Source organism: Lycorma delicatula, chromosome 4, assembly GCF_047948215.1.
Source record: "Lycorma delicatula isolate Av1 chromosome 4, ASM4794821v1, whole genome shotgun sequence".
Taxonomy (NCBI): Eukaryota; Metazoa; Arthropoda; class Insecta; order Hemiptera; family Fulgoridae; genus Lycorma; species Lycorma delicatula.
In genome coordinates this window covers 115029002-115089577 of record NC_134458.1, presented here as the reverse complement: position 1 = coordinate 115089577, position 60576 = coordinate 115029002, and the positions used below count along the sequence as shown (strand labels likewise).

The 60576-nt window shown below is 30.0% G+C and overlaps 1 protein-coding gene across 2 annotated transcripts; it reads left to right on the top strand.

The window, feature by feature from the left end:
* The first annotated feature begins 2707 nt into the window (after positions 1-2707).
* Positions 2708-46988, top strand: LOC142323777 (S-adenosyl-L-methionine-dependent tRNA 4-demethylwyosine synthase TYW1-like). Of its 2 annotated transcripts, XM_075363975.1 has the most exons (12): positions 2709-3200; positions 4883-4978; positions 6284-6481; positions 15762-15944; positions 20064-20303; positions 23134-23362; positions 26508-26685; positions 27692-27827; positions 32094-32204; positions 39618-39788; positions 42485-42589; positions 46814-46988. In XM_075363975.1, the coding sequence occupies exons 1-12, from the start codon at positions 2853-2855 to the stop codon at positions 46934-46936; spliced, it is 2118 nt and encodes a 705-aa protein (XP_075220090.1). In that variant the 5' UTR covers positions 2709-2852; the 3' UTR covers positions 46937-46988. The 2 variants fall into 2 exon arrangements, with proteins under 2 accessions (XP_075220091.1, XP_075220090.1); XM_075363976.1 differs by lacking the exon at positions 42485-42589 and having other exon boundaries at positions 2708-3200.
* Positions 46989-60576: the final 13588 nt, after the last annotated feature.

Sequence of the window (60576 nt, the reverse complement as noted above, 5' to 3'; positions counted from 1 at the left end):
TTTAACTGGAGATTCAGAATAGAAAAAATACGTTCGAACTCAATACAAACCGGCCTCAGGTATACACGTCTACACCGCACCTAACTCAAACCTCCACTAAATTTTTAGGATACCATTTAAAATCGAAGGAAGTAATAGATTTTTTATCATATTATTCTCTGAAACTTAATTTTTTTGTGAGCATAAAAAAAGTTAATAACAGGGTTTTTTTCTTGATATACAGTCGCCGCCAAGTACAACGAGCTTGAAGTGGTGACTATTACCAAACATAAAACCATGTTCCTCGCTCTTAGTAATCCCGCTTACCAAATAATTCTTTTATTTTTAACAAATGAATGCAACAATTTTTAAATGAAATACAGTCGGCTAATTCTGTACTGTACATTGTAAAATGTAATAATGGGTGACAAAATATTATGTTACAAATTACACGGTAAATATTGCGATAGAGTTAGTACTGTAACTTTAATTACTTATTGGAAAATGAATTATCCGTTTAAATCCTCAGCTAGAACGCTCCCCTCGCTATCTTCAGTGAAATTGTCACTATTACCACTGTCACTGCATAAAGAAACAATGAAAGATTTTGTCAGAGAATCTATTAACGATTCTTGGCTCCAATATTCACCTTCGATTTGTTTTAACCATTTCAGATTAAGGTTTCCAATGTTCGTCGCCCACCGAATTCATTTTATCATCACACAGTTTCTACATTACTGATATCTTAAACGTTATGTTGTGGTTCGCAACATGTCGTTCTACTTCTTACCAAAACATCTCGATTAAATGAATGGTAAGGTGGAAGCCGCAATACTTGAGTCCACTTCTTTCCAAAGATTCGTCAAATCGGTATCGTTTTCTGTTACTTTGTTCAATTTAATTAGTTCATACAATTGTGATTTAAGCATTCAAGACTAAAGTGGAATATGATGTTTCTGTAGCTAAACAGTAATGTCTTGTCTCTTGCTTTCAGGAACTTGCTGGAAGTTTTCAGAAAGGGTATTATGAAAGAAAGAATTGTTAACAACTGCTGCAGACTCAGGAGGAAGGTTAGGAACTAATATTTCCTCAGCTCATTTCAAATAATTTTTAGTATTCATACTATCATGGTAATCACCATTTTTTGATTTAGCTGTCCAAGTTAAAGCCCATTTCATCTTGTGAATTATAATTAAGCGTTCACCAATTGATAAATAAAGTCCTGCACCGCTGTCGTCAGCCCATAATTTTTCCATTTAATGAGGTGATAAAACATAGAATTCATCTAAGTATACGATCGCTCGGTTACATTTTCTAAAATCACTGATTGCCTGCAAATATGAAATCCTTTTCTGCCTAATATCGTGTTTTTCAACTAAAATATTCCTTTCGTTTCTGTTTTGCGCCACCTAGAACCTAATTCTTTCAAAATTCTTATTAAACTAGTTTCACTGCCGTTAAAATTAATTTTAATCTTTGATTTTACAGAGTTTGTTTACTGTTGACAGCTCCCCATCTTTGAGTGAAATTCATTCACAGGTCACCTAACCACACCTTTATCAGAATCATCTAATCCGGTAACTGGTTTAGAACGTTTTTATATTTCGGGGTGATGAACAAACATTCTGATCCCTCGGATCAAAGTTCTATTTTTTCTTTTGTTAGACTTTGAACCTGCGTCCTGAAAATGGCACATCTAGCTACAGATCTCTCTTCACATTTCTTTACAGCAATTAAATGCTTGTCATTCGTTTAATTTTCCTAAAATTCACGTTTAATTAAAACTTGATTTACAATCAAGTTTAATATAGCTAAAGATTCTTTTTTTAGTGAATCATACGCATTGCTTACAATTATGTGCGCCTGTCTTCGAAGGTTTTTGCCTTTCACAACAGACTTAAATTAAGCCATAACTATTCCAAAAGCCAGAACTATTTTAAAAAGTTTAAAATATTATTAATATTATTTTAAAATATCGTATCGTACATTAATTGACTATGTAACAAAATACACGACACACGCTAAAAGAACCGTATCGAGAGGTAGAACCACAAAACTGAACTTTATATAGTACATGGAAAATCAAAAGAGAAACAAAAATAAAAATGAAGTGTTTTGTATTTGAAATATGATGTCAGTTTCTTAATACCGTAAACACATAAAAGTATACTGATTCGTAAACAACAGTTGCAGCATGTTTATGCTTCTAAGACTAATCATCTTCTGTCAATGTTTCACAGAACAATAGTACAGCAGTAACTTGCGGACTGATCGTCCAAGCTCGCCGTTCCGTGGCGACTACTCTACCTTCGAAAGTTCTGCAGAACGTCCAAAAATTCATTCAATATTTTTCTATATTTTTTATAGGAAAACTAATAAATAAATAACTATTATCAGAGCTCTTTATGAACAATAGTTTTGAATAACAGCTACCAAAATTAGAAAAAAGTCTAATTTCCATATTTTGCAATTCTTTGGACTAGAATACATGCATGAAGCATTTAATTGCACTAACGGTCGAGCACGACATGTACAGATCTCAACGGTCACTAGGACTAGAGACTGATCTGAGTGGGATAATAAAAAAATTAAAGAAAAGTATCGCCTGTTAAAATAATGAAAGATAGAACTAACGCCAAAAAAAATTAATTCTTTTCTACAATTTATTCACTTGGCGCTTCAGTATCGAATCTGGTAATGAAGAAATCTAACAAGCATGCGTTGGTTCTGCGTACAGTGGTCCCACAGTGGTCCTCGTGTATGTGGGGTTACTGTCGGAAATTTAGGTTATATTCCGTTTTATCAGTCATTGTTTAAGGTTAAGTTTGTTTGACCAGAGTTTTTTTTTTAACGGTATTTATCAACTTCATGTAATGCTTTCAATTTTTAGTGTTTCGTTAACACCGTTTTGCATTATACCTACTTTAATCGCAGTTGTAACTATTGTGTTTTTTTTACATTATTTCAAAGATAGAAGTATCAGGGGAAAACAGCGAGCTGTAGAAGCTGAAAAACACGTTGGCTCAGGCCGTAGTTTGACTTCTTCCTCTGGTAAACAGAACCAATCTGAGGATTTAATTTTTAAAAATGGAAGTTGCCAAAAGGAAATATGTTGTAATCAGAATTTTATTAAACGTGATTTCGAGATTCAAGTAAATGTTAAACCTAGCTTTTTTAAATATATTCGTGTCTTTTTTGCTACACAAACTGGTACCTCACAGGTAAGCTATTGTTTACATGTTGACTCCTTTATTTCAAAATGTTTTTGTGTAGATGGTTTTAAATTAGGTTTCAGTTAGTGTAGATAATTTTTTTATTGCAGTATATTCTAAACTTCTTTTGATACGTAACTAAAAAATAATCATTTCACTTTCTCATTGATTAGTTTTGCTTAGTGGTTTTGTAGGATTAAGTTTTTTTTAATACTCCTTACACAAAGACATATTAACTGTAATTAAGCTTGTCACAAGTTTTTGTAAGTTGTTTGTATTATTAAAATAATTGTAGTGTTAATTATAAAAAGTTATAAAATTAGTTGTGCTTAATATTTTGAAAAAAGAATACATTTCAGAAACTTGTATTCTGATGGAAGTGTGTTTCCTTTATCTTCTTCAGCTTTTATGATATAGTTACAATAAAATAATGTTCAGATTTGATGCATATTAAGATAAGATAGTTATTTTCACATTATTTATTTATTTATTTTATTTTTGTAGGAGAAGGATAGATATATATTTTTACATTCAAGTAACATTTAAATATGATATAAGTTGCTTTAATTATGGGACACGGATGTGGGATATTTTGTTAGAGATTCCATCATCCATATATTTTTGTGTACTGGGTCATTACATGTCAAATCATGGTGGTCATGTAAATTACTATTCCAGATTTTTTGCTTAAATAGAAGATAATAATAAATAATATCTATAAAAAAATATCATTATAAGATGTTGAGTTGTGTGCTTACACTTACAAGTCTTCCAATCTATGCCTGACATAACATGAAAACTTGTCACTGAGTTTGCACCATTGTATTGCCTCAGTTGCTTGCTGCATTTCAAAGATAGGTCATTTATTTTTTCATTATACTTAAATAATTGGAAGTGTCAAAAGAATCTTTTTTTGTGAATTATAAGTAATAATTTTTAATTACAATGTGGATTGTGTGATTTAAGCATTTGATGAATAGGCATATCATATTTTGTTTTACATCCAGCTAACATTCTTGCTAATTAAAAACCCCCAAAAAACCATTGTTTTTTATTTCATTAGAAAGCCTACAATCCCTCAATTTATTTACAACAAAAGTTTATTTTGCTACCTGGATATCTATTTTAGTTACAACCATTTTTCTAAACACATGTATTTTTCAGTAATACAAAATATTTTAAAACAAAAATATCTTTTTAATTTTTTCATGAGTCACTATAATTTTATATATATATTTTTAAATTTATATGCATCATTAAACTTCTTAGCAAAGTCTCAAAGCAAAGCCATGTAAATTGCCTGGGACACAAATATTCTATTAATCTGTTTTTAAATTTTCTAAAAACTTGATTCTCACTAAATAAAGGTAATAATAAACCTTCATTATTTTTTTTAAATTGGATAAAAAATTTCTTTCCCTTTTTTCCCTCTACAAATTATATATGGCTTTATTTATATATATATATATATATATGTGTGTGTGTGTGTGGGGGGGGGTGTAATAAATGATATATTATAGAATAAATTAGGGATGTATATTATATATATATATATATATCCCTAATGTTTACGTTTGCGAACTAGAATTTGACATAAAGTTACAGATTGTAACTTTGTTTTCAACTTACATGTTGAACAATGTTTTGAAAAAAATTAATTGCTGTGTATTATTGTTTTTTTCTATTTGCAGTCATTTGCCTTAAAATTAGTTGAAAAAGAAAAATTTCTACCTGTAACAATTACAAATTTAGAAGGAATCGATCCAGAGGAGGCAATTTTGGAAGAGGTTAGTATTTGTAGTATAATTTATAGTTGCCATATATACTCATAAGATTCTGAAGATCTCTGAAATTTTTAGTAAAAAAACAAATTAATTGATCTATTATATAACTATTTGAATTAATGAGCACTCAGGAAAAAAGTTAGGGCAAATAGGTTTTTTTGTTATTTGATGATAAACTTGATATTGATCTACGTGCCATTTCTATTGTTTTTTGATTTCTAATATGTTTATATATTTTAAATGTGTATATATAAAGAAAAAATGCCCATATTGGATTTAAATTAAGTACTTGTTTATATTAAAAATGATTTAAAATCAAAATAATTTTTTGAGTTTGATAAAATAGTTTTTTGATAATTTAGGAGATAAACTAATCAGGAATTGGGTAATACCTTGGTCCAGGATAAATAAGAACCACCTTAGAGGCAGTTTCTTTTTGGGTTGATCATCTTTATCCTCTACCGTCCGATTTTCTTTTTCTTCCATCTCTTCTTGAATAAGTACCATGGGATTGTGCCAACCATCACCTTGCTTCAATATGTAACACCATGATCGTTTTAGTACCTTTCAGGACAGATGCTTCATTAGACATTATGGATCAATGGGGTAGTAGTTAGATTTCCTGTTTAATTTTTGTATAATAGGCACAAGTAATGCATTAGGTAAAGCTTGGCCTTGTTTTCTTAAAATCTAAGTAGTTAGATTAGTAATAAATCAAAATAAGTATTACTATTGATAATTATGTTCTTGGACAGTTTTTTTATTTTATCATTAAAAGACAAATATTTTGTAAATAATAGAATTCTGATGTCAAAAATTATAATGAAATATTTGTGATACTAGTCATAAAAATCATTATAGTAACAGAACAAATGCTTTTGAATGTAAATTTTCATTATTACTTGTAAATAAATTGCCCTAATAAAACTTTGGCTACAAACTTTTATTTTTTTAATAAATTTTATGTTCACATTACAGAAAAATAAATAAATTTTATAAAAAATTTGTGGATAATTATATTTTTTTTAACATATTAATAACTCGATGTATATTTCTGACTGATAGATTTTTTTTTTAATTTGTAGTCTCAAAGGGAAAGCAAGATGTTTTATTCTGTCTTGCACCTTTTGAATTAAACTGATTAAACCTAATCCTTGTTTTAAGAGCCTAAAAAAGTAGTGGTTTATTTTTGAAAATATCTGAGATTGATTAAAGGTTTGTCAGTAAATTAGAATATAATTCAAATTATTTGATTACATGAACTACCTTTATGTTGAAATTTATTTTTTTGTAATTGTTTTGTTTTAGGTTAATAATCCTAATTCACTGTGTGTGTTTATTCTACCTACTTATACCAAAGGTTCACCTCCATTTTCAGGTGAAGTATTCTGTGACTGGTTGCATGAATCTGTTAATGATTTTAGAGTTGAAAAAACATTTCTTAAAGGATTAAATTATGCTGTATTTGGACTTGGAGATTCAGAGTATGGAGTTACTTACAATTATGTAAGTTTATCTACCATGTTTTCATTAATACTTTTAATTCAAATATATTCATTAACAAACATACTAGATGAGAATGTTTGTTGTAGATTTGTGTTAATTACCATTGACAAATATCTGTCTGGGGTTAAATATGGTAAAGTTTTATATAATACCTGATGTATATTTTTTTAAGGAAAATGCTAGACTAAACAATAACAATTTAATCCTGCTGTCTGTTATTTTAAGAAAATCCTGGTTCTGATATTCCTCATTATTTTCTAATTTACAAATATTTTTAAATTTAAAAATCATTTTCATAGTTTTGAAGCCCTTGTTTAGAAAAAACTACGCAATAGTGTACACCAACCAATTTTCATATGATTTTTATATTTATCAAGCGATTCATTATATATTTGTTTTCAATTGTTTATTTGTTTGTTATTTATAAAATGAAGAGGGTTATCACCCTTAATTTTGTGTAGTATAGTGGTGAGATTAGATAATGCTATGTTCTTGTCAATGCTTGTGCATTGAAAGACATTTGTGTTTCACTTTGCTTATTAACTCTTACTTTACTTGCTTGAAAATCTAGAGTTTTAATTTTTTCCCAAGAAGGATGTTCAGCTTTTGCAAACCATGGAATTTAGTAATTTTATAGAAAGTCTGGTAATAACCATAACATGAAGTTATATGTCAGTGATGATTGTTAGCATACTGTTAACTGAGCTTTACCATTCATTGCACACACAATAAATGGTTTATATGGTCTGGTTTAAACAGGCATCAGGTTAACTACCATTCTCATTTATTAGTTCATCATGTTTACTTTTTTCTCATATCTCTGAGTTGGAGTGCAGACCAGCAAACCCCATATTTTTCACCCCTTCATGTTAATCAACAATTTGATTAAGCTATACAATAAAATTAATTGTAATGAAGGATTAATTGGTAAATAGGTTAAATTATTAATTCTAAATGCAGAAAAGTATTAGTAATTGTACAAGAACAAAAAGAGATCACTGGTCTTATACAGATTAATTTTCACCTCAGACTTTAACAGGTTAACACTCAAGGTAATTTCATAATTTTATATTGAAGTGCATTTATGGAATTTCCAATTATTATTTTCACTTTCTTTCATTGAATGTGTTTTGAGGTCTGAAAATATTTTCGGCACCATTTTTTAGTCATGAATGGAATTGGTCACTTAGAGCAGTGATTCTAAACCTTTCTAGCTCCATGACTCCCAAAAAGTAAAAAAATATATAATGAATATTTTGCAACGTCCCAATCCCAACCCAATGAAACAGAGTTAAAACTATTTAGCTGCTTTGGTAGCGACAGGTACAAACATGCATCTATTAAGTGTACAGACGAGAAATTTACATGTTCCAACTTGATTTTATTTGGTCTGCTTGCATAATATTCACTATGAGAGCGTCATGTTTAAATATGTGTATGGTAGATTTGAACACATTATGCTCTTAGCAGTATAAAAGAGGCGTAAGGAATTGCAAAATGTCAGTTTAGTTTGGAATGCCAAGTATGCATCTGGTGTTTTCATTTAAGTCTTTAAAAGTGTAGTTTCATTGAATATAATAACAATTGCAGATTTGGTTTTTTAGTGTGCGGTCATACGGTGTAACTGTTTTTTTTTTTCAATTAGATTCTTATGCAAAATGGATGAATTTGTGAAAAAATGAAGTGAGCCATATATAATGAATTGATTGGTAAAAAGACAAGTTTTTACAATGACACCTATGTTCCATTCCCTTTCGTTTTCCCAGTTAACTTGCAAATCAAAACCAGAATTGATCCTTGCAAGCTCTCTAGCTACTTTGGTATGTTCAGCTTTGTACCTGGAGTAGATATATAAGACATGGTACACATCATCAATGGCCCTACACTCCTGACAGAAACCTGAATTAATTAAACCAAATCTGGCCAACCAACTTCGAAAAGCATCATGTCCAGAAAGAATGCTGTAGCCATTCTAAATTTTGTTGGTTATGAACGATATATATATTATGTCATAAAGAAAAAAGTTTCAATATTTTCTTAAGTAGTTAATATTCATTTGGCTTAGCTGATATTAAAAACAGAAAATAGGCAATAGTATTATATTATTTTAATAGTTAAATAAACGTAATTAGTTTGATAAGAAATTGTATTACATAACTTTGTTTTTTGATGTCTGACATGGTCTGGATAGCCAGACGGTGATGTCATCGTGGGCTGGTGAGAGCATATACATTCTCAGAAAAAAGTGTGTACGTGCATAAATACGAACGGACGTCTGGTGGGGGAAGCCAGACTGACATTCTTTGTTTTCGGGGCTAGTGTGAATTTAGCAATCATGGAGTGGAGACGTGTTTTGAGTTGGCTCGCACAGAAGTGGTGATGTGTTCTTTGTTCAATGAGACAGGACAGTGATACTGGGTAAATAGGTGTATTCGATGCGAGGTCATCATTATCTTTATATGTGCAGGAAAGTATCCTTATGTATATGAAGAGAAAAATTAATGATATGATTCAAAATATATGATTCCATATAATTCTGATATAAATAATATGTTTAACTAATGTTAAAAAAAATTATTTTTTTGTATTGTTAATGTTAATTACTTTATTTTATATATTTTTTTTAAATATGACACGAGTAGTGTGGAAATGTGTTTTCTATGACTCCATATATATGATTCAAAATAATTTTGATATGCTTAATATGTTCAATTTATGTTAAAAAATTATTTTTCGTATTGTTAATGTTAATATTTTGCAAGGCTGTCAATGGGCTTAATACCAGAAATAATGAGGACCGCCTCTTGAGAGACAGTCCTGTAGGCACCAATCACAGATAACAACAGGAGACACTGGACTCTCAACAAAATATTCCTGTAACAAATGTATCCCCGACAGGTGCAGCATACAGCTGCATAACTTTGCATACACCCTTTTGTAGAGCATGCATGGTTCTGAAATTAAGCTCCCAGTCGGGGTGAACTTCTCTCTGAATACTGAAGAAAGCAGAAGGTTATTTGTTCTGCTTCATTATACGTATTGAAAGTGCCCCTTGAATGGAAGATTCTCATAAAGAATAACACCTAGATATTTCTGCAGTGGGACATACCTAATTCGATGACCTGTCATTGATACATGAGGTCTTTGTGTAACAGGTAGTCCGCCCTTGAGCAACATCATCATTGTTTTCTCTTGACTAAACACCATCTTATGTTGTAAATTCCACAACTGGAGTATCTTGCAAGCCTGGGCTACCCTGAATTATTTCTCATTATTTAAATGACAGTTTTTTAAATTATGGTTTTACCTCATTGGATGGAAAACTGCAATGCATTGTTTCTTTTCAAATCCTCTCCAATGAAACATGAAGCCATCAAAATTAATTTGACACTTGAAAACTGAATGTTGAGATCATAAAAGCAAACCCTTCGAATTTTTTGAAGGAAAATTACGTACTTTGGAAATCAACAGACTTCTGTTTATAAATCAAGCCTTACTGATAAAAGTACACTTGAAGCATTAAGAGTAGCTAAGATGTCCAAATTCCATACAATCACAGAAAACCTCATATTTCCTGCTGCAATTGATATGGTCAATGTTTTAATAGGTGTGGAAGAAGCAAAATATTCCGCTTTCTAGCAATATAATATCAAGGCGAATCGATGACATGGCTGCAGATGTTCACAATTAGATAATTCAGCTAGTGAGTTCAAGTGAATTTTGTAGTATTCAATTTGATGAATCAACAGATGTGGCAAACATTTCTTAGTTCTTATGTTTTGTGAGATATGAGTGCGATAGGGACAGATCAATCAAAGAAATATGTTGTTTTACAAATCAGTACTTGGTCATGCAACAGGACAATGCCTTTTTGGTGGGCTTGATGAAGCTACTAACTAAAAACTATAACACATTGGAAAAAATATATTACAGTATGTAGTGATGGTACAAAGGTGATACACAGTGGATTTCTGAAAAATTAAAAGATCATCTTATACCAAGGGCGGAATGGATGCACTGCTTCCTTCACAGAATAGCCTGTTTACTAAACTATGCCATGAAATGGGTAAAAAGAAAAAATCTCTTCTTTTCCATACAGAAGTCAGATGGTTATCGCAGGAGAAAGTATTAATCTGGTTATTGGAATTGCAAGATGAATCAATAATATTTTTCCAGGATAAACAAATGCCAACCTCAATGGTTTTACAGAATAATGAGTATATGAGTAATAATGAGTAATGAGTATTGGGTTACTTACTGATGTATTTTCACACTTAAATAACTTGAATGTGAATTTACTAGGATGTGATAAAAACATTTTATTAAAGAGAGACAAAGTTCATGCTTTCATTGAGAAGCTTTATATCTTGATTATTTGGCTTCAAAGCAAAAATTTTGATATGTTTCTACTCACTTCTGATTATAAAAAAATCTGGATGAAGAATGCACCATTATTCATGACAGTTTGGATAGCATGAAGATGCATTTGCATGAGCCAAAATTTAGTTGGCGGATTGGCGGAGTATTTCCCAGAAGATAAAATTAATTTCTCGAAGAGATGGGTAATTCCTTTAGTGAAAACATTGTTGCATCTGCTAAGTTACCAATTGAGATTCATGACCAGCTCTTTGAAATGTCTGCTGATAAAACATTACAACTACAATTCATATCTGAAGATTTAGATATGTTTTGACTTCCTTGTTGAAGTGAATATGGAAATTTAGTCACAGAAGCATTGAAAATATTATTTCCTTTCACCAAGTCTTACGTCTGTGAAAATAGTTTTTTGTCTATGTTCCACTAAAAACTAAATACAAGAATCATCTTTTATCACTTGAAACAATTTGCTTTTGTTTTTTTCTAACATAGATCCATGTGTGGAAAATCTTAAATGAAAAACAACCATCTTATTAATTTATTTTCTTTACATGTAAAATGTTTTTAATAAATGATTTTTTGTTCTTAAAATGATTTCATTATTGTTTATATGTCAAGTGTAGGCTAATTTCATGACCTCCTTTGGGGGCTGTGACTGCCAGATTGAGAAACGCTGCTCTGTAAAAGAAATAATACTTTTGTCTGTTTCAAAATTTGAGACTAATGAACTCCTTACAATTTTTTTTTGCAATACCATGTATTAGTATTTCTATGTTTTAAGTGATTTTATCAACAAAATAAAACAATAAATTAATTTTTGTACACTATTTATTACATTTACAAATTTAAAAAAATATATGATACAGCCAACAAAAATTGTTAATAGTTACAAATAATGAGATATGCACAATAATAATTAAACAGATTATAAAGTTTAAGTTGAGATACATATGCAAAATAAAAATAAAAATTAAAAGATTCACAATGTACTGGTCTTTCTTTATTCAATCTTAGCATAGTTTAATTTTTTTTAAAACTATTTTGTGAACCTCAAAAAAAAAGTCATACAGTATGATAAATTCACATGCCCTACATTTTGGTTTAGAAATATTTGTAAATTAAAATTATTATGTTGCTTTATTTATTACATAATTATTATTATTTCTGATATATATATATATATATATATATTTATATATATGTATGTTTATCAGATTCATATTATATTAATCTGATCAACCTAAGTACAGAATAATAAAATAAAATAAAATAGGATGACACCTAATATTTTGTAATTCAAGCAAGAGCACTTTCGTGAGTCCCTCGCATCATCAGTTGCTCTATATAATTTCTCAAATCATTCTCGTACCAAATTACACATTAAAATTGAAATTAAAAACCCTATACTATACATAAGATTTAAAATGTAATATAATTGTTAAAAGATATTTTACTAAATTATATTTAAAAATCAAAATTAAAATTAATAATAAAAATAAAATAGAAATCCATGTGGACTAGCTAGCCAAGGTTATGTACAGAGTTGAAGTATTATGAATTATCAATGTCTAATGTCATTGTCATATTTATTATCAATGTCTGATAGCAGTACTCTTTAGACATTGATAATTCATTATACTTCAACTCTGTACAGTTACATAACTTCAGCTAGCTAGTCCACATGGATTTCTATTTTGTTTTTAATATTGATTTTAATTTTGACTTTTTAATTTAATTTTATTAAATAACTTCATATATATATAATATTATTATAATATATATATATATATATATATATATATATATATATGTGCAATTTTTAATTTAAATTTAAAAAAAAATTTGAATTTAAAAACTTTTAGTTTTGATTTCAATTTGGTAAAAGATCTTTTAACAATTTTGAATTCTAAATCTTATGTATAGTATAGGATTTTTAATTTCAATTTTAATGTTTGATGATGGGAGGGACTTGTGAAAGCGCTCTTGCTTGAATTATGGAATAAGGTAGGTGTCATCCGATTTTATTTTATTTTATTATTCTGTACTTTGGTTGATTGGATTAATATAATGTACACATATATATATATATATATATATATATATATATATATATATTTCATAAATAATAATAATTATGTAATAAAAAAATATAAAAATTTTATATATATATTATACCAAGTGATCAATTCATTACTGGCATTAGTAATGGGTATGTAATCAAGTAAACAGAAACCAATGAATTCTATCAGCTACTCCTTGCACTCAATATGTTGATATCATTGTATAACTTACATATAAGTGAGTGCCTGATCAGTCTCACAAAAGAATTGTAAACAGTTTGCATTAATCCCTTTAAAGTTTATTTAACAATCATAGTGAAAGATAAATTTGTCTCTCTTGGGTGTCAACCCTAGAAAAACTATCAAATCGCTCTTTCCACATCATTGCAAATGTCTTACTTCACATCAGACATTAAGCTGTCTCATCAGACTATTTTTAAATTTTTGCTGAAAGTGTTAATTTAGCTATTAAATTATTTGATATAAAAAATTTATTAGATTACATTTTAGTTTTATCAATAAAATAAAAAAATGTAGGAGTTTTTTATTTTGAATTAAGGAAGAAAATAATTATCTGTATTAGAAAGAATTACATGTATGACAGCAGATTTTATTACAGTTAAATGTAGATATGTCTGTGTAATGAATTTATGTAAAACACACTTACACACTTCCCTCCAAGAAATAATTAAAATGACTAAATTTAGGCTGTTCAGTAATACAAAGCATGTTTTTTTAAAGTAAGGTCAGTTTTGAAAATTGAAAAATATTTACAAACTACTACTTATGCATAAAAACAGCATTTTTTTACTTCTTTTCTACATAGCTGCCTTAAATTTCCAACACATTTTTTATATAGTGTTTTACTAGCTTCATTCCTTCTTCAAGAATTTTCGCCGCCACGACTTAAACTATACAGTAACACCACTTTTCAATTAATTGCCATTGACAAACCCTTGTGATGGAAACCATTGTTTAAGATGAAGAAAAATGAAAATAATCACTTGGTGTTAGTCAGGCAGATGATTGAAAAAAGATTTCCAATGAAATTTTTCCAATTGCTTCACTGTTTGATTTGCAGTGAATAGCCAAGCCAGGTATTGTCATACAAAACAAAATCCTGCAAGATAGCATCCCACATTGTTTGTTTTTTATAGCTCTTCTAAGATTTTTTAACATTTTGCAATACATATCAGAGTAGCCATAAACTTCTTTACTGAACATTCTTATTTGAACTTTGGTCTAGGATATAATGAACACTGCCATTACGTTGACTGCTGTTTTGTCTTGATGGTTGAATAAGAAATCCAGGTTATATCTCCAACCCACCAGGTTGGTCTAGTGGTGAACGCATCTTCCCAAATCAGCTGATTTGGAAGTCGAGAGTTCCAGCGTTCAAATCCTAGTAAAGCCAGATATTTTTACACGGATTTGAATACTAGATCGTGGATACCGGTGTTCTTTGGTGGTTGGGTTTCAATTAACCACACTTCTCAGGAATGGTCGAACTGAGAATGTACAAGACTACACTTCATTTACACTCATACATATCATCCTCTGAAGAATTATCTTAACGGTAGTTACCGGAGGGGCTAAACAGGAAAAAAAAAGGTTATATCTCCAGTAACAGTGTGATCAAAAACTTCTTCACCTTGATTTTTGTAATGCTGCAAAAATTTATTTTCTCCTAGCAAGACCTTTTCCCTTGTGTGTGTGTGTCAGTTAACATCTTGGCACCCATCTGACACATAATTTTTTTTATAACCCAATTTTTCAATCAAAACTTCTTAAGTCAAAGATTATGAAACATCAGTGATAATTTTGACATGGTGAAGCTATGGTTTTCTCAAATATTTTAATCAAATCATTCATTATCAACAACAAAGGCCGCCATGTTCTTTCTCATTAATGTTCATTTGCCCTTCTTGAAATGAACAGCACAGTGTCTTACTTTAGCATCATTCATAAATTCAGCCTGTAAATATCACAAATTTGCCCTTGAATTTTAGCTAAAAAATTGTTTTTGTCATCAAAAATCAGATTACTCATATTTCTCACTTGGCAGGATCACAAATTGCACTCATTATAACTTGTTATGTATAAACAACTAATAATAAATTGACTAAATTTTGTTGCAGACTGTTAACTATTGATTGAAATAACTGAACTGAGTTATACAAGTGTCATCTGTTTAAATAGCATTTATGTAGGTTAAAAATTCAAAACAAACGTACGTTAAAAAAATATTTCTTACATATAGCAAATTTAGAACTATAAATGCAAATACTAAAAAAAATATAATTTTTAAAAAATGTACTGGTTTAACAGTAAGCATTGTTACTCAATGCTGAAATCTCATTCTTATTTTGATAAAAATGATTATGTTATTTTCAGTAGGCTTTCACTATTTGCAGGTGAAATATGATAGTTCAATAGGCAGATGAGATATGAATATTCAGTTCCATTGACACAATTTATAAATCGTTTTTAGTTGATTGTTGAGTGATTCCATTATTTATTTAATCTGTTTTAAGATTCAATTTTTTACTTAATCAGTTTACATGAGTTAAATTATAGCTTATGTCTGAATTTTTGTAAGGTTTTTGTTAACCAATGTCAACGTCAGAATTGTATAAAATTTTATCTTTCCTTGGAAGAGCCTGATTTTATTATAAACAGGTACATATTGGAATTATCTTGTTAGTTCTGCCCAAAATGTAACTATATGTGCACCTAGGAAAAACAGTCTACCATTGTAGACACTACAAGAAAGTTCTGTTAAAGATTTTTATTTATGTGACTTATGCAATTGAACATGTTTGTCTTTTTTCTTTTAAATTTAGATTTCTAAAAAAGTTGATAAACAGTTGGCTGAACTGGGAGGAGTTCGGATAATTGAGTTAGGTCTTGGTGATGAAAATAGATTAAATAGTAAAAATGGAAGCATTGAAAAAGACTTTGATGCCTGGTGTTCAAAACTTTTATTCAATGTAAAATGTTGGCCAAATATAACATCTATTAATAAGGTGAGTTTTTCACTTTTTTTGATATTTAATTTTGTTAATCAAAATTAAATTTGATGTTTAATTGTTAACTCAAATCTTTTTTTTCTCATAATTTCAGTGTAAAATTCCTTTCTCATTGTTACGTATGGTTAACTTGTAAGCTTAAATTATTTACAATTGGGTTGATTTGTTTTGTTTTCCTATCTCTGTTGAGTGGTATGTTGTTTATGTCAGACTACTATTTTTCTTATGATGTTAAGAATTTATTATTAAACTTTGTTATTACTAGTATTAGTTTTTTTGTAATATACTTAGTTTTATTTTGCCCATTGCCATTTCTGCAGTACTTAATCCCTAGAATATGTTAGGTTTGATTATGTAATTGAGTGTATATTAAATTTAATATTGAAAGATGAAGTGGGATATGAACACAATTATTGTTACAAAAAAGAGTACGTAAGAATACAAAAAACAAACAGAATAGAAGAGCTTGGTATATTACAATCGTTTAATTTTTATTATTTTGTAAGAAATTTGCAATTTCATTTCTTAAAATATGTTTTATTTCATGTAAGAATTATCATTTGTGTTGGAAATTGCCAATCTCTGTGGCAGATTGGTAGCGTCTCGGCCTTTCATCTGGAGGTCCTGGGTTCGAATCCTGCTCAGTTACGGCATTTTTCACATGCTACAAATTTCTATTCCCATATCCCAACAAAATTTTCTTACTTATGTGGCAATATAATCAAGCAAAAAGAAAAATTTCATAGTGAAAAAGATTAAATGCAACTAAATTATTACATACTACTTACATTTTACCATAACTTTATATTGGTGTTGCCATCCCAATGGTTACATTGACCATTATCAGTGCCACATTAGTGAAGTCAATAATTGTTTGATTTAATTAATGGTAACCTCATTTAACGCAGTTAATTGAAACTGTGTTAAGATTTAAAGCTTGCTGGGATTTTTGCACAGCAGTTTTCTACATTTTGATTTGTGGAAGTACTGTATCATACTCTTTTGCATTTTTTTTTTGTTGAAGTTTAATTTTTGTATTTTGTTAAAATTATTTGTAATTATTCAAGAAAACCTTATTTGTATTTTACCTACATTGAGTGTTTCTTATACTTGCTCTTTCTTTTTTTTTTGTTATGTGAATGAACTGCTGCTTTATTTTATTAATTTTTTTTTACATTATTATTATTTCAATCATTATTCATTGTCTTTGAACACATTCTATCAAAAATTAATGTGTTATACTTAGTGGTATATATGAGGACCAATATAAGAAAACAATTTATCAACATTTCATCTTCATTTCATGTTCTTAATATCTCAGTATGTTATGTTTGAGGTCTTGTTGAACAATCAGATTATATTAAAAACAGCATTTATTATCAGTGAGGAATAGTTAAATATTTGAGTTTTCAGTAATAAAATTTTTATGCTATCAACAATTTATTGGCCATGCCAATCATTGGGTTCTAGGGATAAAGTTTTAAACTGTATATGTTTCAAAATTCCTGGTATATCTCAGAGGGTAGAATGCTGGAAGTAGAAGACTGTTAAATTTAAAAACCAGAAATAAAAATGGCTTAAATTGATACTTTATAGTTAGTTCTTAATCACTGAAAATTAAAACTCACATCATTTAAAGAGCAAATAATGTATCATTTGAATTGGAGTTGGGGAAAAATTTCTCATTTTTTCTCAGTAGATTGTTTTAGTATCAAATAATTTTGGTAATATTAATCAAATCTGGCAACATTTGCATGCTTTTGAAGACATATGACTGAATATTTTTAGAAAGGTTATGGTTGTATTACTCTATTTAATTAAAGGCTATAGCATTTTGAAAATAAGAAGAGATTTGATATATTTTGAAATTTTGTTACAAAAAAAGGGGACAATGTAACTAGCTGCTAAAGAAATTTGTGATGTTTATGGACATGATGTGGTATCAGTACATGTATGTGGCAAAACGTTGGTTTATATGTTTTCAGTCTGGAAATTTTGATGCATCTCACACTGATCAGCAAGTAACTGATAAAATTATAGAAAAGATTGAAACCATTTTTGAAACAGGTTATTATGAGTGATAGAAAATGAATCATGTATGACAATAATGTATGGAAAAGGTCGTGGTCGAAGCAAGGTCTTTACCTTGGGCAATATGAAGCAAGATCTCTACAAACAGCGGAAAAGCCAGGTTTGTTATTAAGAAAACTAATGCTGGGTATATGCATGTGTGAAATGGGATTGGAAAGGAATTGTTCAATATGAGTTGCTGCTGCCTGATCAAACAATTGATTTTAACTTCTACTGTCAACAACTGGAAAGATTACACTAAGCTATCGAGATTATGTGAACAAAATTGATCAATAGGGAAGGTGTCATACATCATGACAACACCAGTCCCTACACTTTTTTGGTGACCTGTCAAAAATTCAGAGAGCTTGGCTAAGAAGTATTGATGTGTCCACCATTTAGCCGTGACCTTACACCATCAGAGTACCATTTGTTTTGATTTCTACAGAACTTTCGTAATCACATAAAGTTGGTTTCAAAAGATGCCTGTGAAAATCATTTATCACAGTTTTTCTTGTAGAAGACACAGAAGTTCCACAGTGACAAGATTATGATTTTACCTCAAAAGATGGTCAATTAAAACAGTACAAGTTTAATAAACTTCATTTGAAGTATCAAAAAAAAAACCTTGTTTTACTTTTTCATTAAAATTTGAAAACATTTTCCCCAATCCATTATTTAAAGAAAAATATGAGCAAACACAGTTTTTATGCTCTTTTTTGGATACATGCAATTTCTGAGTTCTGTAAGTTCTACAGAACAAATCTATGCATTAAAATATGTCTTTATCTTAGACTGAAGTAATCATTAAAACGAACTAAAATTTCATAACGAAAGTTCATATTTCAACAAATAAGCATTTATGTGCATACATATTATAGAATTTATTGAGCTTACTCAATACATTTCCCAAAAAATGGGATAAAAAACCATTTTTATGGTTTTCTCTAAAATAGATGATGGTTTTCTCACCATAGAAAACAATGTCCTTATAAAGTTAAAAAAAAAATTATTTTGCTAGTAGAAATTGGAATTTAATTGGTAATGGTTATCTTGGACTGAGGCATTTGGTTATAATTTTTATGATGTAATCTTTTACTTTTAATAACTTTGCATATTTATAAAAATAGTTTTTTAATTGATATTAAAGAAATATATTGGATGCAATTTTTCAGCACTCAAGCACCAAAAAATATTTTTTAATTTTTTTCAAATTAGTGATTTTGAAATTCTACATCCAAGAACTGTTGTGAAGATTTATTTCAATAACAAATTATCTAAAAAGTAAAGCGAAAAGAAAAAAGAAGTAAGCGATATGCTATTTCAATTTAATCAAATATTAATTCTTTTTTCCTTTTGCTTTTTCTTTTTTTACTTCTTTCTTTCGCTTTACTTTTTAGATAATTTGTTATTGAAATAAATCTTCACAACAGTGCTTAGATATAGAATTTCATAATCACTAATTGTTTGGAAAAAATTCAAAAAATATTTTTAGGTGCTTGAGTGCTGAAGAATTGCATCCTATATTTCTTTAATATTAATTAAAAAATTATTTTTATAAATATGTGATTGTTACCTTGATTACTACCTTGGTAATGCAATTGGGTAGAAGGTTTCTGATTGATATATCATAGAGTTAATGTTAGACTTTTGGCAAAAGTTTGCAAATTTATGCAAAAACTAAACGTTCTTTAAACATTTTCAAGTTCATAAATTCAAAGTAACAGTTCATTTCTGCAGTTGTAGAAATAATTGCCGATTATAAATTCTCATAAAAATTGTATATTGCACAGATTATTACTTTTAAGACCTTTCATGGAACATTATTTAAGGAGTAAAAGATAAAGTATTTAGCAAAGTCTAATACATTGTCATGAAAGAGTAATTATCTTATTTTTTTTTTTACTCTTACCAATTTTTACACCTAAAGCTGTTTTTTTATTTTTATCTGTTTATTATTTGTGTTGATAAACTCAGTCAGAAAGTGCTGATAGTCATATCATATAAAAATTACTTATTTATAATGCTATCAATGTTTTATTATAGCCATTGGAAACAACTGAAGATATCCCAACTACTGATGATGATGAGGATGATAAAGAATCAGATTTAATGGATGTAGAAGATATTGGTGTTATGCTTGGAAAACAGAAAAAAAGTAAACTTGAAAAATCTGATAGTGAAGTTAAAGAAATGATAACACCATCATTACGCCAAGTTTTAACTAAACAAGGCTATAAACTTGTTGGTACACATTCTGGTGTTAAAATGTGTCGTTGGACCAAGGTAATTGATCACGGTTGTTTATTGTACTATTTTATTTATATTTTAGTCTTGGAATCTTAATTTACTGAAAATTAGTTTTAGTTTTATTGGCTTTGTCATACTTTTTTTTATAACTACATTTTCTAATAATGTAATCATTCCATTTTCATATAATCGCTTAAGTTTTTCATGTAGAAATGAGAAATTTATAAATAAGAGATGAGAAATGTATATTGCAGTATACAATTGTTGCTGCCGGTTATGATAAGTAAGAATATCCATGTTTCTGTTGCAGATAGTTAATTATTACCAGTTTTTTGCTCTATTGAGTTTTTTTTATTCTAACTGTGACCATGCAGAATTTAAAATTAGTTCAGAATTTCAGTTTTCAGTTCAGAAACGCCAAAAACTCTTTTACATAGAAATTTATTAAATCTTACTTTTTTTCAGAGTATAGTTTGTACATTGGCAAATAGTTAATCCCAGCTACTATTAAGAAGAATTGGGTTCAGTTGTCAGCTCAGATGGAAATTCTTTTTTTTACTTAAAAAAAACTTTATATACTATATAACAAAAACAAAATAGCTAAATGCTTTCATGGATAAGTTAGAGGTAGTTTTAGGTAAAAATATTTCAGAATATAGCCAAAATTTTGATTCTTATAAGGCACTGCTTTTAAAACATAGATTATTGTTAATATAATTTAATTATTATTGAATTGTTACAGAGGCATTTTTATGAAATATAACTGATCTGAATAGTTTGAATGAAGCATTACGTTTTGATCTTTTTCAATCTCATAGTATATGATACCTGTTTATAAATTAATTTCCAGTTGAGTAATAAAAATAAAATAATTGAAAAAGATTTACTATATACAGAATTTAAATGCTTATATAACTTCTTCTTGACATAGTCTCTTCTCAAATTTAAGCATTTTCCATGTCGTGACACCAGGTTGTCTATTACCTTTTCAAAGAATGGCACAACCAAAGTACTCATCCATTCATGAGTTCTTCATAGCTTTTGAAATATTGAGTAGCCAGCCAATTCTTCAATTTTGTGAACAGATCAAAATCTGTCTTTGCTGAATCAGGGCTGTAAGGGTGATTATCCAAAATCTGCCTCTTAACTTGTTTAGTTCATCCTTAGTGCTAGCAGTGGTTGAGGCTGTGCATTGTCATGAAAAAAAATCTTCTTTTTGTTATCCCTCATTGTATATTCTCTATAGCTTTTCTTTTTTTTCTCTTTTTTTTAACCTCTTGGACTACCGTTATGTACAGAGGATGAGATGAATGACAAGTAGCATGTGAAAAATGCCATGCCTGATCGGGATTGGAATCCGGGACCTCTGAATGAAAGTCTGAGATGCTACCACTTGCTCCACGGGGCTGACTCAATGTCACTTTTCTAAACTTTGATAATATTACACAATAGATGTCTGCGATTATTGTCGTACTTGGCTTCATAATTCTGGCAACAAAATTTTACATCCCAAAATACAGTATCCATTATTTTTTTTATTTAAAATAATTTGTTTGAATTTTTTGGGATTGTTCAGCAAATGTGTGTACATCAACTGTTCGGATTGTTCACTTATCTCAATATTGATGAACTAAATATATGTCTCATCCTCAGAAATAATATTGTCAAGAATTACACTTCCTTTATTCTGGTAATGCTAAAGAAAGTCAATGCCATTTCCATTTTTTCATTCTGTGGGCATCTTAAATTGTTTCTATACCCATTGTTCACACTACTTACAAAAACCCAATCTGTTGGTTACAAGTTCATGAAGAGTGGACTTTAATATTTGACAAAACTATTTTGCTACATTCAGTAATTGTAAAGTAGCGTTTATCATAAATGGCATTTTACGTTTTTTAAACAAATTCATCACTTGCAATGGAATGTCACCCTCTTCCTTCTTATCATGCACATGTAATTTACGCTTTCTTTATTTTCCTGCAGTGTTCTCTTACATAACCATCACTATGCACATTTATAAACCATAAGCAAAGTTATGTTACCATAAACTTTCACATTTGACAGATTTTGCTGTAGTTGTTTCTTCTGCTTGCAAAAAACCAATGATACTACATATCTTGCTATGCAGGAGCTGCAGCAATCACTTTCATAATCCACCATCTACTACTTGAGCTAAGGAAATACAGCAGGAAATGGTGACTAACTGTGTGTGTGATGATATTTAAGGTAATTTATCAATTGCCTATGAATTTACTTCATCAATCGTAACATAATCCTCCTATTTGGTTTAACATATGCGATGTTATATAATGACAGTGACAGCTTCCATGGTGGTTCTATGTTCCTGATCATAACTGGTTAGAACACTGTTCACTACTCTCTTTGTTTCTAACCAAATAAGTAGAATTTCTATATATCTAGATTAGAGTTCTTTGATCTAACAATGTATTCAACCATTTTTTTAATCTAGTTTTCAGAGTTTGATATATACAGATTTAAACGGGAGAAGGTAAAGTTTTTCATGGTTATGTACTTATTTTCCTTTTTTTTGTCGCCTGATGTTTTTTTCTTTATTAAATGTGTTAATTTTTCTTAGTAACTATTTTTAAACATTAAAATTGGACATAGATTTCTTTATGAATATTGTTTTAATATGATATATGAGGCTTTTTCACGTAGAAACCAAACTTTAATACTCAGATGTAATGCCATCATGAATAATGCACTGTGCCACTGGTCTTATAATGCTAGGCAGTAGGGTTCTTTAGTGAATTCAAGCTGAAATTCCACTCTCACCTTGATTAGTTTTCTCTAATTCCTATTTTGATTTTATGTAGATCTTTTTCTTTTTTTTACATTTTAGTCGATGTTGAGAGGAAGAGGTGGTTGTTATAAACATACATTTTATGGTATTGAAAGTCATCGATGTATGGAGGCGACACCTAGTCTTGCTTGTGCAAATAAATGTGTATTTTGTTGGCGACATCATTCAAATCCAGTTGGAACTGATTGGAGATGGAAAATGGATCCTGCAGAAGATATTTTAGATAGTGCTTTAAAGAATCATTATAATTTGATTAATCAGTTTAAAGGTAAAAATGAAGTTTATATTTATATTTTTTTCTTTTTACATTTAGTTTTTTTGTTTTTTATTTTTACTGATTCACCTTGTTGTTCCTAAACATCTTTTTATTTTCTTCCTGTAACATATGGTGACCTAATTGAAAAAAATTATTTGTGATGGTATTAGCAGTTTTACAAAACTAAAACTATCACTTTTTCAGATGTAATGTAAATTATTATTAACTCGCTTTAAAATTTTCTTGGAATTTATACTTCATAAGTATCTTTTTGAAGTTAATTGTGCAGTTCCTTTTTCAACTGAGTTTTTTTTTAATGAATTAGCAGGTCGTCTATCAGATAGGCACTTCAGTTGCTAGCATGTTATGCAGCCATTAGACTGTTCCAGAGACAGTCTTAATGAAAGATTCTGGAACTTTCATTAAAATCCTAGTTTACTGAGCTTGGAAGATGTAACAGGGTCGGTCAGTCCTAGATTCACAGAAGTAAAATGGGAAAGGATTTGTAGGTAAGGATATTTAATGTGTAACTACCTGTTACAACTATAATGTGTAACTACCTGTCACAGTAATTTACTGTCTTGCTCTTCAGTGGAGTTACTTGTGGGAAAAAGTCCCACTAGTAATTCTCTTGAAAGTGGTCAGGTGACACCTGACCACTTTCAGTGGTGTTGAGATCTTGGTTCTTACAAGCTTTGTGTAAAATCACATATAATTAATGTTGTTTTAAAATAGGCATGTTAACAATATGCTAATGATAATTCATCTGAAAAAAAAGTTGTAGAACTATCTTTGAAAAGGTTTTCTGAAAGTTTAGTTTCAGTATAATTTTATAAGTGGATTGATATTGACTTTTAATATCTACAGCACTATTATCAAATTTCATAGTGGTTATAGACAAATATAAATCACTTTCTGTAAATCACCTTCAAACAGTCAGAGAATATAAAATTTAGTTTCAAATTTTTAACAGGTCTTGAGGGTGGGTGTTGGGGTTCAAGACAGTTGCAAAACAACATTTTCTTTGTCTAAGTTCTTCAAAGGAGCTGTAGCTATTGTATTTCAGGATAAATTTAATTTACTTAGACATTATCAGACAATTGATCCATTTCCAAGTAATTGATTATTTTTAAAAACAGCTCTTAGAACATTGATTTAAGTCTATTAAATCTCTCTGACCTTTATTCAGTATATTTTGTGAAAGAGTATATACATTTTTTTGTTAGAGAGCTTTTTATATATATACATACACACACACACATATGTATGATGAATATGTCTTTGCAAATTTCCTTGCTGGTTGATTTTTCTGCCAGTAAATCAAGATTGATGAATTTATCCATATTGTTCTTGGTTCAAATTTTTAACAGAGGCAGGCTTGGTCTACCGCCTTCCTAAGATTAACAGCTTAGTAACTTATTTCTGTACTGCATAACAATATTAATTGTTAACACATTCATTTTATTGTTTTATTTTGATGAAATGACTGCACTGGCAACTTAATATTGGTTAGCCATTCATGTTGTTTATACATCTTCACCATATAAATTGCAATGCTATTTTCATCTTGATCTTACATTACTGTTCTCTGCTGATCTCATTCTTTGTATTGACAGTAAAGATTCGAACATGAAACTAATACTCCACCTTGCTAGTGACTAAAGTTTGTGCAGTGACAAAAATAGAAGAGGATACAACTGAAGCTTTTTTCCTAGCTTTTTCAGTAATGATTGGTCAGTCAGAATTTTTGGCAGCATGCTCAGTGGTTCTGTTTTGCTTTGGACGCAGTATTAGTGTTTACTTATTTAAATTCTGCTTATTTTCTTTGGCATTTTATTTCATTAGATGAAATGTGGATTCACTATTACTTGTCAAAGACAAAATAGTAATTCAAATAATCAGAGGGAGGATATGAAAGTGTGCCAAAGAAACAAAAATGTTCCATCTGCTGGAAAAGTTATTGCTGTGGTTTTTTTGAGATTCTCATTGTCGTTCATAAACTACCTGGAGAAAGAAGTCAGGACCATCACTGCAGTATTATGCTCTACTACTAGTTATTTGAAGGGTGCTATTCAGACTAAACTTCCATATCTGGTCAAAAAGAAAGTGTTCTTTCACCACAATAACGCCTCCTGCACATACATCTTGAACTCCAAACCTGAAGAACTGGCTCACTGGATGTAGATTCATTTGAAATGATGAGGTTAAAGCTTAGACAGTCTCTTATTTTACAGAGTTGTACAGATTACATTATACTGAAGGTATTAAGAAGTTGGAAAGTTATTGATCTAAATATATCAGATTGAAAGGTGACTACATTGAAAAAATCTCTGAAAACTCTTGTGTTTGCTTTGTCAGGCCAAGACCTTTCTGAACCGTCCTTGTACATGCATAACAATAATAAATTTAATGAGAAGTATGGTGTTTGTATGCTAGTTATCATAACTGAGCAGTTATCTTGGCATGAGACATCAATCAGTCTCAGAAATTGCTTAGACGTACTCAATATAGCAAGAATTTCATGCCAGGCTTAGTAGGAAAGTGAGGACTGAAGTGGTTCTCTCTTACCTTTTTCGATGTGATGAATGTTAGTGCTGCAGTATTGATATGCATACCAGCATGCCAAGCCCTCTAAATACAGATAACATCCAGACCTGTAAGTGTTATTTTTATTCTTCTCACCACTGGGACTGACATTGTGGACTTACTCTTAGAGAAAGCAGCTTGAATAGTTCCACTTGTATTTCAGATGCTACCATGTATCACAACTTTAAGAAGGGATGTAATGCAAAGTGAAAGCAGCCCATTAATTATGATCCTTTTCTATGATAAACGATGGGTACATTCTATAATATACAACAAATCTCCATACAACAGTGACAGATTTTAAGGAAAAGAAATCAAATTTAAGATTATAACCTTTGTTGAATTTATAAAGTTATAAATAGCAACTGTTAGTCAATAAAAATTATAGTAATGTTGAATTTTATTCATGTAGGTAGTATACATGTAAATTTACTTTACTAATTTAAAAAAAATACTTTATTAGAATGTTTTTAAAAAATTTACTACAGATAATTTTGATTCAGATTATCTATTGTGTTAATGTTTGTGTAAGATTTGTACTTATTTTATTTTTACTTTTTATGTTGTGTAGGAGTTCCTGGAGTGAAACCTGAAAGATTTATTGAAGGTATGACTGCAAAACATTGTGCTTTATCATTAGTAGGTGAACCAATTATGTATCCTGAAATAAACAAATTTATTCAACTTCTTCATTCTAAAGGAATCTCATCATTTCTTGTAACAAATGCACAATTTCCTGATGCCATAAGGTAATGATTTGTTAATTACTATATTTTATATTTATATAAAGTATTTATATGATTATATATTTTATATTTATATAATTAATATTTTATATTTATTTTAAATACTATTAATTCTAAGTTGGGATTAATTTATTTATTCTTTTTGATCTCATTTATCTCATATTTAAAATCTCTTCTGTATTGTTTAAAATTATGTTTATGTAATTAAGAAATGTTTTTTTTTAAAGTTGTAAATATTTTTATTAGGTAACTGAAAAAGATAGTGTTTTTTTTTAAAAATAAGTTACTTAAAAATTATTTCATTCATTCTTGTAATACTGTTTAATGACTGATGCTGCTATTTTCAACTAGGTTTTATCAGGTGTTATTGCTGCCGAGTTTTACCTGATGTTATTGTTGACGATTCTTTAAGTTAGGCAGAATGTAATTAAAGTTTGGTCAAAAATTGTGCTGAATTTAGGTTATGTGTTCGTTCATTCAGTGTGTCATTGCTGTGTATTTATATATTTGATATAGTTTGATTTCTTTATTGAATATGTATAGAATATGAGGGTTATCGATGTTAGTGGATTTGTGATTTATATCTATGAAATGGCTTATTTTGATTTTACATTGCTGTGGAGAAAGTTTAAGTGTTGGTCACATCCTCGGAGCTGTATGACATTTGACAAATGTAAAAACATCATGCAGTTTGAGTAATTCAGTTTATATATTCTAGGGGGATTGTAGTTTATTTGATGATTGTATTATGAACTGGTGGTTGTTATTGTGAACTGATTTGTGAGTTTTTTTTGTAGTTCTGAAGGCTGGATTGTAGGATAGAAAATATATTAAATCAATTAGAGCAAATCTAAGGGTTTTCCAGGCCTCATATTCAGTGTTACATTAAAGTGTACAGAGGAGGTTTGGATGTTCAGTTGTGTGTATTTGTATGGAAAATTTTGTCAGTTGATATAAATTTATTTAATTGATTTGTTTATTAAATTGGTTAATTTTGATTTTTTTTCAGGGAATTAAGTCCTGTCACACAATTATATGTAAGTGTTGACGCCAGTACAAAAGACAGTTTAAAAAAAATAGATCGACCTCTATTTAGAGATTTTTGGGAAAGATTTACTAATAGTCTTAAAGCACTTTCTGATAAGGTATAATGTTATGTATTTCATTATTATTCTACTTAATATTTGCTAGTATTTTTTTAAGTTGTATTACTAGTTATTTCTATTTATAGTGATAAAAAAATCAAAATTTTAGTTACTGACCATAATCTCCCATTAATTTGATTTAATGAAAACTGTGATTTTGAAATTTTAAAACCTAATACTTTTCATGGAAAGATTGATTTTATTGATGGTTTTAGGTTATAGAAAGAATTCACCTTGTTCCTGCTTGAATATGTTTTTCTTATTTTTACCTCCCTGAGTTAATTTCTTACTTTTTATTAATTACAATAAAGTATATTTTACTTTCCTTCATTTTAAAATTAATTTACAATTTTTATAATGATATATATACATTGTATGTGATGTAAGTTATACTTAATTATATTGAAGTAATTTACTTCTATTACTAATAACTTACTTCATGCTTTATGTTCATATTATAAGTTATAATAAATATAATTATGTTAATATTATAAATATTTTTAAACAAGTTGTTGCAGTTAATATACATTTTCACTTAAGCTTAAAATTTCATTCTCACAGATTACTAAATTTGAATTACAGTCCAGTTATTTTTACTTGTATACCTTCATATCAAAGAATTCTGTATGGATTCATCAAAATTAATATTGTTTCTGTAGTCAAATTAGTATTATAATCACCACACACATGTTTCTGTATAACATAATTCTATAAGAAGTGGCTGCAGCCTTATAAATTATTGAAGATTTTTTTTTATATAGAATATGAATAAGAAGGCTGGCTTAACCCAAGCCAAAGGAAATAAGGAATTAAGGAATAAGAGGACTGGTGATTGAAAATCACCAGTTTGGTTTCCTGTGGAACCTCTGGGTAGGATATTGCATGATTCCAACCCAGGGTCACTACCCAACTAATTTTTTTAAAGGAGTGGCTGCCCTGCCAGGTACCAAAAGGTGCCTTGATGGTAATCAGGACAGTTGACCCGGTTCCTATTGTACTTATCTGAAGAAGAAGGAATGAAGGATGAGAGAAGAGGAAAGAGATAATTAATCTACAGATACAGATGGACTACATGTGATTAGAGTAGTTTACCCTTTTACCCAGGACCAGTCAACAAAGGCTATTATAATACTGTGAGGAACGACTGAAATTTTAATGCACCCTGGAACTTAACAGGAGAACAAAATTTTGGACAAAGCTACAGGTTCTGATGAAATATTGCAGTTTATTTTCTTATTACTAAACATTCCAAAACTTGTTGACCCATGTTCTATCATTTTCTGTCAGTAGTCATTGTTATCGAGTTGTGTACACCTGCCAAAGACAACACTGTTGAGTCGATGCATCTAAAATCTTATCGTGACAAGATGTTTTAGTTTTCAATATTGTATTAAAAGAAACTTGAATGCATCTTACAACAAAGAAGAAAAACAACAGACCAGGGAATACTGGCACTATTATTTGCCAATATCAAAAAACTTCAAAACAATCCTTTCAAAAAAGTTATCTTGAGAGTGTTCTGAGATTCCAAACACATGGATTTGACTGATTACCTGGAAGTTGTATCAACTGTAAATTCTGTGTGGTACATAGAGATGTTAAAACAACTTAGGAGACATGTGTATCACATTTGACAATCCTCAGAGGTGATAATTCTGTAACAATAAAGCTCAGCCATGTTTGTTTTATTTGACTGTCTCTTTTTAATTTTGAGTTAAAGCATTTGTGCATTGGATTCCATTCAGTCCTCGTGTTAAGTAAAGAGAAAAACAACCAATGACATGTGTTGGAGAATTATATACAAATATTGGTTTAAAGCGTATTATGTTTGATGCATAAAATCTTAACTTCTGGTAAACAGTTGTTAAGGTAGTGTGCTACACATTGTCTAGCAGAAAGTGTTAACTGTGTGTAGTCAGTCTGCCTTCTGATGATGATGGTCTTAATTTTAATTTACAAAAATGTTTGTTATGCTGAATATTTTACACAAAAATAATGAATTTATTATTAATTAAGGAATTATAAACCATCATACATGATATTGAAGAATAATTTATAGATAGTCATTTGATCTTGGTTTGAATTTCAGTATCAAACTACTATTTTATCTCATTTATTTAATTATAATCTTCATATTTACTGAATTCAGTTCACGGACATTGATTAAATTAATCAATAAATATTGAACAGAATTAAGATATGATGTTAATGAATTGTGGAATAAAAAATATTTTGAATCCACTAGGTTTTAATTTTTTTTTCTAACCTGTGATTATTCTTACTGTCTGCATAGTGAATTAGAGATTATTTTAAATATATGACTATTTAAAAATTGTTCTTATATTAAGGAAAAGTAAAATTATTTATTATGTAAATACTTATTTATAACTTGGATAGGAATCAGCAGATATAAGTGGACAATATATGTATGTGGGTTATTCAGAAATTAACTTTTGATCCTTGGTATTGCGCGAAGGAGTAGGGCTAGCAATTCTATCTGCACAGTTGAATAGCCCAGTTCAGTGTGATTCTAGTAGTGTTATTGGAAATATCACTCACTTGTTTGTTCCTATAAAACTCTCATTTGAAATGGCTGCTGTCATAGAAAATCCCACTGAATGTGAAGTGCAAGCAATCATCCATTTCATTCTCGCAAAAAACTTGTCAGTTGCTGAAATTCATCGTAAAATTTGGGTAGTATATGAAGAGAATATCATACTGAGAGTGTTAAGGTAAGAGGCTACCTGACAAGGTAATACAATGTTTTGGAAAGATCAAATAAACATTCACGACAATGAAAGAAATGGTCGACTCTCAGTTGTCACAGATGAACTTGTTGCAAGTATCGATGTGAAAATTTGAGAAAATCATAGATTCTGGATAACAGAATTATCTGAATTTTTTCCTCACATATCGCAAACATTGCTGTATAAAATCGTAACTGATAGGTTAGGCTCTCACAAATTTTGTGCCACTGTATGCCTAATCTTCTTTCTGAAAAACACAAAAAGAGGATATGGTCAGCACTAATCTTCCTTCACTGTTACCATAACAAGAAGGATGAATTCGTTGGCCACATCATAATAGGTGATGAGATATGAATTAAATTTGTTAATGTGCAAACAAAAACTCAATCAGTACAGTGAAACACACCAGTTCTCCTCAAAAACCCGTAAAGGCTCATCAAGCACTTTCTTCAAAAAAGGTAATGGCATTGATTTTTTTGGACCGTAAAGGTGTGATCTCGGTTGATCTTTTGGAAAGAGGTATGATAGTTAATGCTGAAACTTACTCCGTTGAAGAAATTGAGAATGGTGATACAAAACAAATGACGTGGCATGCTAAGTTCAGGCATCATTTTTCTTCATGACAATGTTCGTTCGCATATTGCAGTATGCACTCAATGCCAAATCAACAGTTTTAAATGGAAGTTATTTTAGCATCCTCCATACAACTCTGATTTGGCTCCCAGTGATTATCACCTTTTCTTGAAAATGAAGAAATGATTAATGATTTAGCATTTTGAAAATGATGAATTGAAAAATGGTATTACTACCTGGATTAATTTACATTTGGCAGTGTTTTACGATGAGGGTATTCAAAAACTTGTTTGCAAATATGACAAGTGCCTTAATTTGGACAGCACTTATGTAGAAAAGTAATAAGATGTATATAATTTTTTTTTTTTTTTAATAACTAATCTGAAGTTACTTTTCAAATAGCCTTTGCATGACAGGTACAATAAGCCAAGCCAAATTTTTCATTGCAGCTGAGCATTTCAGAATTAAATAATAATAAATTGGAAAGAATTTAGTCAGAAAATATATCTATGTAAATAAAGTACGTTCTTATGAATTATCAAAATGTCTGCTATTATTAATAACATATATTACTTTAAATTGGAACAAAAATGAATATGATAGCAGCACTATCTTCTACAGTAGTAGATAATGCAAAACAGTACATATTTTAACTAGTCCAGTGATTGCTACCAGAGAAATAGTTTATTTTAATGATGTGAACACACATTAAAATAAACGTATTTTTACAGCAAATGTGATCACACACAGTGTTTGAAAAGTTTATGCTTTTAAGCTTTTTGACATCCATGAGAAGCACTAATAGTAAAAAATTGTTACTATTGAAAGCAGACCTGGAGGAAAATTATTAATGATTACTGATTGTTTGTTTTTTAAATTATTATTTATTTTTAATATTATATATGTTTTGTAAGGTTTTTTTATTGCAGTCTGTTTTATTTTTTAGGGTCAACGTACTGTATATAGGTTGACTTTGGTTAAAGCGTGGAATTTTGATGAACTGCAGAATTATGCAGAACTTGTTGGACTTGGAAATCCTGATTTTATTGAAATCAAGGTATAAAGAAATTTAATTTTGTTTCTATAATTCAGATATTTTTTACTTATCAGTATGCCAAATCATGGTTTGCATACAGACTTATTCATAAGGAAAGAGAAGTAATTTGGGAACTGATTCTAGAGATTCAAGTAGGAAAAACATCCATACAAACATATATCTGAAAAAGTTTTTTTAAACTTGAAGGCACTATAAGAGGGGTAAATTTGATGTTTTCATACATTTTTGACCTGAATTGAATTAAACAGGTCCCAGAACTGTATCTCTAATAGTTTTTATGATAACCAATATAAAACAGAAAAATTTGGTGACGAAAAATGTGTATTTTAGGTTTGAAGTACATTAACTTTGTTAAATGGCTAATAAATGTGTAAATTTTATTATCAGATCTTGTAGAGAATTTAATTCTGAGAAAATTTATGTAATAAGCCTGAAAAACAAAAAGAAAAAATCAACTTTCCTTATTAAAAACAAAACTTAACAAGAAAATGTTATAAATTTATAAAAATTATGTTTTTAAATGTACAGTAAATTTAGATCTTTGAAAGATTAGATTGGCAACATTAACTTTATGCTTCTAAATTAATTTGAATACTACTCATTGTTGTCATAAAATTGTGGTTACGTGTTAACAAACGTTAGGCTAATACGTGTTTTAATTATAGTATTTTAACTTTTAAAGGTCTAAGTTTATTGTACTACAAATTTTTTTTTTCTTTGTCCAGTCATTTGACTAGTTTGATGCAGCTCTCCAAGATTCCCTATCTAGTGCTAGTCGTTTCATTTCAGTATACCCACTACATCCTACATCCCTAACAAATTGTTTTACATATTCCAAACGTGGCCTGCCTACACAATTTTTTTCCTTCTACCTGTCCTTCCAATATTAAAGCGACTATTCCAGGATGCCTTAGTACGTGGCCTATAAATCTGTCTCTTCTTTTAACTCAATTTTTTCCAAATGGTTCTTTCTTCATCTATTTGCCACAATACCTCTTCATTTGTCACTTTATCCACGCATCTGATTTTTAACATTCTCCTATAGCACCACATTTCAAAAGCTTCTAACCTTTTCTTCTCAGATACTCCGATTGTCCAAGTTTCACTTCCATATAAAGCGACACTCCAAACATACACTTTCAAAAATCTTTTCCTGACATTTAAATTAATTTTTGATGTAAACAACGTATATTTCTTACTGAAGGCTCGTTTAGCTTGTGCTATTCGGCATTTTATATCGCTCCTGCTTCGTCCATCTTTAGTAATTCTACTTCCCAAATAACAAAATTCTTCTACCTCCATAATCTTTTCTCCTCCTATTTTCACATTCAGTGGTCCATCTTTGTTATTTCTACTACATTTCATTAATTTTGTTTTGTTTTGTTTATTTTCATGCGATAGTTCTTGCATAGGACTTCATCTATGCCGTTCATTGTTCTAAATCCTTTTTACTCTCGGCTAGAATTACTATATCATCAGCAAATCGTAGCATCTTTATTTTTTCATCTTGTACTGTTACTCCGAATCTAAATTGTTCTTTAACATCATTAACTGCTAGTTCCATGTAAAGATTAAAAAGTAACGGAGATAGGGAATATCCTTGTTGGACTCCCTTTCTTATTACGGCTTCTTTCTTATGTTCTTCAATTGTTACTGTTGCTGTTTGGTTCCTGTACATGTTAGCAATTGTTCTTCTATCTCTGTATTTGAACCATAATTTTTTTAAAATGCTGAACATTTTATTCCAGTCTACGTTATCGAATGCCTTTTCTAGGTCTATAAACGCCAAGTATGTTGGTTTGTTTTTCTTTAATCTTCCTTCTACTATTAATCTGAGGCCTAAAATTGCTTCCCTTGTTCCTATACTTTTCCTGAAACCAAATTGGTCTTCTCCTAACACTTCCACTCTCCTCTCAATTCTTCTGTATAGAATTCTAGTTAAGATTTTTGATGCATGACTAGTTAAACTAATTGTTCTGTATTCTTCACATTTATCTGCCCCTGCTTTCTTTGGTATCATGACTATAACACTTTTTTTGAAGTCTGATGGAACTTCTCCTTTTTCATAAATATTACACACCACTTTGTATAATCTATCAATTGCTTCCTCACCTGCACTGCGCAATAATTATACAGGTATTCTGTCTATTCCAGGAGCCTTTCTGCCATTTAAATCTTTTAATGCTCTCTTAAATTCAGATCTCAGTATTGTTTCTCCCATTTCGTCCTCCTCAACTTCCTCTTCTTCCTCTATAACACCATTTTCTAATTCATTTCCTCCGTATAACTCTTCAATATATTCCACCCATCTATCGACTTTACCTTTCGTATTATATATTGGTATACCATCTTTGTTTAACACATTATTAGATTTTAATTTATGTACCCCAAAATTTTCCTTAACTTTCCTGTATGCTCCGTCTATTTTACCAATGTTCATTTCTCTTTCCACTTTTCTGAACACTTTTCTTTAATCCACTCTTCTTTCGCTAGTTTGCACTTCCTGTTTATAGCATTTCTTAATTGTCGATAGTTCCTTTTACTTTTTTCATCACTAGCATTCTTATATTTTCTACGTTCATCCATCAGCTGCAATATATCGAAACCCAAGGTTTTCTACCAGTTCTCTTTATTCCGCCTAAGTTTGCTTTTGCTGATTTAAGAATTTCCTTTTTAACATTCTCCCATTCTTCTACTACATTTTCTACCTTATCGTTTTTACTCAGACCTCTTGCGATGTCCTCCTCAAATATCTTCTTTACCTCCTCTTCCTCTCAAGCTTCTCTAAATTCCACCGATTCATCTGACACCTTTTCTTCAGGTTTTTAAACCCCAATCTACATTTCATTATCACCAAATTATGGTCGCTATCAATGTCTGCTCCAGGGTAAGTTTTGCAGTCAACGAGTTGATTTCTAAATCTTTGCTTAACCATGATATAATCTATCTGATACCTTGCAGTATCGCCTGGCTTTTTCCAAGTGTATATTCTTCTATTATGATTTTTAAATTGGGTGTTGGCAATTACTAAATTATACTTCGTGCAAAACTCTTTAAGTCGGTCCCCTCTTTCATTCCTTCTGCCCAGCCGGTATTCACCCACTATATTTCCTTCCTTGCCTTTTCCAATGCTTGCATTCCAATCTCCAACTATTATTAAATTTTCATCTCCTTTTATGTGTTTAATTGCTTCATCGATCTCTTCATATATACACTCTACCTCATAATCATCATGGGCGCTTGTAGGCATATAGACGTTAACAATCGTTGTCGGTTTAGGTTTTGATTTTATCCTTATTACAATGATTCTATCGCTATGCGTTTTGAAATACTCTACTCTCTTCCCTATCTTCTTGTTCATTATGAAACCTACTCCTGCCTGCCCATTATTTGAAGCTGAGTTAATTATTCTAAAATCACCTGACCAAAAGTCGCCTTCCTCTTCCCACCGAACCTCACTAATTCCTACTACATCTACATTTATTTCCCTATTTCCCTTTTTAAATTTTCTAGCCTACCAACCTTTTTTAAACTTCTAACATTCCACGCTCAGACTCGTAGAATGTTATTTTTTAATTTTCTGGTGATGCCTTCCTTAGTAGTCCCCACCCGGAGATCTGAACGGGGGACTAGTTTACCTCCGGAATATTTTACCAAGGAAGGCGCCTCCATCATTGCTATATGAAAATGCAGAGAGTCACATTTTCTTGGAAAAAAAGCAGCTGTAGTTTTCCATTGCTTTCAGCTGCGCAGTACTCAGAGGACTGAGTGATGTTGATATGGCCGTTTAAGTCATCCTGACTCACGCCCCTAGCAACTGCTGAAAGAGCTGCTGCCTTCTTTCAGGAATCATTCCTTAGTCTGGCTCTCAACAGATACCTCTCCGATATGGTTGCACCTTCGGTCCTACTTTGTATCACTGAGCACTCAAGCCCCCTCACCAATGGCAAGGTCTCATGATTCATAGAGGAGGTACTACAAATAGCAGTTTTTAATTTTTTCAAATTCATAAAATTTTTTTGTTTAGTTATGTTTTTAATAATAAAATTTTTTTTTGTGTTTTAAATAATTTATTACATCAATTTTAAGATTTAAATTCTCTACAAGTTTTGATAATAAAATTTATGCATTTATTAGTCACTTAACAAAGTTACTGTACTTCAAACCTAAAAAACATATTTTTCATAATCAGATTTTTCGGCTTTATGTTGGATATCATGAAAACTACAGGAGGTACAGTTCTATGACTTGTTTTATTCTATTTTTCATGTTAAAAAGCATGAGAAACAGCGAGTTTACCCCTTATATTAAGTTCACACCTTAAAATTTCAGTATATTCTTATTTCACCAGTGGTAGGGGGGACTGACTAGCTGTAACTCGATACCTTGGATGGACATATATTTGGATGTTTGAACTGTTTTCGAACTTATTTTTGTATGAACTATTTTCCTTATTTCAAGCTTTAGAATCAGTTCCCAAATTGTAGCCCTTTCTTCCTGAATTACCTATATGTACAAGGTCTGTCCAGAAAGTAATGTCATCAAGTCTGCAAGTATAAAAAAACATTTATTTACATAATATCTGTACATTAAAATTCTTCAAAATATTGGGCTCCTGCGTCGATACATCTTTGCCAGCAGGATTTCCAATGTGCAAAGGCATTCTGCAAGGCTTGTTCAGGAAGTTCGTTTAAGGCCATTTCACAAGCTGCTTTCATGTCATCAGTTGTTCTGTATGTCCTTTCAGGACATACAGATGTCCTTTCAGGAGGAATTTCAAACAGGGAAACAAAAACAAGTCTGCAGGAGTCAAGTCGGGATTGTAAGGTAGCTAGGGCAGCGTTGCCATGTTAGATGTGGCCAGGTCATGGCGAAGGCAGTGTGTGCTAGGGCGCGTTGACATGGTGAAGTTCCCAATCACTGCTGATGACTGGTGTGATGCGCCAGATCCTTGCTCTCAGTCTCTGAAGGACTTCTATATAAAATTTAGAGTTGACAGTTGTCTTGGGAGGTACAACCTCATGGTGGATGATCCCCCTGATGGCAAAAAATACAATGAGCATGGTCTTTATCTTTGATTTGCTCATTCGAGCCTTCTTGGGGTGAGGGGATGCTGAGATGTGCCACTCGGCACATCGGCACTTTGCCTCTTCGTTTTGGGGTCATACTAAATATCCACGTTTCATCACCTGTGATAACATTGTCCAAAAAATGAGGATCATTTTCACACATTTCCAAAATGTCTTAACAAATTTCCACTCAACAAGATTTTTGGTCATTGGTCAAAATTCTTGGGACAAGCTTTGCGCACACTTTTCTCATGTGCAAATCATTGGTCACAGTCACGTGGATGGTAGTTTTTGAATATTTAACATGTCAGCCATTCAACGAACACTCATTTGATGGTCTGTTTTTGCAAAAGTTCTTTCACACAAGTCATATTTTCATCGTTTGACGAGGTTGAAAGACGTCCAGTGTGGGCTTCATCATCAATCTCTTCATAGCCTTATGCTATCTGCCATAAACGTCTTATGCCATCTGTAGACTTGTCTTTGTAATTAACACTCATCCCCAAAGGCCTATTGAACCATTGGAAAAGTTCCTGCTGCAGTCTTGTCAAGTTTCACGCAAAACTTGATCGCATATCTTTGTTCTAGTGAGCACTGCATCGCAACTTGTAAAAGAAACAAAATAGAGGTTTACGAAATCACCTGTTCTTCACCTCTGCTCAGAGACAACTGAGCAAGCACTCGTCTGGTAGTTGACTTACACCACCAGCGCTATCACTTCCTTTACAATAAAAACAGCCTTTTGCTGTCACTAAACATATAATAGAACATAAACACTCGTTTGATTTCAACAGCACCAAAATATTAGACAAAGAACAAATTACATATAAACGGACCACTCAAGAAATGATATACATCAAGAAAAATACAAATGCTGTCAGCAATAGAATGGACATAGCTGGATTAAGCAACATATATGTTGATTTAATTTAAAAAATCATATTTTTATTGTAAATTTAGTTTTAAGGAAAATAATGTTTAATGTTTGTAATTTTTGGGAAAAGTATGTGCATTGTAAAGGTTTCAATACACAGGTAATAGCAGTCAGGTTATTTAAAGAGATATAATTATCTAAAGATAAGATGAGTCATGTATGAGTAGGTGATCTATTACAACCAGAATAGGAATAAAATATTGTTATCTATGATTGATAGACCAGTTAATTTCTTAGTATGTAAGAGAATTTTGTATGATGTGTGTATGAATGTGTATTGTCACCTGAGGAAGTTTAGAGAATTCTAAGTTAAACGTTGTGTATTTCATTTATAAGTTTGTATAGTTGTTTGGTTAACCCAAGAAATTAATGAAGGTAATATTTTTAAGTAAAATATGTCTTTTTATTATATTTAATTCTATTTAATCAAGAGGAAAATAAACTTAAATAAATTACATTTAAGTTAATATTCATATATATCTCAAAAGTACAAAAACATGAAACATTTTTTTTAAATTTATTATTTTTAAAATTAAAGATTTAATTATTTTAATTGACTATATATATTATGTCATGTATGGAATAATATTATGTTAAAAATGTTATTAATATTTTTAATGTGTAATCAAACTTTGTGTAAAGTTCTATGTATTCTTGCATGGCATCTTCAGTTTTGCGCTTAAAGACTGTGCTTCTATTCAAAGATAGATCAGCATCTATAAAAAACTGGATAAGATCATGGGATAGTTCAATGCCTATGGTAAGCGTTTTGACATTTAACTGTTTTCCAATGATTGTATCTTTTACCTCTTCACATTCATACTCTACCTGCGCCATTAAATCTTTTAATAATTTTATTTTTTGATGTCACTACATAATGTTATGTATGCAAATATGGAAAATTTTAGCCATGACTGTAGAAAAGAGATCACAAAATATTCCACCACAAATAACAAAATTGCGAATATGGAAAGTGTGAATAAGGAGATTTCACTGTAGTGTTCTTAATTTTAAAATTATTTTAATTTTAATTAAATATTAATTTAGTTTAATTAAATATTTCAATCATAACTGAGAACCCAAAAGATAAGAATTAAGGTAAGATTTATATTATCTCGATATTCTGTACTAGTTGGCTTATATTTATAGAATTAAAAATATAATTTAACAGTATGAATCTTACAAAGATTAATTGCAGTAAAGTAATATATATTTATGTATTATATGAAATATAAACCACCAAAACACAGTAATGAGATAAGTTAACCATACCACATTAATTTAAAAAAAAAAATTATATATATATATATATATATATATATATATATATATATATGTGTGCATATATATGTTTTATTGGTTAAGTTTTCATTGTACTTACTTTTTTTATGTTTTTTTTTTTTTTTTTAGGGAGTTACATATTGTGGTACAGGATCAAAAGCAAATAATTTAACAATGGATAATGTACCTTGGCACGAAGAAGTCATATCATTTGCGGAGAAATTAGTCGCTTTATTACAAGATTATGATATTGCTTCTGAACATGAACATTCTAATTGTATTCTTATAGCAAATAAAAAGGTATTTTTATTTCATTAAAATTTTAGATAACTAAGATCACTCATTACCTGCAGGTTAGAAAAATATCTTACAATCTTGGAACTTCTACAAAAATTTGTTCTTTGTTAAAAATTATTTTTTAACAAAGATAATTGGAGATAATTCAAAGCTTTCCTTGGGTACTCAACAATGCATCCAGTTTATATGTGTCTTTGCCTATTGGTATGTGTATAATCTTTTAACAGATTACAGTATTGATTGCACAACATTGCATTAATAAGTATCTCTACCATTATTTTTACAGTAGTACCTAATAATTACTTTTAACGATAAATTAGATAATATGAATTATTTTTATCTTGGAAGCTGTAACTGTTGGTCTTTTGATATATGGCATAATTTAAAATGTATGTTAAAAAAATTTTACCTATTTATTTCTATTGCTAAAACTTCTGAAGAACATTGGTAGATCACACGCATATTCTTTGTTGTCTATAGTCTTAATTGAACACACTGTTATCAGTATAGTTGTGTATATTTCAGAGTTTTTTAAATAGTGTGATGGCTGTTGATGATACTACATTTGTATACATTTATTTTATGTGTAAAATTGTCTTTTTTAGTTTATTATTAAATCATTTTGTTGGGTTTGCCTTTTTATACTTAACAATTTAATATGAATCTTTTTAAAGGAGGTAGGACTGTGTAGGAGGTAGGTAGCATGTGTGTATTTGAATTTTATGATAATGAAAATAACCATTCTGAAGATCTGATGATTAGCAAAGTTACAATGATGATGACGACAACTGAAATTTTTATTTTAGTTTTTTTATTAATACATTTTAGATGATTTACCAAAAGATAATTAGAATTTATGTACTGATAATAATATGTATTTTACTATAAAAAATGTGTATTATAATACTGGAATAAAACTTGCTGGAGATTAAAATTAATAAATTTTAGAACAAGGTGTGTTGGGTTTGTTAAAATGTTAGCAAAAGATTCTCCTTTAATTATATGTTAATCAGAATTTTATAACTTCTTTTCTTATGAAATGACTACTTTACTAGCAAAGGTTTATATATATATATATATATATATATATATATATATATATATATATATATATATTAATTACATTCCTATTGTTATTTTGATGTTAGTAGTTAAAGTAATTTTTCAGATAATAAAGATTTTTAAAAATGTCTGTAATATTCTTATCCTTTTGTTTCAATATCATTATTATTTGTAGCTTTTGCAACTCCAATTTATTTTTCCATCCAGTCTTCATTTTAAGTTCTAGTCAATGCCATCATCTTGTGTAATATGTGGTCTGTTCAGGAAATAATCAAACTTTATTTTTTTAAGCTTTATTATTAATTTTACAGATTATTGGTCCTTGCCCCTTCAAAGTACTCCTCTCCCCCTATTCACACACTTTTCCTAGCAGTGTTTCCACTTCGCGAAGCAGTCCTGGATAACTTCATTTGAAATGGCCTGTAAGGTCCTTGAAGAATTTACTTTAATGTCATCAGTAGTCTCAAAACGGTGCCCTTTCATCACTGATTTTAATTTTGTAAATAAGAAAAAATCACAAGGACCCAGATCTGGAGAGTAGGGAGGTTGAGGGAGAACAGATTTGATTTTTGGCACAAAACTGACAAATTGACAAAGCTGAATGTGCAGGTGCATTGTGGTGGTGCAGGAACCTTGAGTTGTCTCGCCACAGCTCTGGTCTCTTTTTACAGATTTTTTCGTACAACCATTGTAAAACACCTTAATAGTATGCACAATTCACAGTTTCACCTTGAGGCAAGAATTTGAAATGCACAATTTCATTAAAATCGAAAAAACAGAGAGCATCACTTTGAGATTGGATCGAGACTGATGTTCTTTCTTGAAGCATGGAGATCCTTTGCCAATCCATTGTGATGATTGAATGTTAGTATTGATGTCGTAGCCGTATACCCAGCTTTCATCTCCCATTATCATCCTTTGCATGATCCTTTTCATCATCATTGGCTTGTTCAAGAAGTTGCCAACAAATATCCACTCTACGTTCTTTCTGCTGTTGCAGTCATCAAATGAGGAACAAATTTTGCTTCAACTCGATACATGTTCAATTTTTCTGTCAAAATGTCTTTGCATGATCCAATTAAGATGCTAACATCTTCTGCAAGTTCTCTGACAGTCAATCAGCGATTTGCTTGTACCAAATCATTGATTTTCTGAACGCCAGTGTCATCAGTTGAAGTCAAAAACCTTCCTGGTCAGCGGTCATCTTCAGTTGATCTAACGATCACTTTTAAATCATAAAAACCATAACATTGCTGTGACCCAGAGATTTTGCATCATCTTTGTAAGCTTGTTTAAAAAGTTGAAATGTTTCTGTGAATGTTTTCCCTGGTTTCATGCAAAATTTTACATTGTATTGTTGCTCCCAATAATCGCTGCTAACACTCAAATAACAATAACATGAAAACTAAATGAGATATCAACAATCCAAGAATATCTGGTTACAGAGTAGGTTATGTTGAACACATTACTGCCATCTGCAGATCACTAAATATTCCCGTTGATGCTAATTAAAAATATTTGGTTATTTTTCGAACAGACCTCGTATATTTATTCACCTTTAATTGACTATAATAATTTTAATTATTATTTACTAAACATTTAATTCTTTACTTAGAGAACATATAACTCTGTTTTAGTTCTTTATCAATGAAGAGTGGTGGACATGGATTGATTATGATAAATTTTCAAAATTAGTCCACGAATTTTATGATTCTGAAGGAAAGAAAACATTTACAGCTGAGGTATTTATAGATAACTTTTATGAATTTTTTATTTCAGAATTTACTTTCTGATATTTCACATATTCAAATTACTATTCAACTATAGGTAAAATATGCATCTGATTAGTATTTGTCAGTGCATGGCTACTGTTATAGTTGTATTAAGAACTTAACAGGTTTATCCCTGCTGAATAACTACAGACTAATATAATTGTGACATATAACATTTTATGAATGAAATGAAAAAATTAAATTACATTAAATTCTGTCTTTACATTATCAAGAGTTTTTATCTACCACATTTTTATAAAAGATGTTCTAAACAATGCATTTTCATATTCAGAAAGTGCAACATCTCCAGCCTGGTGACTACGTCAGCCGGCTGCAGTTTTGTCAATGGGTTAATAGGAATCAACATTTAATTCCATTTATACTATTTTCGGATGAAGCTACTTTCACTCGTAACGGAATAAACAACACACAGAATGCGCATCGGTGGTCTGAAGAAAACCCACATGCTACAGTAGAAAAAAATTTCCAGCAACGATTTTCAGTGAATGTTTGGTGTGGTATCATAGATGACCAATATATGGTCCTTTCATACTACAACATCATGTCACATGGAGAAATTATCTGGAATTTTTACGTAATGAATTTATGATATTGCTGGAAAATATCCTCTTAGCAAAACGAATTGAAATGTATTACCAACTTGATGGAGCTCCTACACATTTCACATTTCTTTTTTTGTAACTTTCTTCTAAGTTTTCGTTGGTTTTGTTGTTAACAAAAGTCGACATATTTAAAATTTTATTTCTTTTTTGTTGACATTATTTACATCAATCTTCTTATAATTAAATTCTCTACAATTTATGTTTAAAAAATGTACGATTTATTGCCAATTTAACAACATTATCGTACGTCAAAGGTAAAAAAATGTGTTTTTTGACCCTATTTTTGGCGTTTTACATGGTATATCTTAGAAACTAAGAGAGATACAGTTCTGGGACCTATTTTTTTCGATTTCCCAGCTCAAAAACCATAAGAAACAATTGAATTTGCCCCTTAATTGACCTTCCCAGAATTTCAGAAAGCCTTAATTTACCCAGAGGAACTGAAACTCGGGCGAAATCTTTCACCCTGTATAACTCGCTAACGAAGCGTTTTCGGACCTATGTTTATATGAACTTTTTTCTTATTTTTAGCCTCTAGAATGAGTTGTCAAAGTATTGCCCTATCCTCCTGAATCACCCTGTATGTATGTATATATCATGGATATGTTAAATATCCATTCTGTAAGTGTTAGAAAATGTTACTGGCTGTCTGATTATGTATGACATACATCACTATACAGCCAGGAGAGTTTTCAGTGGCTGTATACTACATCACAAGACACTGAAGAATTAAAATATTTTTCTTTTTTTCAATTTTACAGTACTAGCAGTTAGATAATTTGTTTTCACAGAATGCCCCAATGAAAAACAAATTAACGTTGTAGTCATAGTTGGTATACAAGATGCTTTATTTATATCTAGAATTAGATACAAGGGATACTCAGAAATTAACTTCCAGTCCTCGGTATTGCATGAAGTGGGGTTAGTGATACTTTCTTTGCGTAGTTGAATAGCCCTTCCTTGTGGTTCTAGTAGTATTATTGGAAATATCACTCACTTGTTTGTTCCTGTAAAACGCTTGTTCAAAATTCTGCTGACTTTGAAGTGCATGCCATCATCTATTTCCTTCACACAAAAAACTTATCAGCTGCTGAAATTCATTATGAACTTTGAGCAGTATATGGAGGGAATATTATGAGTGACAGTGTGGTTAGACAATGGTGCCGTTAAGTTTCTGGAAGGTCGAACAAACATTCATGACAATGAATAAAGTGGTTGACCCCCAATTGTCACAGATGAGTATTCCACATCGATACTGTTGCAAGTGTTGATGTGAAAATTTTTGATTCACGATAACAGAAGTATCAAAATTTTTTCCTCGCATGTCATGAATAGTGCTGTGTAAAATGATAACTGAAAACAAAACAATGCGACATGCTGAGTTCTGGCATTATTTTTCTTCTTGGCAATACTTGTCTGCATACTACAGTATGCACTCAATGCCAAATCGACATTTTCAAATGGGAGTTGTTCTACCATCCTCCATGCAGCCCTGATTTAGCTCTTAGTGATTATCATCTTTTTCCAAAAATGAAGAAGTGGTTAGTGACAAAGTATTTTGAAAACTATGAGGAGTTGAAAAACGTTGTTACTGCCTGGCTTAATTCACAGGCAACAAAGTTTTATATTGAGGGTATTCAAAAACCTGTTTACAGATGTGATAAGTGCCTTTATTTTTACAAAGGCAATTATGTAGAAAAGTTAGCTATAAGATGTATATAATAAATTTTTAATAACGAATCTCTACTATCGAATAGCCCTCAAATATAGTATTTGAAACCAATTCCATTGTACATAATTTTTTAACTAGGGACTGTTATAACTTCAAATAGCCTCAAAGAAAATATTGCAACTAGACAAATTTGGGAAAGTTAGTGGCCACTGCCCTCCTCTAACACTTAGTTCTGTAAAAACCACTTGAACATGTGCTAGTAAATTAATGTATGACATATTCTTCAGATTTATAGGAAGAAGCCATTACATTTATGTATGTATGTATATATATATATATATATATATATATCTTCTATACAGCTTATTTTTCTTTTCATTGACGTAGATACCAAGGGAAGTATCCTGGAAATTAGTAGCTGTGAAGTAAACATAGGATGCCAACAGCTGAGGTTTAACATTTAACAAACTGTTTTTTTATTGATCATTGAATTCAAACAAAGCTGGATGCAGATTTCATTACATTCTGCAGGAATTTATTAGTGGCTAATGTTCATAGAAGTTAGTGTATATTAAATAAAAAACTATAAAATATTAATGGCTAGTGCTCATAGAAGTTAGTGCATATTAAATAAAAGACTATACACTATTTCTGTTAATGTTAGCTAATTGGTGGTAGTTATCAGATCACATTGTTGGTAATTTTTTTCTGAATTGTAATATTATAGTTAACACATTTAGAATATTTGCTAAAATAAATAACTCTGGGGATATTTAAATTTGATCATTATATTACATCCTCCAGTAAAAAATTTATGTTATGAATAATCACTTCATCACATTTTAAATTGATGAGTCAGAAATATGGCAGCTATCATGTTATAAACACTATAACTTGGCTACAGTAGTGCATGATATGCACTATTTGGCAGCCCAACATGAGGATACATGTCACAAACCAAGTGGCCTGTACATGTCATGTCTAAGAGAGAAGTTGAGTAAAATGGTTTTCAGTTGGCCTTCATTAAACCACCTGGTTGGTCTATTGGTGAACGCGTCTTCGCAAATCAGTAAATTTGGAAGTCGAGTGTTCCAGCGTTCAAGTCCTAATAAAGTCAGTTATTTTTACACGGATTTGAATATTAGATCGTGGATATTTGTGTTCTTTGGTGGTTGGGTTTCAATTAATCACATATCTCAGGAATGGTCGAACTGAGACTATACAAGACTACACTCATACATATCATCCTCTCATTCATCCTCTGAAGTAGTATCTGAATGGTAATTACCAGAGGCTAAACAGAAAAAGAAAGAAAAGTTGGCCTTCATTAAGTTGAATTTATTATTGCAAAACCATTGCAATGCAGTTTACATTAATCTTCAGAGATTCTATTTAAAATTGTGACTGGATATAGTGAACATCATTATCTTTGGAGAAAACAACTCTAATACCTTTTTTTATCTTAAATGCTTTTCAAAGCATTAAATGTTCTCAATTATTTTTTTTAGTTAAAATGCATTAGCCACTAATCATTATAATGTAGAGATCTTGCGTAAAATTATAAACTTTAGTTGTGCTTAGGAAATTGTTTAAAAATGGTTTGTTCCATAGAATTTTTCCTTTCTTTACACCTTTCACATTCGGGACACTACACCCTGACCTGAAATGGTCAAGCTGTTGTAGAGCAATCAGATAAACAGGATTTAGGTAACTGAAAATTGTTTTGTTCTTGTAAATTAATTACTAATCTCACATTTTGTTCTGAAACAGTTTCTAACACATTATGCGCTCTATTCAGATAGTTATCATAGTAATTTATTTTATTAACATGTGTTGTATGTTATAATAATAATAATTGTGTTTCCATTATAATAATTTGTATTTTCTTTTTTTTTTAAGGATTATATGTTTAAAACACCTTCTTGGGCTGTATTTGGAGCAAATGAAAGAGGATTTGATCCTGTCGAAACTAGATGGCACCGTAATTCAAAAAGAATGTCAAAGGACATTTCTGGTTGTTAATATAAAGAAAATTAAAATTTGTTAACATAAATAAAAAAATTTACAAATTTAATGTTCAAGTTGTGTATTCATATCTCATAAATTATAAAATTAAGTTAGTAATAATTGTAGTTTAATAGCAATCTAATGTAGAACTGAGATGTTCTGCAATAATTGCTATAATTCTGAAATGTGCAACTACCTAAACTTCCTTGAATGTTTGATATAATTAAAACTTTAACTACAAAAATGTTTTTGACAATTGATTACAATTCTATATGATGTATCTGTAGATGTAATCTCGCTATTACACTTTGTAATATGAACCAGTAATGTAACAAGGTTTTACTCTATATGTTTTAAAAATTCAATTGGCTAATTTGTTGCGAAAACTTGAGTGGGTAAAGTATCTTGTATTCACATATGACCTGTTAGTTTTTCAAATTTATAAATTTTTTGTGGTTCATTATTCATTATTAATTGTATGTTGTAGCTTTACCTATTGACTAATTAACATTATTATGTTCTTGTTCCCCTAGTTTTCTGACTTTCATAAAGTTTTATTTTACACTGCATTTTTCCTTGAATATTAAAAGTAGAAATATGAACAAAATTTAATTCATTTAAAACAAAAATTTCTTCATTAAAAATGTTTTTAGACCTTTCACAGTGCAGTGCAAGATACATCATTCAATTATGTTTTTTAAATTATAGAATTACTAGCTTTTACCCACGGCTTCGCTCGCGGTGAACCTTTAAACGAAATACGCGAGCAACTATGTCATGTCGATCAGTGGCTTTTTGCTCGGGCATTAGCTCTTTAGTTACCTCCTGCCATGAAGGATTACAGGTAAAAGTTACAAAGAGGTCAGGCCTGCCATAAGTTCGTACATAAGCGAACGCATCTTGAGTGTATTCATGCAGATAACGGGGACTGTTCACAAAAGTAGGAGGTAGAATAACCATCTTGCCTATGTTGTTAGGTCTAATGTTGTTAGTCTTCATCTTGTAGATGAATGTAATTTTCAGCTCGTAATTTCGTCTGGTTTATAGAAATGTAACGAAGGTGTTCGCTCTCTACTTTAATATACATATCTACCAAGAATTGATGAAAGAGTTGCCTTGACCGCGAAAGGAGATTGAAATTGTGCTCTCGAAGCATCATGAGATACGCATAAAAATCCATGCAGGAAACTTTTTTATTGGGAACTGGCTATCTTGTTGTTGGATTAATGACTGGAATATTGAAATGATATCCTGGCTCACCTTTACTGAAAATTAACGGGTACTGCAAAGCATCATAAAATTTATGAGTATCGGCTACGCGTTTCAGCGTATTATCATGTGCCCGTAACACAACGTCTCGTGGAGAGCATGAGTCACCAGTAACCAAAACAGCAACTTCATTGATCATTGGTGCATTATAATGCCTCTCATGTTCACCACATGGAGTCCGATCAGCATGAATGACCACTATGTAATTATCTGGAGGCCAGTTTTCTATTGCACTTTTAAAGGTATTTACCAACAAATTATGGCTGTGTAACATTTGTTAAATTTTCACTACTGTATCTCTTTCGACTCCTTCAATATACTGACAACAACGGTTTACTTCATTTTCTTCATCACCCATAAAGTACACCTGCAAAAATTTATGCTGTTCATTATCTGCTGGAAAACGTGATCCAATTTGATGATATATCTGTCCTTGTACAGTAAAAGTTGGTGAAAATCCGGGCATTCTTATCACTTTATCTACTCCAAAGGATGTCATTTGGAAGCAAGAGGTATACTTTCTGATTTTACTTAAAAATTGCTTAGACTCATCTGTAACACTTAAATATAGAGTTTTCAAAGGCTCCTCTGGTTCACCAAGTAAAGGAAGCGAAACTTTACCACTGGAACAGCTCATTCCAGCAGTTTCATCTTTCCATTTCAAAGCATCGCAATGCTGACATTTTTTATTCATTGAGTCAATACCAATTAAAGAATGCTTATGGTATTCAAGTGAAGGGTCATATTGAAATAAAGAGTTATTAAATACAGACCAATTGTTACGCATGAAATTTTGACGGCATGCGATTTGCATTTCTGCATGAACGATTCTTCTAGCCTGCGATTGTTCTGGAGTTTCTCTCACTCTTAAAGCTGCCTGCTGTTCAGCTTGTCTTTCTAAACGAATTTGTGTTTGAATTGGCGTTTCAGCTGCTCTTAAGGTAGCTTTGCGTTCAGCTTGCTCATCTAATCTTTCTTGTCACTGAGAAGTTGTTTCACCAGCCCTCAAAGCACATTGTCGCCTCGCTTGTTGTTGTCGTCTTAGTCCTGCGTGAGCGGAAGGTTCTTGAGTTCGAGCAACTTTTGCCGCTTGGGCCCGTGATGAATCCCTGGACAAGTTAAATTTGTACTTCGAGGCATTTTAGAAAAAAACAGAGTAAAAACTGAAAATAGCGTTAGAAGTAAAACAATAAACAGGCACCTAACCTCAAAAACAGGAAAAGTTTTAGTATTGCTTAGAAGTGACAGAAGAATAACAATAAATATAGAAGGATTTGAAAGAGCAGAAGCACTATACTCAATTGAATAGTGACTTGACCGTCGGTATTACAGTGTTGGATTGGCACTTTATTTAATTTACTTACTGGAACACCAGATGGCATTGAATTTGGTCAAATTTTTTGTCGGACGATCATATTTACCCTCCCAATAAAATGTTTTTTTTTTTTTTTTACTAAAAAGTGTCATATGTCCTTCAAAGTACCTTTGAGAATATGTGTACGAAGTTTCATGATGATCGGTTGAGTAGTTTCTGCGTGAAAGCGTAACAAACAAACAAACTCACATTCACATTTATAATATTAGTAAGGATAAATGCGTGTATTTATTTTTTATTTTTTTTTTTAAGATCATAATGGATCTCATTAGTTCATTTTTTTGGCAAGTTGGTAATTTGTTGTTTTTCAGCTTTTCTTTTTTGCCAGTAATTTCTAAGGGTTTCAGATCTTGCCCTTTCTTGTTCAGAGTACACCCGGCTTATTGTTTTCTTGAGTTTTGATAGGAATCTTGTTTCTTTATTTTTTAATTTCCTATAGTTTCCAGTTTTCGTTTTTAGGTTTTCATGGGTTATGTCTAATTCCTCCATGTCTTTCTGTACTTCGTATAACCAGTTTGGTCTGCTTTTCTTGTTCCAGAAAAGTTTGATTATCCATCTGATAAGTCTGGTCTCTTCCATTCTGAAAATATGTCCTAGAAAGGAAATTCTCTTCTTTCTAAATTTATTAGTTGTCGAGATGATCGTTTTGTAAATCTCTTAGTTTGTAATAATTCTCCAAATCCCGTCTTTTTTAATGTTTTTCCCGATGCATCGTCGTAGAATCTGTCTTTCAATCTTTTCCAATTTGTCAGTAAACTTTGTCTGGTACGGTCCAAATATGGTTTCGCATCCGTAAAGTATTTCTGGTTGGATAACTGAGTTATAATGTCTTTATTTTATATATATATATATATTAAATGGAATTTAAACTACGAAAATGCAGTAAATAGATAAATGGATCAGTTAAATTTACCATATTCCATGAATTGATTTTCATGGATCCCACATCTTCAGTTTGTATTTAATTCTATACATTAAAATAAATATTTTTTTTAAATTTTAGATTTGTCAAAAATATTTTGTTTTATAAATTTTAAAGTTATTATGGATGAATATGCAAATTCTACTGTCCAGCCCTGGAATGATGTAATATTTAAAATCTTATATTTTCCTTTGTTCTAATACCATTATTACCAAAGTTAGATTGTGTTTTATTGTTTTTAATTAAATCATCATCTCCGAATATGATTTGGTGGTTCATCAATTTATATTTTTGTCTTTCATTGAAATATTTTTCAACTTTTGTTACTGTTTGAGAAATTCATATTAAACCTAAACTACCCTTAAACCTAAACTTATGTTTCAGGTACAGAAGTAATCTTATTTTTTAATTCCATGTATTTATTGTATTTGTAAAAAAAAAATTTTAATTATTATTATTTTTTTTACATAAACGTATTTTTATTTGTACATATACAAATCCATTTTTTTCTTCTTTTCTTTTGTAACTTTTATATTTGGTGAACTGATTTTAATGTAGCAACGTCATAAAATATATATTTTATTGAACTGTTAATTAATTTATTAAAATAAAAATATTAATAAATTTTAATTGAAATTTTCAAAACGTATACAAGGAAGTTGAAACAGTAATCTCTTCTTAACTCTGTCACCATGTATATTGCTCAAGTTTTCTCAGTAAAGCAGAGGGGAAAAATAAATTGTTTTGCATAAAATAACACTTTGTTGACCTCAGGATGAGTTTTCAGTCCAGAATGATAACACATTACAATGAATATAGTTTATGTTTAGTAATAGGTGAGTTCCATAACTTTCTTATGGGTCAAACTGTAATTATTGGGTACTTTTTTATGGGTAAAACCTTTAGAAATTCAAGAAACTTTAGTCTGGAATGCTTAGTAATTAGTGGTTATCCATTTTTTAAGAGTTGTATGTCAGAAGATCAGTATCCTGAACAGTGAGAAAGACATTTATTTCATGTGGTAATGATTTCATTTGTGATGACTTATTTAAATTGTTGAATGGCTTCAAATTTCTGTGGGCAGTGCTGTGCTTAATTGTGTTTAATAAAAGTTTATAAAATTTTATTCTGTATCATATATGCTCTAATGTCACAGAAATCACTACTCTTGTAAACCACATCAGTGGGAAACCATGATTTCATGGGAATCCCACACTTTCCTAACTGTCCCTCTTTTTCACTTACTAGAAGAACATCTTGAAGGAATATGTGTTATTAATATTAACACTGAAGAAATAGTCAAAATATTCTTATAGGAACTTGATGGAAACTTCTGCAGAGAGGCTTTTGATAAACTACTTTGTTTTTGGAACAGATGCTTATCCAGTTTTGCATTTGTACATAACTATGAAGAAAAAATGTATTAAATTAAAAATAGATATTAATGTCTCTTGTATTTGTGTTTATTTATATTTACTAATAATTTAGAATTGACCCAGAGACAGATGAAGAGGAGGTCAAGGTTCACATCATACTGCAGAACCGTAATAAAAATAAAATAAAAAATGTTTATTCTCTCTATTGTAAACAACAATATTGTTTTCAGAACCAAAATTTCCCATTGCTTATTTACATTGTGGTTTTAGCAATATTGTATGTGTCAAGGTAACAACATCAGGTTACCCCATGGAGAAAGTTGAAAACTTCAGAACAACTCTATTTAAAGATATATTTTAATACTTCTTGAATCTGGTAAATTTTAATAATATATACGATGCTAACAATTCAGGCACATAATGAACTTCCTACAAGAAAACATTTCTGTGCCTCCTTACTGACAGTTTGTTCATTTACAATATATTTTTTAATGTACTTCTATTTTTAGATTATAAAATCATGTATTCTAAGAAATATCTATGTTGTTTCCACATGGAATTTTAGAAGATCTGAAAAATCGATATCTGATTTTTAAAATCAATTGCTGCTTTAGTCCATCAATTTTTTATTCAAGATTTTGTGCGTTGCACAAGACATCTAAGTTAGTTCTCAAATTTCAGGCTGACCTAATATGAAAATGGATATTAATTCAATTGCAATATCATTTTTTAAACTTTATTTTAGTGAATAAAGATCAAATGAGTTTTTCCGCAAGTACAAAAAATGAATAAAGAAATCAATAAAGGTTTGTGCCTAATAAAATTTGGTCAGTTACAACATTTTAAAACTCAACGTGTGTGAAGTTATCCTATATTCATAATTTGCATGAATAAATATTTTTCCCCAAAAATTTTAAATAAATTGACTGTTTAAAAAAAAGGATAAAATAGAAAATATGATAAAGTAATTACAAGTAAAGTGATCACAATACAAGTATTCAGAACTCTCACCTGATTTTCTAAATAAAGATCACTTGTGGAAAAGAACTATAATTCAGATGTCTCCAACAGATCTTTAAAATTCTTTCACTTAAAATATTCAACTCTGTACTAGTCTGAATTTATTCTGCAGTACCACATAATACATAGAATTATTTTGAATGTATTAAACCATTATATGACTGCAACAAAGTGGATATTTTTAGCATTACTGGATGAAAAGAAATTTGCATTTTACTGTCGTATAGCCCAAGTGTGTACAACAACCAAGAATGACTTCATCAGGGTAATTATCTAATTCTCATAATTTTCATAGCAATATTGTGTAATGACTTGTTAATAATGGCCAAATTTTCACTTTGGCATGCTGCTTACAACTGATATTTCATAAATATGTTTGTTCATTCTGTTGGTGGACCTTTTAATTTATTTTGATTCTGTGAGTTTGCATGAAAAAACAAAACTGCTAGTGGCTGTTCAACAAATTTTGGTTTTCCTACTACTATTAAAATCGGACTTACATAGTAGAATTCAGCCATTTCTAATGGATTAATGTTGGTTATTTTCTGTATAATATGTATTGATATAGGAATAAGTATTTGTTTTATATCTTGATTAGGACCTTTAAATTAGTCATTTTATACTTATGGAAATCAAAGTTGTGGATTCAAGTTTTTACTATATAATATTACAGAAAACAGTTAAAAGACAGATATTTGATATCTTTTCTGTTATTGATAAATGTTGAACTACTTATTATAAAGAATGAAATAAAGTCCCTCTAAGACTCTTTACAGAAAAATCACAAACTAGATACAATTTTGATAGTTAAAGATCAATATATATATATATATGATATGCTCACATACCTCACCACTCTAGCCTCACACGCAGTTGCCACGGGAAGCCTGTTATTGATAACATAAATTAACAAAAAAATTAAAATAATTAACATAAATAAAAATTTATGTTAATTTTTATTTAACATAAATTTAATTCTATTATTTTTTTAATATTATTCATTTGAATCATTCAGTTCACACACATTGATAGAGACTAACAGTTCATTAAAGTTTGTTATTCAACCGGCAAATTTCCACTACTGGTGTATTATATATATATGAGATGAAATCTCAGATATGCCAAGAAACATGGGTAAAAATTTGGTTGCGATTGATTTAGTAGTTTTTTTTGTTTATCTCAAACAAAAACCCTCTTCCTCTTAATATAATAGTATAGATTATGTATTGGTATAAAGAGAGAGAGGGAAAAATGTTGATTAAATAGAATTGATTTTTAGATATATAAAAGAATATTAACAAATAATAATAACCTGTAGTCATTTAAATAGATCAATTCTAATTTTTATAAAATGGAAAAGAATAAGTTACAGTTAACCATCATTTTTGATAATTCAGGTTGGAAAAACCAAATCGCTTTGGTTTATTTTTAAGCCAAAATATATGGATTTAACTGTCTAAAATTTCTTGTTTTACAAACAGGTTTTACAAACATACTGTCATTGTAAACTTTTGCAAGTATTGGTTGTTTATTTTTTCAGTATTTTATTTATAGTAGTATCTGTTAATATTTATTGCCATGTACCCATGTAGTTTTAACTTTCTACAGGGTACAAAAGCTTCCATACTCTTGTAGCATGTTTGGTTTTTTCCAAGTGTTATAGCATATCTATTATGAAACACTTGTTTGCAATTTGATAACATCATTTTTCATGGGTCTGTATCATAAAAAGTATTTTTCTGTATTGTAAAATGCATTTTCCAGATACGTTAAAAAAATTATATATGAATGTTATATATTAAAAATAAAGTTTTTAATAAATGGTAGAAGCTGAAATTTATATTATTCAACCAGGATTTTTTTTTTTGTTATTAATAATTTTACATTTATTGTAAGATTCTTTTTTTTAACCTTTATTATGTTAAAGTTTGTTTTTTACTGCACAATATTAGTTTTGTTAATTGTTTTATATTGTACAATTAGAATTCATTGTGAAAGAATGGAGAGTTTTATATGGCTTTTAATAAACTGAACAGTATAAATTATCAATTTCATCAATTAACTGAATCTACTGTCTCAGAACCACCTTGCACATGTTTTGCTGTAATTCAACTTTTCATGAATAATGTAATAAGCAATGCTGATATGCTACAAATTTCAGCAATTTCCCAAATTTGTTTTCCATGTGTCTTGTGAAAAAGATCATTAATGAAATTTTCCAAAGCATTGATTGAAACTTCCATTACAATGAAAATTGATGGCACTTGTTCTGCTCAGTATAAACTATTCAATCCACTGACAATAATTTTCATATTTTATATAATTTTACCATACTGTTTTAACATCTGCATGTAATTTTCAGCCAGTTTTACAACTTTAGAAAATAAAAAATCTTGCCTCAGCACTCTGTTCTTCCATCTTACACATTTCAGTGGACCCAACATTTTGAAATAAAAGAGGTTATTTGTAATGGAAATTCTTTTTCAGCAGCTGATATTTTCTGTATCAGGGATGGCATATTGTATGTAAGTTTTTTTCTATTAAATAGTTTATCTGCTATGTCATTTGATCTTTAATTTAATGACCCTCATAGCATTATGCACAGTAGAAGACATGAGTATAAAAATTTTAAATACAATATATAATGCTCTTGGTTAAATAATCATTTTTTTCATGTAAAATTAGTGGATGGTACAGTAGATAAAATAAATACATGATAAAGTAATGGAGCCATAGTAATTGTAACATATGCTGCCCAGTATCTCATCAACTGATACATTGAAACCAGCTTTGTATTTATTTATAATATTACACTGTACATGAACATAAGCATAAGAATAATTCTTATGCTAAGTTCCAAGGGTTTGCTTTTATGATCCGGATGTTTAGTTTCCAAGTGTCAAATTAATTTTGATGGCTCATGCTTTCATTGGAAAAGACTTGAAAGAAAACAATACACTGTGACTTTTCATCAAATGAGATAAAACCGTAACTTAAGTAATGAGATTGAATTCAGGACAGCCCAGACTTGCAAGATACTACAGTTGTGGAGTTTGTAGAAAACAACGATGAGGTTGCTCAAGGGCAGACTAGCTGTTGCACAACAGCTAATCAGTGAACCCTATTCTTATCTATGATTGGCCATAGGACTGCCTCATGAGGCAACCCTTGTTATTTCTGGTATTAAGCCCATTGATATCTTTCCTATTGAACACCAATTACATTATGATTCTAAGAAGGTAGGCCAACTTACCTCTAGGTGCATAAAAGAAAGACAACCAAGGTTTCCATTTACAGCAAGTCAGGTGGACTGAATCGTCTGATTGCCATTACACACATAGTATTTTTCCTTATGTGGTAAGTATGCAGATAGGTGGATTTCCCCCAATCAGCATATTACACTCTTTCTGAGTATTGTGTTTTATTGATGTTGTGCGCCAGATACAAAGCTGAACATACCAAAGTAGCTAGAGAGCTTGCGAGGATCAATTCTGGTTTTGATCTATAAGTTAACTGGAAAACCAAAAGGGAATTAAACATAGATGCTGTTATAGATGTATAGATAGAACAGCAATCCAGGTGGTTAGGGACAGGGACCTGCCTGGGTGCTTACTTCACCAAGATAGGCATTTTGACATCAAGCCCCAGTTAGCTGAGACATTCACTGTTAGGATGAGAATTTATATGTGGTGAACTCTTGTGATTGAGCTGTGGAGTGGGAGGCTGTAGGCATTGACCTCGCTCCCAAAGGCAGACCAGAGCAGAGAAAGATAGGTTATGTTTTCATTAGAAACTTATTAAATTTGTGAATCTGTTTCTTGATTTTTAAGTAAATCATTAGGATTTTGAGTAAATCGAATTGTAGGACAAAATTGTCACTGTTTCTATCAACACTTGTTTTGTTGATATGAGGATAGTGTATTTTTGACTTTTTTAAAGACTCGACCAAGTAATGATCTGAGTGCACAGTTAAATTGAAATTAGATATAGGAAGAGTTTCTGTTGAAACAGTCAGTGTTAGAGGGATGGCGCTTCTGCAAATTGGTTTATTTGACAGTTGAAGGTTGTAATTTATGGTAGGTGGTCATGGTTGAAAGAGGCCATATGAAGGCAATAGTAAGGTGTGTAAATACACTGATGGAAGTGTCTGTCAAAACATTTGCATTGGTAGCATCTTTACAGAGGCCAAACTGATGACTGTAGTGTTATTAAGTTTAGAGGGTCTAAAAGACGACCTCCCATAAAGCCCATCAGGGCTAGGAACAGAAGGGATGGTGTGGCGACTGATCATAACAAGACAGGGGTCAGGATGTTGTACATGAACATACACAAGAGTTAAATGGTTTACAAGAATTATTTATAATGAAAAGCAATGTATTCATATTTTCTCAAGGTAAAAGAATGATTCAGTGATTATTTATCTCTCTTTTTTCTATGAGAAAATTACCAATAAAGATGAACATGAAAAACTGTTAAATTTCACTTTTGGTCATTTTTTTCAAGAGGCAGGGATGGCATACACAGTTTCAAGATATATGTTAGTAGTTTTACCATAAATAATATTAATGGTGATATATTTACCCATGAATTTTTTAAAATAATTTTTTTTTAAATTCAAATTTTAGCTTCAAATAACTCTGATGGGGGTTGGTAATAAAAATCTCAAATTTGCACAACTTACAATGTTTTTGTAGATGTGTATGGCAAATAAAAAAGTTTCTTATGTTTAATGTTTAAAGTTTCTTGGCACTTTAATATTTTTATACTTATTACTATAGTTGAAATAGACTTGTTTAAACCATGCAACTGCAGTGTTCATATTGTGACAAGTGCTTGAAGTAATTTCCAGTCGTAGGGAAATTCATGTTGCAACATGCTCATTTATGCTTGTTTGCATCATTTAGCTTTGCAGTTAGAGACTGGTCAGTCTGACAGTCAGTGACCTTTTCACATCTTTACAGAGTGTCTCAAATTTCATCCTGTGTTTGGAAGTGTTAATAAGTTTTATTATATTTGCAGATTTTAAAATCAGTTAAATTTTTACATTATTTTAAAGTAATTTCAGATAAAACAATGGAAGGACAATGTTCCATATGAATTTATGTGAATGAAGAGTGTCATAAAATAGTGTATGGTACAATGCCAAAAGAACTAATTAAAATTTTTGAATTTAGTGATGAAAACAAACAACTATTTTTTTATGTGTTAATTCAGATATCACTAGTGTTTGTTAATATCATTAAAAAAAAGGTTTTTGTCAAAATTCAGTCACATGTATGGGCGGTTCTGTTGTGACCCTTTGAGAACTCATAAAAAACAGTTAAGAAAATAACATTAGAACAAGCTCTTAAAGAACATATTTTTCCAAACTTAAATTTAGTTCCTAGTAAGTCTCTTACTAAGTTTGTACTAACTATTTCAAAAGTATTTTTTCTCAGCAGTGCAAAGAACTATATGAATACGAAGACCAAGAGCAATACATTGCACATCACAATATTGAACTAACTACAGTGATGGGTCGTTCTCACACAATTTCAAGAGAATTATCGGAAGAGATATCACAGCTATTGGTTAACCACACTCAATAATAAATTTTTATTACTACAAAAACAGGCTACTTCATTGAAGAAAAATTAAAATTTTGGTACAATTTATTTTTTCTTTGATGTTTACAAAAATCAGCCAATATAGAAATAAAAATGAATTCTTGAAAAAAGATAAAAAAAAGTTTTACAAGCATTTTTGAATCAAAATCGTATTAGGTTACTGGTATTGGTCAAGTTTTCATTAAATTATGATCTATCATTAATAATTTTTAAAATATTGAAAACAAAGTGTAAAGAAGACAAAAAAAACCACCTTGGAGCACTTATTTAGCGAGTTAAAATGGTATTGTTTTTAACAGGTTTTTCATAATTTTTGAGAGGTTATAACTTTTTTATTAATACGATACACAAGAAACTGTTTTATTATCCATGAATATCTACAAAAACTGTAAGTTGTGCAAATTTAAGATTTTTATCACCAACCCCATCAGAGTTATTTGAAGCCAAAATTTGAAATTAAAAAAAAAATTATTTTCAAAAATTCATAAAAATTTAGGGGTAAGTATATCAACCATTAATATTATTTATAGTAAAACTACTAACATATATCTGTCTGTGTGTGCCATTCCTGTCTCTTGAAAAAAAATGACCAAAAGTGAAATTTCACAATTTTTCATGTTAATCTTTATTGGTAATTTTCTTATAGAAAAAAGAAAGATATAAAATAAATAAATAAATATAAAGAAAATAAATAAATAAATCACTGAACCATTCTTTTACTTTGAGAAAATATGAATAAATTGCTTTTTGTTTCATTCTTCCAAGATTGGTAGTTGTTTAGTTATAATTTTTGACGTAAACCCTTACAATCACAAAAATAGGTATGTGCACCATAACAAAAATGGTCACCACAGGTAAACTGCTTAAATAAAAAATTAGAAAAAAAAATGTCCCAAGACATACAGGAAAAATATGTGGTTTTATTCTGTTATATTGTTTTATTTTCATATCAAATATAATATCTATATAAACAGTTTTTACATTACTCATATTTCTATTTTTTTTTAATATACTATTAAAAAATTGAAATACTATTTTTATTAATATACTATATTTTCAATTATACTATTTTTAATATATCTATTTCCAGTTTGCATAAAAAAAAATACACAAATAAATTGTGTGTATTTTATTAATTGTAAATCATTACATGTAATGTACAATGAAAGATTTATGAATTTTTTTTTGCAACTGTATATGTTTTCCTAATGCCTTTATACTGTGATAAAAATGATCAATTGTGAAAATAGTATAAAGTTTCTTTTTGTAACAGCTATTACATTTATTACATATCTATCTTGTCTTTTACAAATAATTTGAGTTTAATTCCCTTCAAGTTTAATAAACTAACTATTGCATGAGTTATTTTAAAACCAATAATTATTTATATCATCACTTAACTCTGATTACATCCAAGTTCAGCACAGTACTGATTGTCAAAAATATGTAAATAATACAATATTTATTTGGGTAATTTATAACAATACATAATTTTCAATAGCCATAGTTTTTAACAGTATCCTTTTATAATTATAGTAGTTTAGTGCAAAATGGAGAATACAATTAAAATCCATCGCTTGCCTTAATAAATAAAATGTTATAATAAATCCAGATTCATAAAGGAAATTCATTAAATTGTATTTATTTTCAATTACAGCTTCATCTTACAAATTCACATTAGCAATGCAAGTCTTCTTATCAATAATAGGCTTAACCAAAATACTTGCCTCACAATCTACATGTATCAATTCATCCTGCCCAGTTAACATATGTTATTTGAGATTGCCTAATAGTATTTCAGCCATAAACTTTCTCCATGTTATATGTTATTATTATACCACTATTACAGAAATTAGTCAATTTAATTCACAAAAGCAGCTGCAGAAACACATAATAGGAATTTAAATCACAGATATGAGTGAGATATGCATACATATGGTATGCATACATCAAGCTTCTTCAGAAGTTGTTTCTTTTTTAATGACCCAGAATCTCAGGAAGTACACATCCCTACTCTGGTCAAGCATAATAAAAACTGCAAAAATAGCTAGGGAAAAGTAGTCTAGCATTCATTTGTCATGTAGTGC

Bases quoted from the DNA above. Each gene is read 5' to 3' on its own strand.
- LOC142323777 (XM_075363975.1), top strand. From the start codon at position 2,853: ATGCTTTCAATTTTTAGTGTTTCGTTAACACCGTTTTGCATTATACCT. The intron at 4,979-6,283 runs GTTAGTATTTGT...GTTTTGTTTTAG, and splicing joins AGGAGGCAATTTTGGAAGAG to GTTAATAATCCTAATTCACT. The intron at 27,828-32,093 runs GTATAATGTTAT...TTTATTTTTTAG, and splicing joins TTAAAGCACTTTCTGATAAG to GGTCAACGTACTGTATATAG.